The sequence below is a fragment of the Heteronotia binoei genome, chromosome 1 (genome assembly GCF_032191835.1).
Source record: "Heteronotia binoei isolate CCM8104 ecotype False Entrance Well chromosome 1, APGP_CSIRO_Hbin_v1, whole genome shotgun sequence".
NCBI classification, from domain to species: domain Eukaryota; kingdom Metazoa; phylum Chordata; class Lepidosauria; order Squamata; family Gekkonidae; genus Heteronotia; species Heteronotia binoei.
The window spans coordinates 106229889-106290836 of NC_083223.1; the positions used below are offsets into that span (position 1 = coordinate 106229889).

Consider the following 60948-nt stretch of genomic DNA (forward strand, 5'->3'; position numbering starts at 1 on the left):
CATGAAATGAAATGAAATGATAGCTGGGGAGGAAAGCTGTAATCATCTGCATGAAGCAGCTGTTCCATATTGCTTCATAGAAGGCTGACCCTGCCACAGATGCTTCCATTTCACCCTGCAGCACTCACCTCATAAACATGACACAGTCAAATGAATAAAAAAATTCCTGCAATTAGAAGTGGAAGATGGGAAATGAAAGGAATGCCAAAGAGAGGCTTCCTAAGCCTTTTGCAGGACTCTTATGGGCCAAATATGGCGGCCACTCCTTCTGAGTCACTGTTTTCCTCCACTGAGCTATTCTTCATCATGAAGGCACTTGTGACTTCCTGTTCACAGGAGATTCTTTTACAGTCTCTAAGTAAATGGAAGAGTTGTACATCTGATCCAAACTTGATCAATCTTCTGTCTTTGCCACTTCACAGATAAGTGGAAATGAATTGGAAAATATTTGGTCCATCACCTTACCTAAGCGCCCTGAAGTGATTCTCCTAAATTTATGGGAAGACCCAGATGTTCCAACAATTCCTAAACTTCTTATAACATTTTTGCTTGCCACAGCTAAAGCCTCTATTGCAACTAAACAGAAGACTAAAGAGATCCCAATGCTTCTGCAATGGTTTAAAAAGATCTGGGATTGCTTTATTGTGGGGAAAACATCAGACCAACTTACTATGGGAAATTTGTTATATCAATCTACTTTCTTGGTGTAATGGCTGCCCTTTCTATACTATGTGACTAATAGAAATGACACAGACATGGCAATTCTGATAAATGATAGCTTTATAGTGTTATCTTAAGATACGTATCTAATTTATTGTATATATTGTTATTACTTAATTCTAGTATCGGCAAAAGAAAAAGAATTGTAACAAATATTTCAACGCTCTACATCATTATTGTTTAAAAATCTCATGTACTATACTAATGTACAATGTTCAAGTCTCCCAAGACATAATCATATTATCGTTGTTGCATTGCTTATGTTTATGTATTCACTTGAAAAATCACATTAAATAAAACATTTTTAAAAAGAGAAAAATGAAGCTAATCTGAACCAAGAAGCATCATTCATGCAAGCAGCATCATTCATTCATTTTAAGTGTCCATTTGTTTATTTAAATATTTATAGACTGCATTTATACATTGCATATTTAAAATGCCTGTTTGTTTATTTTTGTTTATATTGCATATCTCCCATTTTAAAAATCACCTGTAAAAACAACATTGCACACCAGCAACAACAAACCAATAGTCCTTGTGATATGTCTCACATCACTACAGTAGCTGGGATCAACCTGACATTATTACCTTTACTACACCAACATTTCAATCCTATTGCCAAAAGCAGAGGTCCATTGCTGCTCTGCAAAAATGCAACACAGTCTGTCCAAAAATGGATGTAAATGCTGTCTGAAATCACTATTCCCACCTCACATCAGGTAAAGGTAAGGCAGCAAACAATAAACATTGGGATAAAGTGGTCGTGAGAAAAGGCCCTTTGCCTGCCGCTTAGCCCTTCCTTGCCTCAAACCAGCAGCAGGTCTTTTACCCTGCTACATCTGTTCTTCTTCCCAGTTCTTGCTTTGGGAAAACATCTCTATGATGTACTGTTGCAGTAAAGGTTCTATAACCCTGGCAAACCCTTCAGCTGCCTAGTAGTAAGCTGTGACCTTCTATGATTTGATGTTGCTCTCAAAGCCATTGCAGTAGCTACAAGCCAACACCCAGAACCAGTAATAAGAAACATCAAGAATGTCAGCCAAAAGAGATACGTGAGTAGCTGCTGTATATAGATGACATTTGTGTCTAATATATATTCAGTCAAGTACGGTGTCAGACCGGATGAGGTCATTTGGTTCTGACAGAGAGACCACATATGGAAAAATACTGTAACTATGGGAACAGCCAGCCTTTTAATCTTTATGTTAATTTATTGAGAGGCAATCGTGACAAAAGTTTCACAGCTAGAAATTCAGGTGGTGAAAAACAAGTCAAATTATATGGGAAAAGCTGCATCAGCAGATTTGTGAGATTATTTGCCCCAGAATTCAGTGGTACCAAATAGCTCTGTGATTAACACAGCACAGGCACAGACATTGCAATCACACCTGATTTTCATCCCACTTGCTTGTATTAATTGCATACAAGTCAATATTTGCGTGGGGAAAACATGGCACACCCTTAGTAATAAGAATTCATCTGAAGTGTAGCTGCCTTCACAAATACTCTCTGGATTAGATGTTAAATTAATCATTATTTGGGTTAATTAGCTGACTTTTCTCTAACAGGAAACTTAGAGAGTTCCATTTCTCGTAGGTGGTACAAGTGGGGAAGCTGCAAGAGCTTGCAGCAGTCACTTCGTTTCCCCGTATCCCCTCCCAAACCATTCCTTCTTTCTCTCCTGGCAGCCCCTATATTTTTTCTTCTTTCCCTGCTTCATTCTCTTTTTCCCACTCACCAACCAAGCTTTCTTGTATCTGCCCCCCAATCTTCAACTTTATTTACTGTTTATTCATTTATACCCCATCTTTCTCCTCGGTGTTGATCCAAAGCTGCTTACATCATTTTTTCTCCATTCTATCCTCTGAACAACCCAGTGAAATATTTTAGGCTGGCAGAGAGAATGACTAAACAATATCACCCAGCAAGTTTCCATGGCAGAGTGGAGATTCCCAAACTCAGATCTCACAGATCCCAGTCTGATACCACTGTACCAGCTCTACTCTCTGCTTTCCATTGTTCCCTTCCTCTGGCAGCTTCTCCCTGGGAAAAGTCTGACCAAGCTGCAAAAGCCATGCAGTAATAAATGGCTCAGATAAGTAATGTGGTGATCACTGCCGGGTCCAGCTAAGTCACACCAATTGTGTGGAGGCTGCTGCTGGGCCCTATACACACAACCACCAAGTTGTAGTCTCTGCAACACCTGAGCTGTGCAAATTGCATGGTAGCAAGGTGTCCTGGTGGTTTCTGCTGGTCTGGTCTCCTCCAGAATAGGAGGGGACTAAGAGTGGACTGGAAGACCAAAATATGCCTGGCAAGGACCTTTTTTACAGACAAAAACAAAGCTTGAAGACTGACAATTTTGTTGTAGTTGCCCAGCAATGTTCATTGAGGGTATTTGTATCTTAAACCTACAGGAGCAGCTTCTGTTGGGGGTGGAAAATTCTTCAAGTTCTATGCTTTTGTCAAGTCTGTTCATGGCCCCAGCCTTAGGATTTAAGTAACCACAGCCTGGGCCATGTTGAGAATTAGATATATAGACTAACACACGCACTCCTGCAATAAAGTGTGTCATATGCTGTCCCTTATATGGCCTTTGTCCCTACCCCACCCCACACACCTCCAAATGCATCAGGAGGGAGATAGCATCGACTTCCAGGGTTGGAAAATGGTGAGCTGAGTTGCTTTCACTAATGGGGGCAGGCTTGCACTTCTGTTCAGGGTAGTAAAAGGCAAATTAATGCCTTCTGCCTACATTTCTCAGCTAGAGAATTGTCCAAGATATGCACAGATACTTTGAGGAGACTTACCTTGGCTGAAAGGGAGTCCTGGGGGGGGGCTCCTTTGAGGCTTTGAGGGATCTCCAGAGAGAAGTTGCATATTCATCGTCTGCAGAAGTTTCCAGAGTCATCAATTTGGCATAAGCTCGACAGGATCCAAACCTTCTTTTACAATTTTAAACATCTAATCTACAAAGGACTGGTGTTGATTTGGACAAACTATGGAAAAAAGGTACTGATTGTTATCTCTTCATTCCGGGACTAATTAAAGTTAAACATAACAAAAGTAAAAGGTGGGAGTTGGAAATACTGAGAGCCTGAAAGGAGAAGAAGATAAGGGGCTAAATTTGAACTTTGTAAACATAAAAGACAGTGTTAATAGAAGAAAGGAATTTATTGTTTAGTCTATCTGTGGTTGAGGAGGCAGCCCCATCGTTATAGGTCTGCAGCATTCACAGTCAACACAGGAAATACGTCAGATATCGTGAGATTTCTCTATCAGTGAAACGAGATTTGAAGGCAAGAAAAGCAGGAAGTATTGGAGGAAGAAGAAGGAAGTCAACAAAGTAAACAGTCTACTCTAGGATTATAATACCAGAGAGAAACATCGGTGGCCATTGTTGTTGGGAGGACTAAGTTTTAACATCGTTTTTAAAGTGATTGGGACATTAAAAATTGGTGGAGTTAACAGATTTGGCAATTATAAAATAAGGACTATTGGATAGTGGTGAAGAAGATTTGAATAGGTTAAAGGGAAAAGAAGATTTATTTTTTAAAGTGAAGCAAAAGTCATGGCCGCCATTTTGGGAAAAATAAAAACTTTAAACATTAATATCTGAGCCTGGGAGGCTCAGAGGATGGCGAAATTGGGTTCATTGGAAAGGGCAAGCTTCACTCTATTAAACCTGCTGGTCCAAATTTAATTTGGTGAGATAAAATTTTTTTGATTTTTTTTACGTCAGACCCGAAGCAAACTCGTGCTAGGTCTGCTTCAATGGAGAAAATGTAAGCCCAATTAGATGCAATGGGAGCTAGAATAATGAAGGGGGTGAAAGAAATGATAACTGCCTCTAAAAAAAATAAGAAAGGATATTGAGGACTCAACAAAAGAATTAAAAAAAGAAATAGAGAATCTCAGAAATGACACAGAAGTGTCATTACAAAGTGGTAATGACTCAGAAGTGGTAATAACAAAGAAAGTTCAAGAAGGGGAAGAGAGAGTGGAAACACATGACTCCACCTTGTTAAAATTACAAAAAAGTGACAATTCATGATTGCAAACTGATGGAAACTCAGATCAGTCTGAGGAGTGTACCTCATGATGAAGAATCAGACCTGAAAGAATACATAATAAAAATAATTGCAGAATTTTTGGAGGAAGATCCTGAAGGGAATAGAAATATGTATGACTATATGTAAAGAGTAAATTCACTCTATGCAAAAAAGAACAATCTGCCAAGAGATGTGGTCATAAGATTTATGACAAAAGAAATGGTGGGAAAGATCATGAATAAAAACTCTGAAAAGTCATTGATAGTGGGAGGCAGTAGAGTAAGAATTATGAAAGAACTGCCAAGACAAGTGCTAACTGATAGAAGGGCATATAAAAAATTAACAGAAAAATTATGTGACAATGGAATGAGGTACAGATGGATAATACCTAAAGGTTTGAGCTTTGAACTTCAAGGGAAAAGGATTACAATCACAAATACACAAGAACTGCGTAGATTTTATGAAGAAAATAAAGAATTTGCACCATAATGGATTACAAATTGATATCTTGGAATGTAAATGGACTAAATTCACCACAAAAAAGAAAGGCAATGTTTCATTGGATAAAAAAACAAAATTGTAATATAGTATGTTTACAAGAAGTGCATATTAGACAAAAGGATTATAAATTCCTGTGGAATAAACAATTGGGACTAGAATTTTTTACATTCGCTGAACAGAAGAAGAGAGGAGTAGTCTTTTATATTAAACAAGAATTAGACCCGAAATTGGTATTTAAAGATAAAGATGGAAGGTATATAGCGGTAGAAATTACTTTGAATGCAAAAAAAAGTTGTTGTTGGGACTTTATGCTCCAAATGGTGCTAAAGACATTTTCTTTAAAAATATTACACATCTTGATGAAGTGACCTATGAGCAAATTTTATTGATGGGGGACTTTAACGGAACAATTCAGAACACAATAGATAGGTCTGGGAAGAAAAAAAATGATAAAGAAGGGAAATTGCCAAAGTCTTGTTTTGAATTGGTTAAACAGGAGAGTTTGGAAGATATATGGAGGAAGTTTAATCCTGAAGTACGGGACTATACCTTCTTTTCAGCTAGACATAGCTCTTTCTCTAGAATTGACTTGTTGTGGGGTACTAAAGATTTGGGACTTATAACAAAGAAAATAGAGATATTACCTAAAATAGGAGCTGATCATAACCCAATAATGTGGATTACAAAACTGTCGAAAAAGTCAAGAAGATGGAGATTAAATGAAGATTTACTACAAAATAAAGAAATAGTGACATCTCTAGAAAATGAAACCAAAGCGTACTTCCAAGTAAATGACAGAGAAGATATAGAATTTCAGATGGTATGGGATGCCTACAAGGCAGTAATGAGAGGATTACTAATAACATTGTATAATAAAGACAAGAGAGCAAAAGATAAGCAGATGTTGGACATTCAAAATGAAATTAAGAAAAAAGAAGGTGAATTAAGGAAAAGGCCAGGGAAAAAGAAAATTATAAGGGAGATTATAATATTGCAAGCACAAATGAGACATCTGTTAAATAAAGAATTGGAATGGAATTTAAAGAAATTAAAACAGAAATCTTTCGAGGGAGTGAATAAACCTGGAAAATATTTGGCCTGGCAATTGAAGAAAAAGAAAGTAAAATTATTAATAAAATTGTGGCTGATGGAAGAGAGATGGTAGATCAAGAAGGAATAAAAAGAGAATTTTTTAAATATTATGCTAAACTATTTAAAGGTGTTAAAGTAAAGAAGGAAAAGATGGAAGCGTATTTGCAGAAAATTAAAATAGCACCCTTAACTGATTATATGGAAAAAGTTTTGAATGATCCAATTGAAAAAATAGAAATTGAAGTAGTGATTAATGCAATGAAAATTGGAAAGGCACCTGGACCAGATGGATTTATGGCAAAAAAATTTAGAACGTTTAAAGAAGAATTAATACCGAAACTTCAAAAATTAATGAATGTGATAAGAATAAATGGGAAAATACCAAATACATGGAAGGAAGCAGTAATTTTGTTGATTCCAAAGGAAGATAGAGATGTCACTAATGTAAAGAACTATAGACCAATCTAATTATTAAAACATGATTATAAGATATACACAAGAATCTTAGCAGAATGGCTTAAACAATATCTAATAAACTTTATAAAGGAAGACCAAGCGGGTTTTCTCCTTAAAAGGCAAATAAGAGACAATATTAGAACTGTTGTAAATATTGTAGAATACTATGAAAGACATCCAGAGAAGGAAGTTGCATTATTCTTTGCGGACACAGAGAAAGCTTTTGATAATTTGAATTGGGACTTTATGTTTGCAGTAATGGAGAAAATAAAGTTGGGGGGAAACTTTATAAGAATGATAAAAGCAATTTATACTGAACAACGTGCAAGGTTATGTATAAATGCAGATCTTACAGAAGAAATGACAATCAGCAAAGGTAAAAGGCAAGGTTGTCCGCTTTCACCATTGTTGTTTATAATGACTCTTGAAATCTTATTGCTGCAAATACAAGATGATGAAGAAATTGAAGGAACGAGAATTAAAGGATTTTCCTATAAATATAGAGCATTTGCAGATGATATAATGTTTATAAATGAAAATCCTATGCAAGAAACACCTTTGTTGTTAGCCAAAATACAAGATTTTGGAGAATTGGCGAGACTTTATGTTAATAAAGAAAAGCCAAAAATTTTGTGTAAAAATATGCAATTAAATAAACTAAAGGAATTGCAGAGATTAACGGGATGTGATCCCTAAAGTAAAATATTTGGCCGTGGAAATAACAATGAAGAATATTGATCTGTTTAAAAACAATTATGAAAAGTTATGGCATAAAATGGACAAAGATATGATAAAATGGAACAAGCTTAATTTGTCATCGCTTGGTAGAATAGCTGCAATTAAGATGAACATTTTCCCGAGAATAATGTATTTGTTTCAAACTATTCCGATTGTGAAAGACAGTAAACAATTTAATAAATGGCAAAGAAAGATTTCAGAATTTGTATGGGCCAGGAAAAAAACAAGGATTAAAATGAAAGTTTTAACAGATGCTAAAGAAAGAGGAGGATTTCAACTACCAGCTTTAAGATTATATCATGAAGCAGTTTGTCTAGTGTGGATAAAAGATTGGGTGGCGCTGTTGAATAAAAAACTTTTAATTTTGGAAGGTCATGGAAATAAATTCGGCTGGCATGCTTATATGTATTATGGAAAGAAAAAGTTGGATGGTTTTTTCCTCACCATTATATAAGAAATAATCTACTAAATATTTGGACGAAGTACAAGAAATATGGCGATGAGAGAAAACCACTATGGATAGTGCCAGCAGAAGTAATAAGAATAACCGCTGAGACAGGAGAGGATAAAGGGATATCATATAATCAATTACTAAAAATACAAAGCGGTAAAATAGAATTGAAAACTGCTGAAGAGTTGAATAATAAATATGATTGGTTTTAAATGCAACAAATAAAAAGTTTGGTGGAAAGCAATGTTAAAACTGAAGGAATAAGATGAGAACACACAGAAATGGAAAAAGTTCTGCTTGGAGATAATGAAAAATTAATTTCGAAAATCTATAAGTTACTTTTAAAATGGTCTATGGAAGATGAAGTAGTGAAATCTCAAATGATTAAGTGGGCAATTAATGTAAATAAAGAAATACAGATGGACACATGGGAATATTTGTGGAAGAACTCTATGAAACTCTCAACATGTCAGAGATGGTATACGACTCCTAAAAAGTTGGCAAGGATGAACAATAAGATGCCAGAGATGTTGGAAATGTAAAAAACATGAAGGTTCTTTCTACCATATGTGGTGGACTTGTGAAAGAGCGAAAAAGTATTGGCAGATGATTCAACAAGAGATTTCTAAGATCTTGGGATACGATATTAACAAAGTTGCAGAGACTTTTCTGTTGGGATTACAAATGGAAAAATTTCCAAAAGAAGATAAAACTTCTTTTATCTTGCTCTCTGGTACTTGCTCTCTTCTGGTACTTGCTCTCAGCTTCTAGGACATTGTATGCACAGTTGTGGAAGGAAGAAAAAATACCAGAGAAATGGGATTGGATTGTAAAAGTTATGTATGACATGGAGTGAAATGGATAGGTTAACAAGAACCTTAAGAGACTATGATTTAGAAGTATTTAAAATGGAGTGGGAAAAGTTCAGAAGATACGTAGAAAAAGAGTGGAAAATAAAAGGACATTGGACAATTTTTGATAATGACTAAGTATAAGACAGAGGAGGATATTAATTTTGGTTCTTATTAATTAAGGGTACCTTTAATATTAAGATTTTAAGTATATAACACCAGTGGGGGTCAAGTAACGGGGGGAGGGGTGGGTAGAAAGTAATATATGGGATAGATAAAAAAAGTAATTATTAATGATGTAAGAAATTGAAATTTATTACCACATGTTACTAATAAAATTGTTTGAAACAGGAGGGAGATAGCATCATGATATCTGCCTCTCCCATCTGCTTCCTGATATAAATAATTTCATTTGCAACTCTTCCTTGCATGGAGGGTTCAGGAGCTCTCTTCTTTTCAAAGTGGAAAAAGAAATTTCTTCTGAGCTAAGTCGTGATGAGAAAGCTATACATGTGTCACAATCACACTGAGTGTGCTTTTCTCAGACACACTGATGACTTGTGGTATTGCCTGTATGAAGAGCATGACGCTGTCATCAAATTCCAACAGAAGGCTAGTAAACATTAATAGTGCATTGCTTGAGCTTAAGTTCCTATTGTTACTAACTACATACTTGAACTAATTTAACTATTTCTTCCTTGTCTTCATGGAACTCTGGGAACTGATGTGGGGTTAAGGACCGCCAACAGGATTCTCAAAGCCTCCACCAAAGCACATTTGTCAGGATTACATGGAAATCATTTCAGTCAAATGGTCTAAATGCCAATATATGTCTGTTGTTTATATGACTTCTCAGGTAATGGTCACCCATTTATTAACTAATGACAGGGCTTTTTTTCTGGAAAAAGGGTGCTGAAACTTTAGGGAATGGAGATGTCCCTCATTAACTTTTTAGAGAATATTTTTTGTTCTCAATGTGTTTTGTTTCACAAAGAGGTTCCAGAACTCCATTCCACTGTGTTTCCCCCAAGAAAAAAAGCCCTGACTACTGCAAAATAAAACAAAAAATCCCATTCATCTGTATCATTATTATAATGAAGACATGTAGGCAAATGAGTAATACTGATTAATATTTGCTGACATTTGTTATTCTGATACTTGGATCTCTGACTTCAAGCAGAGTGTATGTGGGCAGTGGGGACAGCAAGTGGCATTTCTTCATATCTCTGAATATACTTGATACATACCCAAATCAAAGTAGTAGGTCTTGGTGCTGTGAAATTGAAATAGTACAACATAAAAACAGGTTGGAGGATTTCTGTCACAAAATTACTATGTCCTTGTCACCATCATCATCCTTGAAGTTTAGTACCCATTCCTATAAGACTGGATACCATAACCAAAAGGAGCCCTGTCATATCAAGGGAGTTAACAAAATAGTGGTAAATTGCACAAAGTGCTCCATGTTAAATCTAAATATTTCTTACTCCTTGTTCATTTTCCAAATTGGCCTTCCCTTTGTTGGAGATAAGTGTGTGGTTGTTGCAGCTTTGGTTGCCTAATTTTAACTTCTAACATGATCTGCTAAACCACCGAGATCTAGATCCAGGCCAGAAATAGGAGGCAAAGCGGTGGTCATGTGCTTGACAAGGATCTGGGCTGAGTGCCAAAACACATTTGAGAGGGATGGAATTTCTTGCCCCTGTGAAAATGCAGTGCTAAATCTTCCTCTGTCTCTCCTCCTCTTTATACACAAGTGGATCTCTCTAGTGTACTGAACTGTCATCTGAAACTAACAAGGAGGATGTGTCTCCCAGCAATCTGAGCAACGGTCGAAAGTTCATTACTTACCCAGCCCTATGACAACTTGGACCAAGATTGCTGGAATGGTTAGAAAAATATTTGAATGTAATTCACCTTGCTATGATATTTCACTGATAACCTCTAAAAATGTAAGGAGCATGGCCTTAAAATTCCTTGACATCCTCAAGAGTATGAACTTTTTCACAGTGTGAATGGTCTTTTGGCCTGAAGCTTCATGAAATCTTTTATGTCTCTTGCATTCCATATTATCCATACATGAAGCTCTGTCTCACACTTCCTCAAAAGGACTTTCTGGTAAAGTCAAACCAGATATAAAGCTTTCCACTTTTTGCTTCTCTATTTTATTTTACTCATTTATATTCTGTTTTCCTGCTATCCATGAAACCTGCTCCAGAGCTCTAATACACACCTGGAACTCTTTCTCCATTCACTTCAATAGAACAAGCAAGCTCAGGTACGCATGAACTATCAGCCCACTGGATTGTATGAGAAAGTTCTCATGAGTGGATATGCATTGTGCACACTGGAATCCTGCACAAGCATTGATCAGGATACTGCTTTTTAAAAAATCTAGACTATTCTTAGTCACTTTCACATGAGGCAAGATCTGCTTTCATCTTAAACAGCAAACTTTTTAAAGATTCACCAGCTTCTCTGACCCATCAGCATCTTCACTAAAGTACGGTATGCATAAATGTTACTAAGCCAATAGTGTCTCTCAGTTTGCATGTTACTGAAGGCCTGAATGGAAACATTGATTCCCCTTTCTTTTTTCTTTCCTCAATTTGTGTTTCATGTGAGTCTGCCATACTAAGCACATTATATAGAAGTCAGTTCTATCATTGTTCCTGGGTATCCAGCCAAAGTTAAGCAGGTGCTTTTCTGATTAAATGAATGGGATTTTAAAAGAGCTCACCTTTTATAGAACTGCATTTACTGTGAGAGTAAGCATAGGAAGGTTTATGCAGAAGTAAGTGTTATTCAATGAGGTTTACTCCCAGGAAAGTGCCCTTAGGTTTGCAGCCTATGTTAAGACAAGCTGGTCCTCACTTGTGGTGGTAGCAGTGCAGATCAAGTTGTTTATATGGTACCCAGAACAAAGTTTGAGTCCAGTGGCACCTTTAAGACTAACAAAGTTTTATTCATGGTATAAGCTTTCATGTGCAACCACACTTTGTTGGTCTTGATGGTGACCCTGGACTCAAACTTTGTTCTGCTGCCTCAGACCAACATGGTTATCCTACCTGAATCTTCATGGTACCCAGTGTAACTTAGGTGAGCACCATGGAACATCATTCGGATGGTGAAAGGTTAACCCTCAGACCAGGCCTAGAGCTTCAGTGCCTTCATGGACTTGGAACAGGAAGCCCTTGAGTGGTCTCATGATCCTTGACCCATAGACCCAGTGGTGAGATGGACAGTATCATGAAAGCCTGAGCTGTATGTATATGATAGCTCACAGAGCCTGGAGACAGGATAACCTTGCCTGGGAAGCCAGGGATGCTCAAACAAGAGGAGGCCAGATTCTTCTGCATCCCACCATTGTCCTTCACTACATCTGGGTTTGGAATGGGATGCCACAGATCCCCTTTGATCAATTTCAACAAAATAAATAAAGTTGTCCCTTTTATTACCCAACAGGAGGTGTTTGCTCTCCTTATTCTGGGCCTGCATGCAAAGAAAGCAGCACACCCAAAGAATGTCAGGTATATAAACAGGAATGCATTTGCATATTCCTATGAATGATGGAAGACAGAGTGTAGAAATGGCACCAACAATTATAGTCAAGAGGAGAAAGATAATCTTTCTCATACCAAATTGACTACAGCCTATTGAGCAGTGTCAGAACACCTTTGGATCTGCTTGCACGACACGGAGGGACTGGAGTTTCAGCAGTGCCTCCAGCCTTATTTCCTGTGACAGTAATCTATGCTTCTTGTTGAAAGAAATCTGAAAGCTGGCTACTGCATGGCAGGAATGTGTGGACTGTGTGATGCTCGCATGGAGCGGGAAGGCGAGAGGCTGAAATATGGCTTGGCAAGAGCATCCTGGAAAGGCTATGGAAATACTGAAAGACATGCATGTGTCTCTGTGTACACAGGAGTCACAGTTTATCAAAGAGTGTGTGGAAGAAGGAAAAAACACTACACGAATCTCTTACAGTAGCTTTCTTTCTCTCTATCTAAAGCAAGTTTAAGCATTTTGGGATCCACCAAGCTGAAAGCATTCCCATAAGGTTATGATTTTTGGCATGCTGGGCATTGATCATCACCCTTTTTATGAAGCCTCAACCAAGCAGCAAAACCAGAAACCCTCTTTTAGCCCATAGCGGATGGCATTTCATGGTTTGTGGGTTGCATTCAGCAAGCTGAGTCACAAGTCATACAGGCCTGCTTCAAAATGAGCAGGTGGCAGAGCGAATCTTCCTTGCAAAGGTCCAACTGCTTGACTGTACTCCCCTGTGGCAATGTATTACTGTGGTGCTTTATACAATCTCACAAGCAGAAAAACACAGAGGAAATTCAAGGTAAGCATTCACATGGAAATTCATCACATAAACTAAAATGTCAAGTGTGTCATTCTGTAGTCGCTCCTCATCTTGCCAATGCCCTCTGTAAGCTTCTTACTTGAAGTCTCATATTCCAAGTTTCAGATGCCCACCCCAAAACCATTTTGATTTATCTGGAAGATGGGGTGGGGGGAGAAGGGAGGGAGAGATTGAAAGAAGGCTGCTGGTTGGCTTGGCTTGGGGAAGTGATTTCAAGAGATAAATGCCTTCTCCAAGCCAGCCAACTTAGTGCTGGAGGCTTCAAGAGCCACACAATATGTGTGAAAGAGCCACATGTGACTCCTGAGCCACAGTTTGGCCACTCCTGCTTTAGAAAAACACTTTTCAAAAATCATGGGTTATTTATAATAAAGAAAAATCTTCTGATACAGCTGTTCTTGAATATCTGTATTCTAACTGAATATTTGTATTCTAGTTGAGATATTTGTATACTAGTTGAAGCACTTCTTGCAGAGATGCGGTGTGTGTGTAAAATACCATTAAGTCACAGCTGACTCAAGACAATCCCATAAGATTTTCAAGGCAAGAGGTAAGCAGAGATGGGTTGCCATTGTCTTCCTCACATAGCAAGTAGCAACCTTGGAATTCCTTAGTGGTTTTCCATCCAAGTACTAACTAGAGCTGACCCTGCTTAGTTTCCAGGATCTGACATAACTGGGCTAGTCTGGGCCATCCAGGTCAGACCACAGAGACACAGCACAATCCTAAAATTACAGGACTTTGGCGTTAGTGGGACAATCTCAATACAAAATTGTCTCCCCGTCCTTTTTTTAAAAAACAATAGTTTATTTCACTCAGTTTTATATTTCTCATTTATTCTATTCTGACTTCAAATTCTTCCAGAGAAATATTCATATATTCAAACTCTAATCTCCCCCCTCCTTTCTCACTTTCTCTTTCATTTCACCAGCTAGGATCACTTCCTCATATATCATGTGTGGGAGAGTCACGCATTGTTCTCATTTTAATTGCGCTTTAACTGCAGAACATTTCAGTTCAGATACAGAGATTATTCTCTACTAATATAACTATAATTTTGGTTGGAACATTCCTTATAAATTTGTTTTCAGAAATAGCATAGGAAGAAAAATCACAATATGCACACACACTTGATTTTGAGCTCTCCATAGAAGAAGAAAAAAAACCTTTTTTCATAATGGCTAGTTTTATATCCCTTCAAATTTCTTGATAAATTATATTGTCTCCCTTTTTTAGTGCCACATTAGCAATATTAATAAAAAAACTCCAAAGGACAATGGACTTGGTTTTTAGGAAAAGCATAACAGTATACTCAGCACAATTATGGCATTCTAAAGATTCATATTCCCCCACCCATCGTTGCTAATGATGGCACCCAACAGATTACAGGGATCCTTCTCTTATTTAGAAACCTGTAGTGATTTTAAAAAACCAGCCTCCCAGATGCTGCTTAATCAAAAATTTGTCCAGTTACTCATGTGTGGCCTAGGACACAAAGAAGAAGAGGAAATATACTTGCTCGGCCCAGTCTGATTGTTCTGTATGTTACCACATTTTTAAATATATTAACTAATGACACTCCTTGCTTTTCCTTCCGAAACCATACATAATCTGACACAATCAACAGAGAAGGGACAGGTGATCCTTCTGTCCCATTTAAACAGACCTCTGACACTGGGTGAAAGAAGTGATTGACATGAAGCAGATGCCATATTTCTCTCTCTCAGTCTAAACATACCCTTAAATAAGAACCTTCACATACTTCCAGACAGTTTGATATTGAAGCACTGAACAGATGCAGTTGACACACATGCGCATGCAATAAATATTATCTCTGTGTGATAAGTCAAAAAGAGTTAATTATTCAGTGCATTGTTCCTAGAAAAAGAGCATTAACGTTTTGGTGCAAAAAACAAAAGCACAGTGTTTCCTAAGAACAAAATGGCAAAAACTAGTTACTTAGAACTATGCAAGAACCAATAAAGTCCTCCACAACTTCCTCCATGTCATTTCAAAGAACTATTTAATTTCAGTCCATGGGGAGGTCACAGTTTAAAACACTGACTACTTACAAACTTGTTCATACAGTCACCCAATTTAAACCTGCCTTTTTTGGGGGACGGGGGAGGTTGCCCACAGACAAATAGCAGGAGAAAAGCACTTCAAGTGGCAAATGTGAATTCAGCCTTAGTGTCAGGGCTAGCCCATCCATTAGATGATCATTTAGCTCCTCAGAGGTGGAGGGATGCCCAAACCAACCTTGTCGCTGCCTGACTTGCCTGCAGCACTGGGGTCTGCAGCAGTCAGAAGGCAGCTCTGGAATGCCCCAGAGGCTTGCCATGGTGAGCTTGCTCCGTCCCTCCCTCCCAGGATCTCAGAAGCTACAGGACCTCTCCCACCTTTTCTCCCTCTGGGAGTGGGGCCCTTTCTGCAGGGCCATTTTTGCCTATCATCTGTTCCTGTTGGGAGGTGTGGCATCACTACAAGCCACAGCCAGTCAGGGCAGCATGAATTACCCTGGCTTTTCTGCAGTGCAGGAAGGAGAGGATGCAGAGGGAAGCTGCAGCTTCCTCACAGCATGGAGATGGCAAAAATCCTTATTATATTTCCTTATAAAGGAAAATTGATAAAGGATATTCTGTTTTTGGTCCAAGATCACTCAAAACATGAAACCTCCCATGTACAACATGAAAGCAAAGTTTTACTACCCTACCAGAACTTTACTAATCACTTTCCGCACACCAGTATCACCCTTCCACAAAAGCAGGACAATAAGGAGCACGGACTTCTCCATATGGTCCATGGATCCTCCCCAGAGTGGCATAGGAAGGGGGTCATATTAATTCTGCCTTGTTTTGCTCTGGTCAGACATCTCTGATAATTTCTATCTTAGAGTCCTATTGTTTTCAGACTTTTCAGACACAGATACCAGTTCTCTCACTCACTCTTTTAGGATGATGATGAGAGTCAGCTCTTCTTCTCCACCTTTTTTCTTCTCTTGTTATTCTTTCATTTCTTGTCTACTCATGCCTGTCCACTTCTGTCCACTTCCAAGACAGAAATTCTCATCTTTCCATTGGATCCTATTCTCCCTCTTCCCTCAGTTTTCTTTAAAAAAAAAAAATCTTTCTTTCTCATACTACAGAATGTGTTGTTAATGTTTTATACTTCTGGCTCTCTTGCCCTCCCCCCCAATCCCAGTCTCACAGTCCTGTCATTTCTAGTTATTTAAACTTGCAGACGACAGCATTTTCCATGAGTGTAAACACCAAAAACCAGCAAGCCATGCTCCACAAGAAAGGGCCAGGCTGTGCAAATGGAAAAAAAAGTACAAGATTCAAGTCACAAACACTGGATACGATTATGGTTTATAAAATATTATACAAGGATTTTAAAATGTCTTGTAGGGGAAAATGGCAAAACCTAGCTAATGGCAAAACATAGCAACATTTTGCATATATTGTTATTAAAACAAAGTTTTATGGATTTCAGAAATACTGAAAATGATTGAAAACCATCAATTAACCATTGAGGAAAAATGAATTCTTTGCAGTTTCACCTTAATTATGGCTTTCTTCCATTTCAGAAGCATTTGAAAGGAAGTAAATATCATCCATCATTTTAATCATTATAAGTTTGCAATAAGATTGGGTGCTTTCACATGGCAACAGTTTGCAAGTCGATTTTGCTATTCTTACACAGTAAAAATCCAGTTGCAAAGTATGTTATTTAGTGTGTTAACCCATTGTTAACAGAAAGGCATTTTGGATGTCATTAATTCATAGGGTAATGACTAGTTGTTAGGATATAACACACACAAGTTTGCAGTCTGTTGCAAACTTACTTGGAAGTAGACCCCACTGAATTCAGTAAGATGTGATCAAAAGGTAGTCCCCCCTGCAAGCACCAGTCGTTTCCGACTCTGGGGTGATGTTGCTTTCACAATGTTTTCACGGCAGACTTTTTATGTGGTGGTTTGCCATTGCCTTCCCCAGCAAGCTGGGTACTCATTTTACCGACTTCCGAAGGATGGAAGGCTGCGTCGACCTGGAGCTGGCTACCTGAACCCAGCTTCCGCTGGAATCGAATTCAGGTTGTGAGCAGAACTTAGAACTGCAGTACTGCAGCTTACTCTCTAAATATACACACAGAACCAGACTATGAATATATATTTTCTGTCAAGTCTAGATTTTTACAATTCAGTTTTAATTACACAACATTTTGGTGTGCAAGTTAATTTCTGCTACAGGCAATGTGCAAGACTGAATATTTTAATGCCTGCATACAGTTTTGATTCCAGATGGTCACAAATGAGAATGAAATCTCTGGCCTTTCTGCTGCTGCTTTGTACTGATGTCACCAGCAGCTATCTGAGGATTTCCCTAGTATGGAGGAAATCCTGGGGGGTTTAGAAATGACATACTCGGTTTACATTGCATTCCGTCAACATAACTGAAGTTGCTGCAGGACAGGGGAACATGGTTGGGATAATATTGCATTCTGGCAAACTGTGTCTATGAGAAATGCAATCTCTGAGTCATCCAATAAGGCTTCTCTGTTTTGTGCAAAGTTCCAAAGGGCTCCTATCAACAAGAGTTCTTTTTCTCTTCTTAAGAACTTCATAGATCAAAAAGACCTTGAACTGTGCCAAAAAAATGTGAATTCTGCTGCAATGTGCTTTTGTAATAAATACACCCCTTTTAGGGTCATACATTTTGATTACATAACTGAAACGTCCAGAAGTCATCAAAGGCATGTTCCTGCATTGCAGTACTCAAGTACTGAGGTGGAGTCATACTCTTCTCTCTCTGAGATGGACAGATTTCCTCAGGCAGATCCCACATGCATTTTTTTAAGTATAGCATTCATTTTATTAAAATAACAAATTAGGTATAAGCAAACTGCATTTAAAATTGCATTTCCGTCTTTCATACATGTATTTATTTACTTCATTTATCCTTCACTTTTCTCCCCAATAAGGACCCAAAGGGGATCACAACATTCTCTGCTTCTCCACTGTATCCTCACAAAACCCCTGTGAGGTGGGTTAGACTGAACACGTAGGACTGGCCCAAGGTCACCCAGCAAGAATGGGGATTCAAAAATCTGTCTCCCGGCACCTAGTCTAATACTCTAACCACCACAACACACAGGATCTCAACACAGCAGCAAGAAAGAAGCTCAAGCTACTTTCAGAAGCACATCTGAAACATTAGGGAACTGATAAGTGCACATATAAAAGGCACATTAATAATGTGCTATTTGACCAGGGCTATCCAGGTCAGGAATGGAGCCTTAGCATGGGGTCATTCCCCATACCTTTTCCTTGCACCATGTGCCCCCTCCATATGTCATAGCAGCCCAAAAGGTTAATCTGTATTGATAAAGTATCTATAGTTTGTATGTGGGGGTTTTGTTAGTATTTCAGGTCTTATTAGGAGGCATAAAAAGAAGATGCTGTGACTTTGTTTCAGTTGAATATACCGTAAAGGGGATCTTACTTATGCTGAGTATCTTTGTATTGGCCCCAAGAATTACCACCACCACACTCCAAATCTGAAAGGTTTCCAATGACTGTTATGTTTTGCATTTGATGTGCAACACTTTTTACTGCTCCAGGTGTTTGTCTGGAATTCTTTCTTACAAATATGCTTTCATTTTTGTTACATTTTCAAAGATAGTTAGAGTAATGCTAAGCAGAGTTATACCCTTCTAATTGACTTTGGTGTAACTAGTTGTAACTCTGTCTAAGATTGCGCACCACGTATATTTTAAAGCATGAAAAGAAAATATGGATATCCAATTACAGATATGACAAAACAGAATGAAAAAAGGCCAAACCAATGTGTTCATTACTGACAGGCTGACCATCTTTCACTCTAGGGAGAGCAGTGTGTCTGCCTCAGGAAACCTCTGTAGTACTACCCATCAAACAAACAACAAACTAACCATCAAACAATAAGTGGAATGCTTAGTCTGAATAAAGCAGGAAGAAAGAGAAGGGACTCTTGCCACTGTGATGGATGCTCTGGTAATATCTAGATTAAACTATTGCAATGTATTTGGGCCTGCTCATGACCACTGTCCAGAAGCTACATTTGGTCCAAAATGCTGCAGTCAGAATATTGACTGGAGTGTGTCATATGGACCATATCACTCCAGTCTTGATCCACCTACACCAAACAAACAACTTTGTTGATTGTTTAACAAATACAGTGGTTCCCTTTTTGCTTATGGAGCCAATTCAGGATGCTGGAACTGACCTTTAAAGCCCTGCAAGGCTTGAAGTGTTGCTTTCTTCCATATGAACCTACCACTCCCCTAATCTTTGGAGGCCTTGTTTGGGTGCTCCTGGCCATTAGAGGCTAGATGGCTAGCAACCCAAGGAAGGGCCTTCTCAGCTGTGGCGCCGAAACTTTTGGAACTCCCTCTCCAGGGCAATTCCTCTCTCTCCTTCTAGGGTCTCCTGCTGCCAGAGAGAAGGGGAGGAGGACTGTTCTTTGTTTTGTTTAGCATTCCCTCCTCACTGAAGAAGAAAGCCTTCTTCTCTCTATGTGTGATTTTTTTTTAATATGAGTATCTTTTGTTTTAAATATTCTACAGAGTTTTTGCCAACAGTTCCAAGCACTGTTTAATGTTTGAAAGGCTTTAATGCCTGAGATGTTAATTATGTTCAGGTTTGCGGTTGGATGGAAAGGCAGCATGGGACTGTTTTGAACAAGCGAACCCGCTTTCTGATCCCATCCCAAGGAGATCCCCTCGAGCGAGATCGCCAGCAACCCCCACGTGTCGGGAGGAGGCGCCGCCTAGCTGCCCAGCGGTCCCGAAGGCAGGAGCCGGGGCCGCCGCGGGCTTGACAGGGCTGCGTCGCGATTGGCCGCCGGTCCGCCCGCCTGCTCCTGACGCTGCGAGCGCGGTTTAAATGCCTCCCGGCGGGCGCCCACCAGCCCCTCTTCCTTCCTTCCTTCCTTCCTTCCCACCTCCTGGGCTGGGACTGGGTCGCCGCTGGCTTCAGCGAAGGAGGAGGACGGAGGGCCGAGCCCCTCCCCAGCGGGCAGTTCCTGGCCTGGCGGCGCTTCAGGGGCTCCCTCCCACTCGCAGCAGCAGCAGCAGCAGCACCCATGAAGCCGCCCGCCGCCACCTGGCAGAAGAGTTGATGCTCCGCTCCCGGAGTGCGGCCGGCTCTCTTTCGCCATGAGCTGTCTGGATGTTATGTACCAAGTCTATGGTCCTCCCCAGCCTTACTTCGCAGCAGCCTACAGCCCTTACCACCAGGTAGGTGCCAGCCAGCCTGCCACCGGCGAGCCCGGAAAGAGAACGCAACTGCGCCTACCCCCGCCCGCCGCCTCGCATCTGCCCATCCCTTGCTGGCCCGCCTGGACACTTCGCTGCCTGCCTCCCGGAGGGTCGAGATGGCGGGGCTGGAGGAGGGAGGGAGGGAGGGAAGACCCCCTCATCATCCAGCCGTTCCCCCCAGCAGGCGGGACCGACTTCACCGCTCAGTTGGACTGAAATGTCAACCCCCCCCCCCACCTCCCCCCACCCCATTTCACAGGGCTTGGGGCTACTTGTGGGGAATGCCTGCCTTTATTCCCGCGGCAGGGCGTTCTCTCTCGCTCGCTCTAATCGCGTTTTCTTTGCATAGAGGAAACTGCTGCGGACTAAAACTGTAATCTACTAGGGGCCAATTGCATGGAAATCGATGGGCTTTGAGCAGCCCAAGTGTGCGCCGGTTTGCAGTTTAATCTATAAATGTAATGTGGTTTCGCCAGAGAAGTGCGAATCAAATTGCGGCTGTCTACAATCATAAATCATAAAATCATAGAGTCGCTGACTTGGTTTCTCTGATTCTAGTGTAGAATGTCAGTTTGGAGACAAGGCTAACCCAAGATTAAAGGTCTAGTGCGGAATTGATCAATGAATTTCCGACACCAGTTCTGCAGTTTACTGTTCTCCTTGGAGTCCCGCGTGCAAACAACATGCACTTGTTTTACACGTGTCTATCATGCCCTTCCGAGCAGCTGTAAAACCGTGATAGTAACAAATCAGTTAAAATCACATTCCAAGAGCAAAGAAAGCTTTCTTTTCAGGGAAATTGTAACAATTTGCCGAGAGCACCTTTGAACAGTGGATGGAAGGCTATTTAAAAGAAAACCCAAACCTGCAGCCTCCGGGCTCCTGACAGGTCGGTTTTCTTTGTCAGTTTCCTAGAGCTTGCGCGAAACTGACCAGTCCGCGCAGTTGATTGTCAGCAATTTTAAGGCTGCGGACCGAGGGCTAGCTAGGCAAAGTGTGTCTTTCCAGTTTCGTGAATGCGAAAGAAAGCCTGAGGCAGCAGCGGGGTGCTGATACCTGGTGTCCTCCTCACGACTCTGTTCTTTGAAATACGCGGAAGGCAAAATGTCCGTTTTCGTTGCGGTGAGGCCAGGGGCTGCAGTAGGGCTCTCGGGTCTTTATGCTCCTTTGTTTTGAGATGGAACAAAATCGGAGTCCAGTAATAGGCCAATGAAGTGTTCCCAGGTCCAAAAGCTTTTGTATCGGACGGGGAAAGTTTATGCCCTGAAAACGTTATGTTGCCCTTTAAGTCCTTTAGCAGTAGTAAAGAGCAGGAGTCCAGTAGCGCCTTAAAAGACTAACAACATGTGTGAGTTACTGCTTACTTCTTCGGATACACGGGAAGTTCCTTCCCGGCCACAAATCGTGTTAGTCTTTGAAGGTGCTATTGGACAAACAGACAACAGGGCTACCCAGCTTGATCTGTCTTTAAGACCTTTAGTTAATGCTTTTGTTTTAGTTCGTGATTTTATTATTGGTCTGCCAGATGTTTTCTCTCTGGAATATCCCTAGATGCCAAGAGAATGTCAAGATTTTAACTCTTTTAATGATGAACCTCATGGTTCCCGTGGATCTCTTTTAAAATGTGAGCAGACACGCACCCACGCCTTTTACGGGAGAGAGGTGCGATCTAAATCTAAACGATGAAGAAAAGGTCGTTTTGAATATTATCCTGCTACGAGAGACGAACAGGGATGCCCACCTGACATTTGCTTCCTTTGAGCTGCCTATTCTTAGCCGTCTCGGGGTTCTCATAGTGGTTGGTAAAGCAGCATTTAAAATAAATCTTTAAAAAAAAAACCAAATCAAGACGTTATCGCGCCTTTAAAAAAACAACAACAACAACTAACGGGAGCATTGTATTGTTGGAAACTGTCGGGGCAGGTCAAAAACATCCTCATTTTAAAAGCCTGGCCGCCCAACGCGGCAGGGCTGAGTCCCATATGAAGGTGGGCCTGGTCGAAGAACTCTTCACCCCAGTTTATAAACTGTTTCGTTGCGTCAGGCGGAAGAGGACTGCGTTTCCCAAGGGCGCTGCACCTGTTCCAGACTTTGCCCGGGAGGGCTCCTTCCGCCCTCCCCCCTTATTTCCCCCCTGGGTCTGCCGCAAGAGGACCCGCGGAGCGTCAGGCTCTCCAGGGGGCCGCCTGGGCACTCAAGGCGCCGGCCGGGGTCACGCTTCTCTAGGAGGACGTGGATGGCTCCAGCCCTCAAAATCAAACTGTTCTGTTGAAATAATTTTCCGCAGGCGCGAAATCTGAATAAAACGAGGAAATGTAAGAAAGAAACTTCTTTTAAAACAAGTTTCCGGAGTGCTTGTTTTCTGTAGAATTCTCCCCCCCAACGTAGCAAAGGCGATTCGACCGGGTCCCCCGCGCCTGCCCTGGAGAGAGTCGCCCTGCTACTCCTGGGCAGTTGCCATCGTGGCCAGCTGGAGCCACCGGCCCGGATCCCGCCAAGGGCTTCCGCGGCTGCTGCTCGCCCAGGCTTTTGAACGGGCCTCGAGAGCGTCGGTGCGCCCTTCTCCTCGCCGCCGCGGCTCTTCAGGCGGGCCGGCCGGGCCCCCTCAGGTCTGATGCCTTTTTCGCAGGGCGCTTAAACGAACAACAACAAAAGTGAACTGCTCCGAGGGCCTTCTGCGCCACAGTTCTGCGCCAGGTGGGGGGGGGGGGGAGATTAGGTTAGAGCTGAGGGAACAGAGGTAAAAATGCCTTTAACTATTCGGAGTTGGCTTTGGTTGGGTCCGAAGAGAGAAGTTGGGGTCCCAGCCAGTGGTCCCTCTAAGCTGAGTTAATGTGAGCTAGCTCACCGATTTTTAGCCTCCAGCTCACACATTTTTGTCTTAGCTCAGGAAGGATGACCCCAGAGCACGCTGATGGATGCAGTAGCTAGCAGCTCACAAATTAGAATTTCTGCTCACAAGACTCCACAATTTAGAGGGAACATTGGCAGCCAGGGCAGATCACCCTCATTTTATTTTATTAAACAAACTAACGACCAAAGAGCAGAGTGGTAAAGGTACTGCAGTCCGAGCTCTCTGCTCAGGAGGACCTGAGTTCGATCCCAGCGGAAGCTGGTTTCAGGTAGCCGGCTCCAGGTTGACTCAGCCTTCCGAGGTCAGTAAAATGAGTACCCAGCTTGCTGGGGGGTAAAGAGTAGCTGACTGGGGAAGGCAATGGCAAACCACCCCGTAAAAAAGTCTGCCGTGAAAATGTCCTGATGCGAGGTCACCCCAGAGTGGGAAAGGACTGGTGCTTGCACACGGGATTGCCTTTACCTTTACTAACGACCAAAAACCAGCTCTATCCTGCTCTCGTGGGCCGGGCCTGGCAGCCCAATATGCCCCAAAGAGCGACCGGTTGCCCGTTAGCCGGAGCCCATCGGCTGCCCGCCTCGCCGCTGCCAGCCCCGGCATGAGCAAAAGAGCAGAGCCGCTGCCCGGGCAAAAAGGGGGGCGTGGTTTCCGGACCTCCTTGGGCTGGGCTGCTGCTTCGGGGTGCTTCGGGGCCTCCCCTGGTCCCCGACTCCCAGCTGGAAGCCTCAGCAGGAGGATCTTCGCGCTGCGTCCCAATCCGATTCTTCGTTTCTTAGGAACAGCCCGAAGCAGCCGCAGCAGCAGCTGCTGCTGCCGCCAAGCTAAACGGCGCTAATAAAGCAAACGCGGCAAACATTTCGCGGGTTTTCGAGACTCTCTCTGTGTGTCCCAAAGAATCTAGTTTAAAAAAGTCAATACTGCGGGCTGCGGAAAGAGCGCCTCGCTAAGGAAACGCTTTGGCTTCTCTGCCCCCTCCCCGCCCCACACGATGGGGGCGCATCCTTCCCTAGCCCCTCCACTCCTGCCCGCCTCCCGGATTGGAGTGCAAGGGTGGGAAAGGGACTTCTGCATGTCACACGCCAGCAGGGCCGCTCCAGCTGTCGGGATTCCTTGCTGCTGTCAGCGCCCAGGATCCCCGGGGAGATTCGCGCTAGTCCAATGGCCATCGAAGGGATCTGGTCGCGAGTCTGCGATCCTCCTCGCTTCAGCCCAGAGGCGGCGTTCTCGGGGATCCATCTGGGAGAGGAGGGCCGCGCAGGTCGCCTACATTGTCTATGGATGCCCGTCTCAGTTCAATCGGGTCGCTAGTAGAAGCTTCAAGCCCTCTCGCTCCCTCCACCGAAGCAGGCGGCTGCAGGCCAGGCTGATGGGCTCCCTTTCTAAAGTCAAGCACGGCCATCTAAACACCTGCGTGCCTGCCGCGGATTTAAAACGCAAAAAATGCATTCAGTTCGTTGCTATTTTCCCTGCCGTGTTTTCTTTCTTTCTTTCTTTCTTTCTTTCTTTCTTTCTTTCTTTCTTTCTTTCTTTCTTTCTTTCTTTCTTTCTTTCTTTCTTTCTTTCTTTCTTTCTTTCTTTCTTTCTTTCTTTCTTTCTTTCTTTCTTTCTTTCTTGGGTCTTCCAACAGGGCCACCAGCTAACCTTTTGCCTGGCTTGACCAGAGGTTCCCCAAATATCCCTTGACTAGGGAGGAAAAGGTCTTTTCCTCTCTGGGCCCGTCCAGCACAACTTCATGGCCAGCCCGGCTGGGCTGCCCTGCGATTTCTGCGGCCAGCTGCACATCAGCGGTGGAGAATCCGCTGCCTGGCCGAATGTTTGGCTGCAAGTGAAGGGAGCAAATGAAGCGCGCTGAGTCGGCGGCCTTGGGGCGGCGGGAGCACCTGGATTCGTTGCTCAAAGGGCCGGCGGGGAGGGGGCCTGGAGAGAAGATCTGAGTGGGAACGAATCGGGCCATAGAGACGGTTGTCGCGCGATCTGTACATCCCTTCAGCCCTCACTCTGGACCCATTCCTCTGGGGCCAGGGGCCAGCCAGTGCTTTCGAGGGTTAGGGGCGGGTAGGTGGCCTGGCTGCAGGGCAATCCTAAACAACTGTACTGGGAAGCAAGTCTCCTCAGTGAGAGTTGCTCCCAGCTTCCGTGCCCTTAGTACTGGATCCATAGGCCCGCCTTAACATCCGTGGAGTAGCGCATTTCTGATGGCTGCACCCAGCGGAAGGGCCCCGCGGGCAGGTGCTCCTAAAAGAGTAGGCGTCTGGGGTCTCCTTGGCTCGATGACGCACACCAGAGGATGCGCTTTCAAGCCACTTTGGATGCACTTCCCAGCTGGGTTTTACTGTGTGAACCGGCCAGATCCAATCGGAAAGTGCATTGAGGAGAGTGCCTTATTTAGCGTGTGTGATCGCCCAAACAGGAGATCCCAGGTCCTCCAGTCACTTTCCAGGGCAGAGGCGCGAAGTCACCTCCTCAGTCAGGGGGGCTTCTGGGTGATGAAAAGGTTTGACCCCCCCCCCCCGCCGCCGGAGGCTGCCTGTAGCTGCCCCAGAGGCCCCAGAGCGGCAGTGCCCACGCCACGCCCAGCCACGAGTCTCCCGGGCGGCCGGCGGCAGCAGTAGTGAAGCTGGTGGGGAGGACAGACTCCGTCCTGATCGCCTTTTGCTCTTTCCCCGCAGAAACTAGCCTTTTACTCGAAGATGCAGGAAGCCGCCGAGAGCGCCAGCAGCGCCAGCACCAGCAGCTCTTTCTCCAGCCACGCCGCCGCCGCCGCCGCCGCCAGCATCAAGGAGGAAGAGTGCAGCCCGGAGAAAGAGCGCCCCCCCGAGGCCGAGTACCTCAACGCCCGCTGCGTCCTCTTCACCTACTTCCAAGGGGACATCAGCGCCGTGGTGGACGAGCACTTCAGCCGGGCCCTCAGCCAGCCCAGCAGCTACTCGCCCGGCGGCAGCGCCAGCGCCAAGGCGGCGGCCAGGAGCTCCAGCTCTTGGAGGGGTGAGCGGACACACCGGCCCCTGCCTCGGCCCTGGGGACGGGGACGGGGACGGGTCTTCGCCCAAGCCCTTCGGGGACTGCCTTTCAAACGCCAGGCAATGGCTGGCTGGCTGCTCTCGCGTGGGCGTCATTGGACCCAGGGCGCGGGGCGGGGGGAAGCATCCCAACAAGTCCTGCCCTCGTGGTGACCCAGTGGTTCTTTCCCAGACCTCAGCATGTGCCCTTATCATGTGCACTCGACAGGAAGGTGGCTTTCGCAAAGGTTCCACCCACACGTCAGCCTTTGTCATTCCCTCCGCCCTTCACAACGGCTGTTTTCCCCGCCAGCTCAGCAAAAATTTGGTCAGTAATTGCTATAGTGCTATATCGCTATACCTCTAGGTATCAAACGCTCCAAAAGCCCCCTACCTGGAACGGTGGTGGGAAATGGCCGCTGACAGAGAAAGGCGTGCCTGACATTCCTACCCGAAAGTGTGATCACCTAGGCGCATGCCTTCCCCTTTGCTGCAGCCGTGAATGCAAAACTGAGAAGCTCTGCCACGTGGAAGCAGACCAAACGCAAACATACACACACACACACACACACACACACACACAAACCCTTAGGTTGTCACTGCCACGATTTGGTAACATGGGGTAGCGCAGAGACAGACAGACAGGTGTGGATTTTAACCAACAGCGGAGGTTTCTAGGAATACATTTTCTTAATTCTTTCTAACCTAACCCCATTGGAGCAAGCGGCCTGAGGGGAAATTCTTGCGGATCATTGCTCCTACGGTTCTTTCTAAAAACAGATCGTTTGCTTGGAAAGATTTATTCAGGTTACAGTTTGTGTGTGTCACTTGTGAACAGAGGTGCCCTAACAAACGCATTACAATTACTAACAAGTCAGTAACTGGACCCGGCGGATGGGAGAACGGTTTTTCTATGCTCGCTGGAGATGTAGGAGAAGGATCCCCCCCGGCGCTCTCTTGTAGTTACGGAAACTCGACTGTATGGAAAATGTTGTGAGAAAAAAGTCCAAGGTTATCTTAAAGCTTCACAAGGAGGCCATCAGCTTTCACCTGTAAAAAGGCCCCTTGTTGGGATGGGGAAGCGAAGGATGAGTTTTAAGATTTACCCTTAAACGACTGCTGAAAACTTCCAATGATTTCAATGAAACCACCATCCTTTCGAAGGAAGGAAAATCAAATAGGTTAAATTAAATCGCTGTCGCTTCAGTCACGGAGGAAGGGATGGCAGTGAAAACGAACCAGAAGTCCCAGCAGATAGGTGTAAGATAAAGGGGAACGATAACGCAGTTGGAGCGTCCCTCCCCCTATAGTGCTATATCGCTATACCTCTAGGTATCAAACGCTCCAAAAGCCCCCTAAGGGGAACGATAACGCAGTTGGAGCGTCCCTCCCCCTCGACGTTTATTCGCATGTGAAGCGAAGGGTCATTGCAGCCTGCCTCGGTGCCTTGTGGTAAGGACTGGACCAAGGGGATCCAGAGGAAAGGGCGGGACTTGAACTTGTACCTTTGATCCAAAACGTGTAGCAGGGAAGCCAAGAAAACGTCCATGACATGGAAGTCCCATGAACGTGAGAAAGATGTGCATATGCATAATGGGCATCATCCAGCCAAAGGTACACACTTGAATAATAAAGTCTGGCACTTGGATTGAAGTTTAGGGAGCAAAATCCCTCCCACTGAGACCAGCCAGAGGTAAAGGTGCTTCTCTTTGGCTGGATTGTACTCCCATGTGATTTGATGTTTTGTAAGGTCTAAATATTTGTATGGAAGGAGCTGAAAGGAACTGTTTAGGAACGAAGTAAGGCGATCTCTTGTATTGGGCAAGTTCCATAGAACTTTCTTGGAAAGTTAGCCTGAAAGCTGATACCTCTTCAGCCTCTAGAAACTGATCCAGTGCAAGATCACCTTCCTGGGGTTGTGCATTTCTTTTGTAAATCATTCGATCTTTTGCACAGCTCGTTTTCTGAGCAACCAAGGCAAGAAATCTTTATCAAAGATTTATTTTAGGTTTTTAGGGAGTGGTGTCTTTTTTGAAAGAAAGAAAAAGAAAGAAAGCGGTGAATTCCGCATTAGCCTTTGTACCGGTCTCTTCTGGGCTCTCCAGTTTGCCCGGGCCAGGGAGCAAGCAGGGCACACGCAGCCCTGCTCCAGAGAGGCCAATGCAGAATCTGAGAAAAAGGGCCCCCTTGAGGAGCCCAGCACAGAAGCGAGGCAAGTGCTAAATGCGGGTTCGGATGAGACCTGCTTCCTCAGGAAAACTCATTTCTCAGAATGCCCGGAAATGAAAGTAATCCTGCAGTGGGGAGAGGGGGCTGGCCCTCAAGGGAAGAGCGGGTGTTGGAATCCCTCGATCTCTATGCTGGGATCCGTAGGTAGGTCCTGGTCCATCGTTCCTCTCTGCGGTCGAGGAGATGATGGGGGCAATACTCCCTCTAAGCGATGGAGTCTCCTGAGCAAAAATTCTATTTTGTGAGCTACTGGCATTAAAGTTGTGAGTCGCAGCATAAATTAGTTTGCTCAGGGGCTATCACACAAAAATGTGTGAGCCGGAGGCTAAAAATCTGTGAGCTAGTTCACACTAACCCAGTTTAGCTGAAATAATGGATGCGGGTACTTGTTTTTTTGCCAGGAAAAGAGAGCTGCCCCCTCCTTTGGGATCACAGCTGGGAAAAGAGTGTTCTCATAAACTGGTGTGTGTACATTTTAATCCGATTAAGTGTGCCACACCAAAGCTTATACCGTGAATAAAACTTTATTGGTCTTAAAGGTGCCAGGGGACTCGAATTTTGTTCTGTTGCTTCAGACCAACAAGGCTACCCGACCAGAATCCATCTTCAGCCAGTTTGGTGTAGTGGTTAAGTGCGTGGGCTCTTATCTGGGAGAACCGGGTTTGATTCCCCACTCCTCCACTTGCACCTGCTGGAATGGCCTTGAGTCAGCCATAGCTATTGCAGAGGTTGTCCTTGAAAGGGCAGCTGCTGGGAGAGCCCTCTCAGTCCCACCCACCTCACAGCTTGTCTGTTGTGGAGGGAGAAGATAAAGGAGATTGTAAGCCGCTCTGAGTCTCTGATTCAGAGAGAAGGGCGGGGTATAAATCTGCAATTCTTCTTCTTCTAAAATGTTCCATATATATCGAGAGAAGCAACTGAACCGTCCTTGCAAAGAGCAGCGGTTGGTTAACCCAAGGGAGATCGCGATTATTTGAAGAGCATTTAAGGACTTACTTGACGCTCTCCAGCAAATGCTGCTGAAATCAATTGGATCATCTCAGCCCCCAAGTCTCCGAGCCGGAAGAGCTGGGAGAATTGAAACCGGCGGGATATTACTTGCACTTTTCGCAAAATAAGTCTGTTAATAAAAATAAAAGCCGATTGCTTTCGCTTCCAAATTTTGTCGTGGAAGTCCCCAACAATGTGAGGGCATGTACTCTAGGTGATCGGGAAGAAAACGGCTAACTCGTTTTGAAGACAGTCGCAGCCAGATTCTATGGAGGTGTGCACAGGATTGCAGCCACGGGAATTTCTCTTGCGGTACTGACGCCACCAGACATTATTTGGGACTGACTGGATCATCTGACTAAAGGGGCATCCGACTTCTATTCTGCTGCGGTTTTTCGCCGGCTTAACTAGGGTCAGATCCTTTGGAGTTCCACCGGACTTGCTACTGGATAGGATGGGGCTGCTCAACTAAATCGTTTTAATTTCAAGTACTATGTAGACAAAATTGCTTATGCATAGCATTTGACCCAAGCGAGGTCCGTTTCAAGGCCCTTTGCTTCGGAGCGTCGCAGCATTTGGCCTCATTATTTTTGCTGATCAGAAACTTTAATCGTTTAGTTTTAAAAACACCCTACTCCAGTTATTCAGATCTTACTCCAAAAATTTAGGGGTGGGGAAAGCTGCCGATATGAAACCATTTTTTAAAAATCTAAAGTGATCATCTTTTCTTGCTTATGTCGCTATTCCGAAAGCAGAGCACAACAGGCTGTGGAAAGTTGGAAGAAGATTGTTCAAGTAGGACATAACAGACGTGGGGAAAGCCTCAGGATTCAGGAAGTCGAGATTCAGATCTGCAGTTCATATAAATTGCCCTTGATTCATCTTTATTAAACACTGAGTGATGGGTGAATCTCTCATGAAAACGTGCTTAAATTTCGATGGTTATTGAATATAAAATCGCACTACGCCATCCCACCCCTTCAAATCTGTGGCCTGCAGGCAGCGTTGAGCATTCATTTCCTGGTATGAAACAAGCCTCATCATCGGTGTTCAAAGTATGAAAGCGCACAGGCGCATTTTTAAGCAAGTGCGCCAGGAAAACGGGGCTTGGAACTTTCCGCGCGGTTTTAAAAACAAGAAAGAGCTGCCAAAAGCAGCTAAAAATGGGGACAACGGTAATTTTCCTTTTCCAGCTCCAAATCGCCTCTAGCACTCCAAACAGTCGCACCCCGTAGGAATCCCAGGATCCCTGCAACCGCTTCCCAGGCGGTCCAAAGCCCGCCCCATTGCAGCCAAAGGCGGCTTCCGTAGGAGGAACGTTCCGTTTGGAACGAGGAAGTTGTGGAATCGGGTCAGCATCACCCTCTCCCTAAACACATGCCCCATATAATTTTTGTTTGTGTTCAGGAACTTTTATTTCCGGCTCAAACTGTGTAATTTTTTTTATTTACTCAAGCCATTGACGGGGGGTGGGGGCTTGCCGCCATTATATTTGCCTAGGATCGCAGCTTGATCTGGTCTATGTTAGTTGACTGATTTTCCATGAAATATTTACTTATTTAGGCCTGCAAAACTCGAACTCTCTTGGCATCAACCGGCCTACCCTGTCGCTGGCTTTCTGGGCATTATAAACTGACTGAAAAAAACAGTTTGATTGCAAAAAGTCTGCAGGGCGGGAACTAAGAAGCTCTGCGAGGCTTTCCTTTGCGCGATTTACGTGCCTAAAAGAAGACCGTCCTCGACAGGGTTCATTTCCGCTTTGGGCTTGAGTCGCCCTCCCGCTTGAAATGGCTTCCCCGCAGCCCGTAGACTTATGGGTTTCTTCTTGTCCAAAGGTACTCTGGGAATTGTAGTTCCAGGAGGAGGGCTGGAAGAGCTACCATACTATGTCATCAGGGATTGTTTGTCCAGAAGTTATTATCGTCAAACGGGTATAAAACAGGCAACCTTTATTTATGTGATCATCAGACTCTGACATGCTTCAGCGGAGGACCTTCCAGGAATAAACAGAAGTTCTGAGTTTGTAGAAGTCTTAGGATCTGGAAATCTACTTTTATTACTACCACCTCCAATCTAGCGCGCCAATCCATTTTTTTTTAAAACCCAAAGTTGAATGTTCACTGTTTGGGGCTTACAGAGAAGGGGATTTGTGGCTTCCAGTCAGTTCTAGTGTGTAAATAATTCTAAACACAGGAGTCTCAAAGGAGCACATGAAGCTGCCTGTCAGAACACTGGTGTCTCCAGCTCAGTCTGTTCTGATTGGCAGCCATTGTCCAGCGGACAAAGTTTCTTCCCACCATCAACTACCAGAGAGTCCTTTTTTAACTGGCAGTGCCAAGGATTGCACCTGGGACCTTCTGCATGCAAAGTATATTTTCTATAGCTGAGCCACAATCTTTCCTCAGGTTTTAATCTCTTCCTAAATGAATTCCTAATTAGAGACTCACACAAGCTCAGGGGTTGCACACCCCAACCTGTATAAAGGGCATTGCTCTGCCTTGTTTTTGAAGGGGAGGGAGGTCTTTCTCATGCCTACACATTTATATCTGGCATAAGCAGGAAAAGCTGTTAAGCTGTTTTGTTTTGGAACTATCAGACAAAATTAAAATAATATCCTTTATGAAACTGAACCAAAATGTCACAACACAGTGTGTAAACTTTTGGAATTTCCAAAATTCTTCATCACACTGGATGTTAAAAGGATGGGTGAGAAAAAAGTTGTTTCAGATATGAAACAAGCCTCATCATCGGTGTTCAAAGTATGAAAGTGCACAGGCGCATTTTTAAGCAAGGGCACCAGGAAAACGGGGCTTGGAACTTCCTGCGTGGTTTTAAAAACAAGAAAGAGCTGCCAAAGGCAGCTAAAAATGGGGACAATGGTAATTTTCGTTTTCCAGCTCCAAATCGCCTCCTGGGATTCCTACGGGGTGCGATCTTGAGGCAGTTAGTCTGATCCTGTCATGGTGAATACGGTTTGGAGTTTTGGTGCCATTGGTCTCTTCCTGATTTCTCCCCTTCCTTGGCAGATGAAGAATTCTGGAGAACTTGAAAGCTTTTACACTGTTTTGTCTCTGCTGCCTTTTACAGGAGAAGGACTTTTCAGCAAGGGTCTGACTGAGCTTTTCCACTTGCTCAATCCCACCCCTTGGCTGTTTAAGCCTTTACAGAGAGCTGCAACCTGTGGCTGTGTTGATAGCTGACTGACTATTCTCATGGGATGTTTTGTATTTATTAGCCACCTTGTTTTTTTCTTTTTGCAGAAAAGTGATATATAAATAAATATCACAGAATTTTGATTGGTCAATAATATTGATTGGGTAATACAAGGAATTACATAGATTTTGTCTTTTTCTTTGGCCAATGTGGCTACTTGAAATTTCAAGCTACTTACATTTGAGAAATTACCACTGCACTCATAATTTGTGAGGAAAAGAGGACAAAATCAATTTGGGAATAAATTACTGTTTGATAGAAATCAGGGGGATGTAATCGGGCTTTGCTGTGTATACAGATCACTTGAGGATTTAATTTGAATTTGTGTATTAAGACATCCTGATCCCCACGCAGGCATGAAGTGGCTTGAGCAAAATGGAATCTCCACTCCTAAGCTACTTGACAGGTTCTTGAACAAAGGTAGAGTCCAGTGGCACCTTTAAGTCCAACAAAGTTTTTATTCAAAGTATGAGCTTTCGTGTGCATGCACACTTCTTCAGATACATTGAAATGGAAGGTAACAGTTTGTTGATATATATAGAGGATGAAGGTGCCACTGAACTCAAACTTTGTTCTACTGCTTCAGCCAAATATGGATGCCTATTGACAGGTTCTTGTGAGGATAAATGAAATACCATCCTTATATGCTATCCTGAATGCCAAATGGAAGTAAATGTGATGAACAAAGTACATTCAGGAATATTTTCTTTGGATTTTATCTTGAAAGTTATGGTTTCAGGTGATTCTATAGCTACATGATCTCTTGGGATCAGGTGTTTGTTTTCTACTGGACACCATTATCTCCTTCAAGGTCTGATTGTCTGTGCCAGTAATATTGGCCTGTTCTATAGGAAGTATATTTCCTAGGGGTCTCCTAGAGGCATTGGTTTGTATGTTAATCCATCATGGATTAATTCTTCAAGGCTTTATTGTTCATAAAGGTAAAGGTAAAGGTAGTCCCCTGTGCAAGCACCAGTCATTTTTTACTCTGGGGTGATGTTGCTTTCACAGTGTTTTCACAGCAGACTTTTTACGGGGTGATTTGCCTTTGCCTTCCCCAGTCATCTACACTTCCCCCCCCAGCAAGATTAATCAAAGTTGTATTAATATTCTCATATGTTAGAATAACCTTTTTACTCACTCCCCAAATGGTGGTAAAATTGAGAAGATGCCAGATAATTTCATATACAGTATTATAACATTTATTTGTTCCATTTGTGGTAAATTTGAATGTCATTATGGGACAGGGTATAAATGTGAAATCAAAGTTTTATTTAAGATTTGTGTAATATTTATTTATTATTGTGTAATAGGTTTCACAAATGTGAAAGTAAAGTCAAGTTAAGATATTTTAAGACTGGTGGAACTGTTTTCCAAACTAACATTTTTTTTCTATTATAGAGTAAGCTCTGAAAATAATGGTTCTGCAGGTTCTCAGTGCAGTTCAGTAGGGGAAAGTCATATGGCAGGGGGAAATGTCCTTGAATGTGAATATTGTTAGAAAGCAGGATTTAACCAATACTACTAAAAGAACTTTTAAGGCTCTCTGCTGCTATATGTGTACATTATGTATGAACATTTATTATATGGGATAGAAATCAGAAGGAAGATATTTTTTAACTGCATATACATTTAAGCCAATGCTAAATGTGCCTATTTTGTAAGTGTATGGTAGCAAAACTCCAGGTGGAGTCTGGAGATCTTCCAGAATTACAACTTATGGCCAGATAGAAATCCATTCCCCTAGAGAAAATGGTTGTTTTGGTACTATGGCAATATACTCCACTAAGGTTCCTTTCCTCCCCAGGTCTCCAACCCCTATATCTCCAGGAATTTCCCACCCGTAGTTAGTAACCCAATGCAGACACTGGAAAAGTATCTACCAGCCTTCCTCATCTTTGTGTATGAAAATGGTCTAGATTTGCAGTTACACCGGAGATCATGAAAATATAAACACAGATTTGTCATTTGTAAAAATTGCTTGGGTTTTCCTAAGGCAGGGATACCCCCCAACCTTTTCCAGCTTATGGAAATCTGACACAGCATGGTAGGCACATCCAGAAAAGGACTGCTGCAGCTTACCTTCAGTCACACAGTAACGATCCTTGTGCTGTGCTTGCAGCTGCTCCCAAGCAGTGTTTTAAAAAATCTGCACTGCCAATCAGATCTTCAGTGGCCAACCAGAAGCCTTGCTGGGCAAAAGCCCTACCTTGCTCTACCCACTTTCTAAAAGCACTGTCCTAAGATAATGTATTTGGGGTTCACACCTCCTGTGGACAAACAGGGAGGAATATGCTATTTATTTATTTACTTCATTTATATCCCACCTTTTCCCCCAATCCAGTGTGGCATACATCATTCTCCTCTCCTCCATTTTATTCTCACCAGAACCCTGTGAGGTAGGTTAAGATGATAGGATGCCATCCAGCAAGCTTCCATAACAGAGTTGTGATTCAAACCTGGTACTCCCAGATTTTAGTCTGACACTCTAACTACTACATCACATCATTGGGTCAGTATAAGTGACAGCAGAAGTAATGCATGAAGAACAGATCCACCCTTCTGCTGCTGTTCTGATGTTTTCTTCTCCATCTTCCTTTGTTCAGATGGATCATTCCCTATGAGTCAACGTAGCTTCCCACCCTCCTTCTGGAACAGCACCTACCAGCCTTCCTCGGTGCCTGCTTCCCTGGGAAGCCCACTGGCAGCCACAGGCCACACTGAACTGCCCTTTGCCACAGCGGACCCTTATTCACCAGGTTCATTGCACAGCCATCTCCACCAGGGTGGTCCAGAGCCCTGGCACCCTGCCCACCACCACCATCACCACCACCACCACCACCCTTACATCGGCTCACAGAGCTCATCCTATCCCCGCCCCACCACTGTGCACGAGGTCTACAGTCCACACTTCGACCCACGTTATGGCTCACTGTTGGTGCCTGCGGCTTCTGTGCGCCCCCATCGCCTCACGCCTGCTTCCGTGCCCACGCCTGTCAGCCCCCAGTGTGAGCTAGGTAAGAGTGAGCCTGCCACTTCAGCGTGGACAACACCAGCACCTTTCCCTAGCCCAGCAGGGGAGATGGCACCAAGCCTAGGCCTCAATGTGGACGCAGGTAAGGTCCAGCAGATGGAGCTTTCTAATTCTCTCTCTCTCTCTCTGCCTGAACCATGGAGATGATGGTGAGGATGATGATGATGGGAAAGTGGGTAGGAGAGCATCAGCAGTAAAGCCCTCTTGCTCTGCTTCAAAGCTTCAAAATAAAAGCTGAACATGTGTACAATGCATTTTCCATGCCATAAAAGGCAGAATTACATGATAAAGAAAGCACTGAGATGTTGCTACTTCAGTACTTTCTTGCAACCTCTGAGGGACATGTACTTTTTTTTTTAGTAACAGTTCCTCTCTGTATAAGTAAGTCTCTTCTGTGCTTTCTGAGATTACTGATAACAAGTTGTTTTCCCATTAGAACAGTACAGTGAGCGGTTTCTAGTTTAGTGGGTCAGTAATACTAGGGAATTCCCCTGCCCAAGGCAAAAGTTTTGGATTCTGTTATTACAGTTATCGTGGCTGCAACCAGCAATCCACCAGAAGCCTAGTTTTAAAGTGAGCACATCTGCTGTGGATCTATTTTATTCATGTCCTTATTTTTATTCCCTGTCCTATCCTGAATAATACTGGTGCAAGTTGTATTTATCTCCACAATAAAGCTGTGAGGTAAGGAGGGCTTAATTTTTGTAGGGCTTGCTAGGGCAACCATGTTTTGATGCTTGTTTACATGCAGATCTGAACCCTGGCATTTATTTTTTTGAAGACATGTTGGGCAAAGCTGACCACAGTTTACTAAATGGGATCTGAGGGGGCGGACAGTGATCTGAGCTGGAGTTTCATCCTGCATTCCTATATTCTCTTATGCTATCAGTTTGGACTTGACTTTCCTTTTCATATCACTCCTCCTTGTCAACCTGAACCAACCACTTTTTTATACTTTAGAAAAGCTACATGCACTAGAAAGAAAATGGCAGCAGTGATGTGCTCGTCTTTTCCTGTCCTTATCTTATACCCTTTCCCCTCCCTCCCTTTCTGTTTTGTTTTATTTCCATTTTTCTCTCCGTTCTCAGGTTTGCAGCCTCAGGATAAGAGCAAGGATCTCTATTGGTTTTAGACCTGCCTTTCCATCTCCTCTTACCCTCTAGTCAGATCTCTGCCTAAGTAAGACTGCTGACAGAGCTGAAATCGAGTCGGTTTGTAACAGCTTCTGATCTTGGTTTACAGCTCGCCGTTATTCCTTCTGTGGTGGATCCCTCCTGAGCTGAGCTGCTGATTCTAAAGCTCCTCCTACAAAGTCCTGTCTTTCCACCCCTGCATCATTCAGCATCTCATGTCACATTTCAAGGACAAGAACATGGGAAAAGGCCATGGGGGCTAAAAAGCTGCTTCAACTTGGCATTTCAGCAGAAGAACCTTACTGGGGGGGTGAGGAGTAGGACACCTTCCTTTTCTCTTCACTGTGAAAAGCCAAGCACCATGGCTACACATCCAGAATTGTGGCCAAGCCACTTGAAGGAGTCGTGAAACTGACGTGGATGTCAAATTGCTGATTGTGGGAAACAAAAGGAGTTTATTACTGGTGATGACAGTGTGAACTCTTCTTTTTTATTGACTTTTATGAAATTAAAAAACCTATTTCTTGAAAGCAGCATGGGAAGATATGCACATACTAGGAATGATATCTTTGTCCTTTACACTGTAGAAACAAAAGGAAGAATTCTAAACTCTGAAGCTCTGAAGGACACTAACACCAACAACAAAAGGACAGCTCTTTCAGGCCACAGGAATGAGTGGCAAGCGACTATCATGGGCCACCTGCCTCTGGGCTTGCACAAATGCAGCTGTTTTAGAGACAGCTGTTCAGACTCCAGAAACTTGACAACCAAGGAGGCACTTCTCAGAGTTTGGCACAGTAATTGTATTTGATAATACATGCATACATATGTGTACATATATATATGTGTATATATATATATATATATATAAGGTTTTTATACAAGGAATGCTTTATGATGATGAAGAGACCCTTCCAAAAGAAAAAAAAACCTTCATGAGGAGAAAACAGAAAGAAAAGTCATTAAGTAGACATGGAATCTCATTTCACTTGAGCACTCTTTCTATGTATTTATGTTGCTATCTTTCTGATATCATTGATCAATGGTTTGGGTGTCTCTCTCTTTTTGAAAAGGGGGGAATTTAAGAGGTGTTTCTTTGTAGGAAAACTACATTAAAGATGTCTCCTTTCACCCTCCAATAGCATGATTTTTGTGAGAAGCTAAAGCCAGAGAGGTTATAGATTTCTTGGGCACAAAAGAAAAACATGAAAACATGAATTGAAAGCAGGTTTTTTTACTGATAAGAAACATCCCCAAGTTCAGGACATTTTTTGTAGAAAAAGCCCAGCAGGAACTCATTTGCATATTAGGCCACACCCTCTGATGTCATCATTGTTTTGCGCAGGGCTTTTTTGAAAAAAGCCCAGCAGGAACTCATTTGCATATTAGGCCACACCCCCTGACACCAAGCAAGATGGAACTATGTTCCTGCTCAAAAAAACCTCTGCCCAAGTTTAAACATTCGTCATGGCTGTTACATGTTTGCTGAAAACTTAATGAGTTTAAAATTTTGCTGGAGTGGGCCAAAATAATCAGCACAACAAACGCCCACAAAATATATATTGTAAACTGCACTGCAAAAAGGCACCACTTACAGGGCAATCGTAAGCAGAGTTACACCTATCTAAGTCCACTAAAATAAATTAGTTTAGAAGGGTTTAACTATACTTAGGATGCCATTGTTACTGTGTCTGCTGTTGCCCATGTTTTCCAAGCCCCATCAACATATGGGTAGGGCCTATGAATAATAGAGAGTTGGCATGCACAGTCTTATCTGCTCTTTGCCACTTGCTTTCTTCTGCCCACTCTGTCTTCTCCTACAGCCCAGGTAAAGAAGCTGACTCCTTTCCTGGAATTTATTAAAATTCCTCTCCTACCCTTTTTTCTTGTGTCTCAAGGCAGCTTACAATTTCAAATTAAAACCATACATAATACAACAAAACTATAACTTTTCCCCAAAACATGCCTGAAGGTCAAATCCAATTAGAAGCTCACGTAACTTAAAGGGCCTTATAGCATCTCTAAACTTATAAGGGTGGCTCCCATTCCAATGGCAGTCAGTTCTGCAAGCTGAGAGCCACTACTGAAAAAGACCAGGCTCTGATTAGATGCCCATTGGGCAGCCTTAAACATTCCTCCACTCTGGTTAGTGAGAACCATTTCTGCTCTGGCTCAGACTTTCTTGATGTCTGCTCCTGTTTTATGGAACAGATTTTATTTGGATATGAGGAAGATTTCAGAAGCTCTGTAAGGCACAGCTTTTCTTTTGGTGGCTTATGAGTGGTGAGTCAGTTATTCTGATGGGATAATCAGCTTCCTCTCTTTTTTGTGTTGTATTTTTGCAAAATGAGTTTTTAGCTGGTTTAAATGATGTATACCACTTTAAGACAAATTAATTGGGAGAAAAATTAGTTATACATATTTTCAATAAAAGCAAAGGAAGAACAGGAAGGTAGCAACTGAAGGTTGGTAATTGGTGCATAGGGACATATTGAGTTGAGGCAGTCCAGGTATGTGGATCATAGCCATGAAGGGCTTTAAAGATTATAATAACCCATACAGAAGCTATCTTTTCCATCCTTGTTACATGTTCCTTGGGAGAAAAGAAGGAGTAGAAAAGGGTCTGGACTTCAGCAGAATGTGGCTCATAAACTGGGCAGGATGGGGTCTTCTCTCTACCGCTTGCAGTGATCCACAGGAAGTAGGAACAATTTCTGTCTTCTCTGGCAAAGGAGTACTTGTATTTCGGTTTGCTTTCTCACTGAGTTGTAAATACTGCAGCTGCTCTAGCAAATGACAACTATGTACTGTGGTTTCTCATTAGAACAAGTACACTGCCAGTAATACAGGAGGTCTATGAAACTGTCAGTCAGTAGCCGTTTTCCCTAAGGCCACTGAAGTTTGGATCTTATTAGCTTTTCCTCTGCTAGATTTATGGCTTGGTTTATGGGAGCTGGAAGAGATCCTATCAGAATCAAGGGAAGCCTGGATTGCTAATGTTTCAAGCAGCTAGTGGAGAATTGCCAAGAGATTCAGCTTATCTAGGGAGAATTGTCATTTAGATCACTGCAATTATAGGCAGTGATACATGGGATAATTATTTTAACTAGATAAGTGTTGGAAGAATCTCCTCCTTAGCTAAGTGTCATCTTGGGATCACTTTAAATGTTACACATTTTTTATATGAATAGCGCTTCAGTGTAGGGGAAAGTGTGCCAACCAGATGTAGACCATCACATATATCAGTTGTGCTTCTGTCTCTCTTGTTGCACACACTCACACAATGAGTGTGCTACAAAGTACAATTTGCAGCTGACATACTTTTTCATCCCCTGTGTGGAATAAGTTTAATGTTTGGTGTCATTAGAACAAGTGACAATTTAGTCTGAAAGTGCAAGAGAGAAAGAGAACCATGGAAATTCAGGTGAATTTGTATATTTTACCATATAAACCAAAATTTGTGCATTCAGTAACAGCTGGAAAAAAAATTGGCAGCTTACGCTAAATAGAAGAGGCAGTAAAATAAAAATCACTTGTCCAGCGGTTGGTAAAATATAAATGTTAAATATTCATGACCTGCTTTTCTTCCCAAGCAGCCTTCATTGTTTCTCTTCAACTTCACTTTATCCTGATGACAACAACCCTGTGAGGTAGGTTAGCTTGAAAGTGAGTGATTGCCTCGAGGACACCAAGCAAGTTTCCATGACGGATCTGTATACTGACCACCACACAACAGAAAAGTTTGAGAACAGTTTTGCTTATTCTTGAGAAAAGTTTCTCAAACTTGCTATTAAATAATGACCACATAAATAACAGCATTTATATATTATTTTTAAGTGTTCAAAGCACTTCACATTTTTTTTTGTTATTCCTAAAATATTCCTGCGTGGGAGGCCAGTTATTCATTTTGTTGTACATAGTACAACTAAGTTTGAGAGAGAAATTAACATAAAGATTACAATTACTTTAGCTAAAAGCCACCTAAGTGATATGATGACAAAACTGAGATTTGACCCACAGGCTTCCTGACTTACAGCCAGTGTGTTAGACCAGCAGGTGTGAAACCAAAGACTCTCTCAAAATATACCCACCAACTTCTCGGATCGGCAAACTCCATTAGATGCACCAGAGATTTTTTTTTAAAGTTATCTCTGGTGGAAATCATTTGGAGCTGTTCACAGGTTCAAGGCAATCTCTATTTCAGACACAGAAGCAACCACTAGCCTCTGCTTTATTTTTGGAAGTGGAATTTTAACAAGAGACTGCTTCCCAAGAAACCCTCCTCAGCAAAGATGAGGCTGAAAAAATATAGCCATATAACTGAGAACAATTTCAGTTTGCATGAGGGGCCCCCTACTGTCAGAGTAGCAAATGTTTCTTGTAGAATTAGCATAGATGTAAAAGGTCTTGATTCTTCGAAGGGGTGTGTGTTTCATATGAGCGTCTGCTGGAGGATGATGCTGATTGCTTTTAACCCCTTGAGGAACTTTATCAGCCTGATCTTCTTAGGTCAGCACAAGCTGGCTTGACTCTCTTACTCTCCCTCTTATTTGATGTATGATAAGTTTAAGCAAGTGTTTAAAAGTATATACTGAACTGGTCCATCAAAGTCAGTATCGTGTTCTCAGACTGGCAGCAGCTCTCCAGAGTCTCAGGCAGAGGTCTTTCACATCACCTACTACCTTTTAAATTTTGGGCGTTGGGGATTGAATCTGGGACCTGCTGCATGCCAAGCAGATGCTCTACCACTGAGCCACAGCCTTGTCTCTTATTCAGGCCTTCAAAACTTGTCACGCACTGAGCCTAATTAATCCCAAAGCAGGCAAGAAAAATAGGAGCTTTATCAGCATAATTATCTTATAAACAGATGTTCAAAGCACTTCACACATTATCTTCTAATCTTTCCAACAATTCTACAAGGTACAAAGCCGCCCTGAACCTACTTTGGTGGGGAGGGCAGGATACAAATCTAATAAAATAAATAAATTGTCATCAATATGGGAGGCAGGGCTAAGGCTGAGAACAGCCTAGTCATTGCCAAGATACTTAGAACAGGGGCTCCTTGATTCATAATTCATCATGTTAGACATGGTGATGATTCGATCTATCTTTATCAAGTTTTTTCTTGGGCTGGATTCAGCTTGGTGCTCATTTTGAGCATAGCAGATTTCAAGTTTGGTCTATGGGAGGAGAAGGGAATTGAAATGTAATGGGCATTTTCTGCTAGCAGATAATCAGCACATGGGCTGTAGAGATGTTACCCAGTTTGCAGTTATCATGTCTGCTGCATCCAAGACCTCCAAAAGGTTCCAAATAGAAATTGAAGTGTCAGTTCATCTCAAGAAAATGTATTCACCAGCAAGTAATGTAGCCATTAAAGATCAAGCACCTCACATCATTTCAACAAACTATTTAAACCACTGTCTATTGAATAGTAAGAAAGAGGAGCTGTGTTCACATTACACAGAACACACATATAATGTGTGTACAGTGTACACTTGTTTTTCCTTTATATGGGCATTGAGTAATTCTCATGTCACAGTCACACATGTATAGCTGAATGTGTGACTGAAAGCCCACATTGATCAAGGTAGAGAAGAGATTGGAATTACACCCCCACCCCTTACTACCCAAAGGAGTCTCAGAGTGGTTTACAATCTTCTTTCCCCCCCTCCCCACAACAGACACCCTGTGAGGTAGGTGGAGCTGAAAGAGCTCTCCCAGAACTGCTCTTGAGAGGAACAGCTCTGTGAGAACTTGTGACTGACTCAAGGTCACATCAACAGATGCATGTGGAGGAGCGGGGAATCAAACCCAGTTCTCCCAGATGAGTCCATATGCTTAACCACTACACCAAACTGATACAGATCCCTGGTGGTTTCTTTTATAAAAGGAACACACACTGGCTCTTTCTTACAGACAGATGTATGCATGTACATAATGCAGCATGTATGTGTGTCCGCTGTAACATGTGAACAGGGCTTGAGTGATGTGCAGGCGAATCATTCCTTCATTACCTACCCAGTCCCATCTAACAAGGTTGCTAAGCCCCCAGATAACTGAATACCCTTGCATTGTATGATTCAATGTTATCAGATAGGAGTCCCTTCCTTTCATAGTATTTTCATACGCAGTATATTTTTTGTGTTTGCTTTCCATTTCAACAGTCAGGGCAAAGGAATGGCATTAGAGGTGACTGTCATCCTTACACTTGCTGTTTGTGTGTAACTGAAGCAGCGGCATTTGCACAAGTAGCAGGACTTAGATAAACACACAAGCCTCCTTCAGACAAGTCTACAGTTTTAGCCTCTCCCCTGCAATGTAGCTCCCTACCCCCACATATAGCCCCCCCCCAGTTGTATGTCAATATGATCTTTTTTCCAGCATCAAAGAGATCGCCTTGGTCACACAGAGTTACAAATGAATAATTATTCTCCTTTGACAGACCTGCACAGCCCGCTCTGCATTTAACTGTGGGTCCTATGAGTTGGATCAGGCAGGAGACACTCGATAGCTGCTGTTTCCGTGGTTGAAATATTTGTGAAGTTAACGCATAATCTGAAAGCAGAAGCTAATAAATTATAGGGTGCTAATTGGGGCCGGAGTGGAGCCATCAATCACATTATCCTAAACACACAGAGACCCTCATAACCTAAAAAGGCAAGAGTCTCCAAGAATGGATCCCAGTTGTCACTAGCCATGACATCTATCTCAACTAACACAGAAGCTGTCAAGCCAGATAGCGCTTAAAGATTTTAGGCTGTGATCTTATGCATACTTGCTTAGGAGAAGCCCCATTGACTGAATTTGGCGGCTGGTCTCGCTGACTAAACAGCACAGGCTTTCCTTTTTAAGAAGGTGTGGATTAGGGTGACTGTAAAATGGATAAATCTCTGCTGCAAAGATTTCTCTCCTAGCAGCCAGAGACAACTATTCTCCTTGGAACCTGTGGAGCCCCTATCCCCCCTTGCCCCATACTGTGACTGAAAATATTCTCTTTTAAAAACAAAATGTGTGTCTCGCATGCCCCTGCATTCTGCAGGAATTTCTATTCTTCAGAAAGAAAATTTGGTTCTAGGGAAATGCTTTTGATTACTGTGGGGCTTTTTGTGGGGGGAAATATTTGTGTATATACAGGGCTGTCCTTTTGCAGACAGACATTGATGCTCATTTGCTGTAGATGACAATTCATGAGGATTCTGCTTGCTACCAAAATGAAATCACATCTTGTCAAAGAATTCACTGGGCTTCATTTCTACTGCTACAGATTGATTTCAACTGCATAGCATAAGAGCTGCAGTAATATAGCGGCAAAAGCAAGAGCAAGCCACTCCTGGCAAGCCACTCACTTTCTTCCAATCTGCTGTAAAATAGAGGCCTACTTTACAGGGCTGTAAAGATTCATATGCGTCAAGCACTTAGAAAAGAAGTATAGGAATATTAAGGTGAAATCCCTGTGTATGAGTATTTGAAAATAAGTTTCATTAAACAAAGTAGAACCAACACAAGAGTAAACAGACTGTCTGAGTTATGGAAAAACCACTTCAGGTTTGTGGAATGAGCTTGGTTGCCCACAAATGTTGGTTCAAGACTGAAGCAAGCAAGGAAAACATAATGAAAAAGACGAGTAACTTGACAGCAGGAGTGAAAGGTGTGTTTTGAAATTAACTAATGAAACCATGTATCATCATGTCAAAACATTTTCCCCAATACTGTTTTGTCATAACTGAGTATCACTTTGCACTGAAATGCCAGTGAAACGTTATTTGATGAATTTATGCTTTTTGGTCAAACTGGGGATCAATAGAGTTTCTAAAATGGCAAATATCAGTATCTGAAGTTACTAACTCTATGCAGGTGTGAATTTAAACCTGCTGTCACTTATAACCCAACTTGCTGGTGCAAATAGGTTGCACAAACGGAGGGAGATAAGTAATCAGTTTACATCCCATGTAAATCTGCAGATTTGTGCAAGGCAATTGAGGATGTACTAGGTTATCTATGAAGTCAGAACCTGGTTGCATATTACATTGTTGACTCTATGGTTGCCTGCCAATGAAAGGCTTAGGGTATGTCTTAACCTTCACCCCATGACTGGGACTTGACTTTGCCTGAATATTAGCTCTCAACCCCCAAAGAAAATGCTGAGAAAGAAAACTGCAGTCTTTTCATGGTGTTAATTGTGGGGAGAATTTAAGAAGATCCCCCAAATGCTGGAGAAAGATCTTTATCTGCTTGAGATTGTGAAGAGCCACTACCAGTCAATGTACAATATTCAGGATCCATACCATAAGAAAACGGCATATGTTCATCTGATTTGGTCTGTTTCTATACGTACCATGGGGAGTTTTGTTTTCATTTAAAATATTTATTTATTTATAAAGATGTCACTTCAGGAATCCACTTCAAGAACTCTTTGAAGATTCAACATTCTCCTTTTAGCCTGTGGCATTTTGAATGTTTGCATTTTGCTGACAGGGGACAAAGTTTTTAGTATCCGTCAGCCACTGAGTTTTGACTCCAAATCAATGGAAAGAACAGAAACTCTGCAGTTCTATGTGTGTCTATGGTTCTGCTTCAAAGAGCTGGCTTTGGATTTATCTTCTACAACTTCCTTTAGGAATCTAGCAATCATATGTGGGACATGAAACCTCTGGAGCTCCAAAATAAAGAGAGAGAAGGAAATACTTTGCAGTGTAATCTAAAGGGGGGGGGGGGTTGTTTACACCATATGATGCATAATAGTGATTGCAACAATCACCAGTTGTGGCAAATTCTCATGCCAGACGTTGTGTCATTTATCAGGAATGTTGTAAGTATCATTTGGATCAAGCCTTAGACAGAACAGTTCACATTCTGAGTATGCACAAATCTCGCCTCAGACACATAGAGGAAAATTGCTGCTTTGGTTTTTTTATACAAAGTGCTCATTAGTTACGAAAATTAATATTAGTTCCTAATGTGGTCATGTTTCTCAGTGCCATAGAACTGTTCAAGTATCAGGAAGACCCTGAACTTAATGCTCACAGCCAGAGGAGAGGATGGAGCTGGGAAGAAAATATTATTAGCTTCACAGAGTTGTATATCAAATCGGTAATGGCATTAACACCAGTCAGGTCCTGATTAAGTCATGGTTGATCAAAGGATAGACTATTTAATTCGGACATTGGAAATCCAGCTTCAGATTACCACGAAACTCACAATTTTCCAGCTTCATTTTCTCGTATTACTGTTGCCTTTTCCCCCAATGAAGATTCGAAGTGGCTTAGATTGTTCTCCACTCCTCCGTTTGAATCCTCACAACAGCCGTGTGATGTAGGCTGTTCTGAGAGTTTGTGACTTGCCCAAGGTTGTACAGAAAGATTTCATGGCAGAGTTGGAATTCCAACCTGGGTTTCCACATCCTAGTCCAGGGGAAGGGAACCTTTAACACTCAAAGAGCCATTAGGACCCGTTTCTCACAGAAAAGAAAACACTAGGAGCCGCAAAACCCTTTTGACATCTAAAATGAAGATAACAATGCATATATCGTTTTTTACCTTTATGATAGTGTGTTGCATTTATGAAATCAATGAACTGCTGCAGAAAAAACAAATTTTTATTTTTGCACACAACATAAACATTTTGAACTCTCAAAAAAAGACGCTGGGTTGAAAGTTATTTGCAAATAAAACACTCATTGTCTATTTGAGTCCTCCTCATATTTATGAAATAAAAGGCCAGACTTAAATTATTCACCTGCAGCAAACCAAAAATGCTGTCTGCTTCTGTGCCATCATCCTTCTGTTACATGTACTGGAGTGTGCAGTCAGCTGTCAACCTGAATAAAAGAAGGACTATTTCAATGAACAATGTAAAATATATATTTGAAAAATAATACCCAATTAAAATATTTATTTTACCTGGTTAATGTGATTTTTGCTCCTGAACCTCAGCGCACAATGTCTGTACATCAGGGCTGTAAGACATCACCTTCATCTTCACACAGGATAAACTGTCATCTGTGAGGCGTGAGCGATGTTTGTTTTTATTATAGTTCATATGAGAGAAGACCTGCTCACATGAGTATGTGGATCCGAAGATCGACAGGACCCCAAATGCATATTTTTTCATGTTCATATAAGTGTTGGGGATGGCATTCCATGTTTCAAATACAAGTTGGTCCGGTTTGGGAAGGTTTTCAATATCACTCCATTTGTGATTCTGAGCAAGAATGGCCTTCTTACGGGCAACATCTTCAAAATTAGCTGTCAAGCATTTGAACTTGGACGCCCATATATCTTTGTCAGCTATGTCAGCCAGTTCCATCTCAAGATCTGGTTGGCTTACACCTGCAAATGCAGTCATAGGGATGGATCGATGTTCAGGGGAGTGACAGGGAAGGATAATGTGTTTTTTTCCTCTCTGAACTCACAGAATCGTTCCCCAAACAATGTTTGCATTGTGGTGATTGCAGAATGCAAATACTCCATATTTATCATATTGTGAGCTTGCTTGAACTCTCTCAAAGAGGGGAAGTGAGACAGTGTACCTCTCTGTAAATCTCTGCTAAACACTGTCAACTTGTGCTCAAATGCCAAAACCTCCTCCAGCATGCGCGAGTCTGTGCTTTCTTTCCCCTGAAGACTTGTGTTCAGCGTGTACAGGTGCGCTGTCATATCTACCATGAAGTGTAGCTTTTCCAGCCACTCTGGCTGTTCCAGCTCAAGAAAGGTGAACCCATTGCTTCCCAGGAAAGTTTTCACCTCTTCCAGACAGGCTGCAAAGCGTTTGAGTACCTCCCCTTTAAACAGCCAATGGACTCTGTTGTGCAACAGGACAGAGATCAGAATACGTGCTTTCCACCTCCCCCAATAGCAAACAGAACTGACAATGATTTAAACCTTTTGCCATTATTTTATTGACAATCTGAATGACAACATTCATTACTTCAGTGCATTCTAGTGGAAATGATTGAGCGCACAATGCCTCTTTGTGCAGGATGCAGTGAAATGTCATCAGCGTTCTACCCAGCAACTTCTGCTGCAAAGCCGCAAAGCCCTTCTGCGCTCCTGTCATACTTGGTGCCCCATCAGTAGCCACTGACACCAGGTGAGTGGTGTTTATTTCTTTAGTTCTTAAAGAATCCAAGACAGCCTCACAGATGTCTTCTCCCTGTGTCTGACCTTTTAGTGGTATCAAATCAATCATTTCTTCCTGTGGCCCAGCAGAGCTCACATATCGGCAGAACAGTGCTATTTGTTCAATATCACTTCTGTCTTTGGACTCATCACAGGTGATTGAGTACGCCATTGCTGAATTGATGTCTTTAATTTGCTGTCTGGTGATGTTTTCTGCCACTTTTAGAGTTCTTTCTTTGACAGTCCTTGCAGAGAGAGGCATATCTCTGATTTTCTTTACAATTTCACTCTTGTTTTTAAAGTCCAAGAAATGATGTTCTGAAATCTTCATGAATGATTCTTTTATATAATCTCCATCTGTGAACGGCTTCCCGTGCCTGACTATTTCCTGAGCAGCCACAAAACTAGCATATGTAGTTCAGTTCCGAAATGGATTTTCTTCTCTCATCTCCATCCGGATATTTTTTCAGCAAAGGCTTTGTGTTCAGTTTGGAAATGTCTTGCAACATTTGACTTTTTGTTGTTTGCCAATTTCTCACCACATATTAAACATAATGGTAAACCAGTCTCGTCAGTAGTGAAAGCGAATGAATCTGCCCATACTCCAATAAATGTTATGTTTTCTTCTGAAATTTTTTTTCTTGGATTTGTCCATGGTTGGGGGAGAAGAGAGATTCACACACTTCACTGAAGTGTAACTGAAGGAAATAATTTTTTAAAAACCCACAAAGAATCACACTTTTAGCTCATATGTTATACTGTTTTTGCTCATCTATATTTATGCAAAGGTCCACATGCAGCCAGGTTGGGAAACTGTAAAAGCTCGGACTCCAAAAACCTTATAAAACAGGAGAGGGGAGAAAGAAGCACCTTTATATTCATATTCCTCCTCTATAAATAAGGCAGAAAGTGGGGCGGGGGGGGGAGAGATTGACCTTACTTTCTAACTCCCAAAGGAGCCGGGGCCAAACACACCGCCAGGGTCTGGGAGGGGGAGGGGAGGAGGGAGGCAGCCAGGCCCTCTGATGAGGCAATGTTCCTGTGCGGCCCGGTCCTCCCTCCTCACCGCCACCACCCTTGCGTGTGAGGGAAAGGAGCCCGGCAGCAGGAGGGAAAGGAGAGGGAGGCCCCCCTGCTCTCAGGTGCTGCCCACCCAGGAGCCCGGCAGCAAGAGGAGCCATGCCAGCACCTCCATCCCTTCCCCAGAGATGCTCCAGTCAGCCAGTCAAAGAGCCGCAAGTAAGTCATGAAAAAGTCGCATGCGGCTCTTGAGCCATGCGTTCCCGACCCCAGTCCTAGTCTGATACTCTGACCACTGCACCACACTGTCTCTGTGATTATGCATGACTGTTTGAGTCGGTCATTTTACTTTTGCAAGCAGAAATCTAAAGAAAGACAGACAGAAAAGTAGTAACTGTGATTTCAAAATATATGAGCATTTGCACTGGGGGAAAAATCCTTTAAATGTCATATTCTAATAGGAACACAAATAAGACGCAAGCTTTCAGTGAATATTGAATGGCAATTGTAACATTATCAGTGGGCCAGTTCTATCCTGCCCTTGGCAGAACTGCTCTTTTTTAAAAAGCTAAAATGGTTCCACTTCAACCAATCAGGTAGCTTTAAAGGCCTAGAAGTTTTGCCAGATAGAGATCAGTTCCCTGGAAGAAAAAGCAGCTTCCCAGTCTATGGCATTTTACCCCGCTGAGGTCCTCCCTGCCCCAAACCCCATCCTTCCCAGCAATATTCCCACACTCAATTTTTTTCCCCTACTGACTGGAGTAGTTCACATCCTGATCACAGTATAACTGCTGTAATCTTAAAATGGGTAATGGGCAGTGCAAGACCCTGCCCGGCTCCAGATTGCTGCTGAGTGGGGCTTCCTGGCAGCTCACACACAGAGACCGATTTCGCACTCACTCTGATGTTTCTCTTTTCAGCACCTCGTCCTTCTGATTTCCCACTATCTGCCCCGGGGCTTCAGCCTGCGCTGCAGTTTTTGCGAGGCAAAGAAAAACTGGTTTTTAGCAGTTTGCTGAGGTGATGGCCAAAGAGCTGAAAAGAGGAAGAAAACAGAGAAGTAAATAAGAGAAATAAATAAAATTTTGACAACCCAATTTTGAATGGATGCAAGGTCTGGCAGTCGCCCATCTACTCAGCTCCACTATGAAAGAGGAGGGAAAAGATGCTATCACTAAAGTCCAGCATCATTCCTTGGAGCTTACTCCCAGGAAAGTGTTTTTAGAATTGCATCCTTAAAGCACCACTTACAGAGATTTTTAGTTATTTTCCTTTTGTTGCTGAGCATATGTGAAAAACATAAATGCAAATAAGAAATCATATGACAGTTCTTTGAGAGACAAAAACTTCCCTGTGCAACGTATCTCCCTATAGTTCAAGGGTGGCTAAACTGCAGCTTGGGAGCCACATGCAGCTCTTTCACACATATTGTGCAGCTCCCAGAGGTCAAGGAGAAACTTAATGCAGGTTTACTCTCAAGTAAATGTGCTTAACATTGGGACTGCAGTCAGCCGGTGAGTACTGACCCACAGGTAGACTACGACAGGTAGGCAACTATTTCCTCTATGTGTGAAGTGAGGAAAGAGAAGGAAATAGGCAGGCTTGCAAACTCCACCACAGAGGTCACCCAGAGATCTAGAGCAGGGAAGGAGAGTGCAAGAGCCAAGGGAGCCACTGGAAGGAGGGACAAATTAAGGAGGCGGTGCAGGGTTCCCCCTTAGTTTCATAGCTCTTGTAGGAGCTGTATTTACTAACCCTGGTGTCAAGAAAAAGAGAGATGTATAATGATGCAAATGGTGTTTAGTGATTTATTGTGGTACATGTGTGTTTCCTTCTCCCAAAAAATAATTCCCTAACCTTTCCCTATGCTGGTCTTATAGTGGCTGTTATTCCCAGCTTTTGTTTTTATAAAAGTCTCTTTCTAGCATGGTCAGGTTGTAGAGTGCATACATATGTATTTTTATCTTTCTGTGCAAAGAAAGGATGAAGAGATTTAATAAAGACATGTGTGTGTGATATTTGTTCATATCTCGCAGCTCTCAAACATGTATTTATTCTATGTGCTCTTACATTAGGCAAGTTTGGCCATCCCTGCTATAATTCATGCTATTTCAAATGTATCAGTTTATATGGCTATTTTGACATAAGGAATTTTCTTTAACTTCCAATATATTTGGAGAATTAATTGGCATGTGTATGATAATGTATCATATTAGGAAACACCCCTAAGAAGGGGAAGTCTGCATTAGGAATATGGAAGGAAAGGAAAGGTCCCCTGTGCAAGCACCAGTTGTTTCCAACTCTGGGGTGACATTGCTTTCACAACGTTTTCACCGCAGACTTTTTACGGGGTCGTTTGCCATTGCCTTCCCCAGTCATCTACACTTTCTCCCCAGCAAGCTGGGTACTCATTTTACCAACCTTGGAAAGATGGAAGGCTGAGTCAACCTGAGCCAGCTACCTGAAACCAGCTTCCGTTGGGATCAAACTCAGGTCGTGAGCAGAGCTTAGGACTGCAGTACTGCAGCTTTAACACTCTGCGCTACAGGAATATGAGGTGCCCAATATTGTGAATACTATCAGAAGAGAACAATGGCAACTGATGATAATACGAACTCTTGAGGAAGTTCTCTTTGTAGCTAGAACTTCTAGGGGGATAAAGGAAAGTATCTGCAGATGTATTCTTAATATTTGCAAATCTGTTCCCACTTAGCACTGAATGCATTCGCTTTTCATACGGGAAATGCATAATTCTGGCATAGTGAATCCATATAAAAGTGAAAAGTATTCATGGTGGGAAACCTTTAACAAGGGGACCCAACCAGGATGGTGAATTTGCAGGATCTGTTCCCACTTTGCACTGAAGCTCAAGGCCTTTTCTTTTAAAGTGCACCAAGTTACGATATATTTTAAACAAAACATTTGCATTTCATACTGGAAGTAATTGAATTGATATATGAGTTTGTATACAATGTATACAAAAAGTGGGACAGATTTTGCACTCACCCTACGCTGCTCTCACGTTCATCTTCTCAGCGCAGCGTCCTTCTGACAAACCGAAACCACTAAAAACCAGACCGATTTTCCACTCACCCTACGCCGCTCTGACGTTCCTGTTCCTCTTTTCAGCGTGGCGTCATTCTGATTTCCCACTATCTGCCCCGGGGCTTCAGCTTACATCGTCATTTTTGTGCGGCATAGAGAAACTGGTTTTTAGGGACTAATTTTGCACTCACCCTACACCACTCTGATGTTCCTCTTTTCAGCGTGGTGTCCTTCTGATTTCCCACTATCTGCCCCGGGGCTTCAGCTTATGTCACCGTTTTTGCGTGGCAAAGAGAAACCGCTAAAAAACCAGTTTCTCTTTGCAGTGCAAAAACGCCCTTTGCTGAAGCCCCACAGCAGATAGTAGGAAATCAGAAGGCCGCTGCACTGAAAAGAGGAACATCAGAGCGGCGTAGGGTGAATGGGAAATCGGTCAGCAGTTTCTCTTTGCCGCGCAAAAACGATGATGCAGGCTGAAGCCCCAGGGCAGATAGTGGGGAATCGGAAGGACATCGCTGAAAAGAGGAACGTCAGAGTGACATGCGGTGAGTGTGAAATTGGTCCCAGTTTCTGTTTGCTGCACTTAAACAGTGATCTTTGCTGCAGCCCCGGGGCAGATAGTGGGAAATCGGAAGGACACCGCACAGTGTAGGGTGAGTGTGAAATTGGTCTGGGTCTTTGACATGGCAAGTGCACATCATTACTGGGCCTCATAGGGCCACATGTAAAAACATCCCACCCACCCCAACCCTGTAGAACTGGTGCCCCAGTTATTTCTTGCTCTGTTTGTGCTGGCAGATCAGCCTGACTTGGACATCTCCAGTATGATCCTTGACCAGGAAATAGTTTGATCTGATTAATTAAGGCTTTCAACTTGTGCACATTTTTTCTTTAAAAATGTTTAGAAACATTTTCATAATGCCAGTATCATAACGTCCCTGTATATATCGATGGGGCGGTCTCATTTGGAATACTGTGTACAATTCTGGTCACCGCATCTCAAATAGGATATTATAGCATTGGAAAAAGTGCAAAAAAGGGCAACTAGAATGATTAAAGGTTTGGAACACTTTCCCTATGGAGAAAGGTTAAAATGCTTGGGGCTCTTTAGCTTGGAGAAACGTCGACTGCGGGGTGACGATTTACAGGATTATGCATGGGATAGAAAAAGTAGAGAAAGAAGTACTTTTCTCCCTTTCTCACAATACAAGAACTCGTGGGCATTCAATGAAATTGCTGAGCAGTCAGGTTAAAACGGATAGCAGGAAGTATTTCTTCACCCAAAGCGTGATTAACATGTGGAATTCACTGCCACAGGAGGTGGTGGCGGCTACAAGCATAGCCAGCTTTAAGAGGGGATTGGATAAAAATATGGAGCAGAGGTCCATCAGTGGCTATTATCCACAGTGTGTGTGTGTATGAATGTATGTGTGTGTGTATATATATATGCACACACACATATATTGGCCACTGTGTGACACAGAATGTTGGATTGGATGGGCCATTGGCCTGTTCCAACATGGCTTCTCTTATGTTCTTATTTTTGTTAAGGCAAAATTATACAAATTGTCAGCAAAATTCTGGCACGGTCCATATAAAAGTGGGTTGTGTTCATGCTGGGAAAGCTTTAACAAGGAGACTGAACCAAGAGATGGTGAATTTCAGTTTGGCCAAGACATTCAGAGACCACCTCACCAGAGATCAAAACTGTAAGGCAAAATCACTCCTGGAGGGTTTATCTCAGGAAACATGGTTGATAAAATAAATATATAGATGCCATTTGAATGTCCCCAAATCTAAACCTGGAATGGCAGTCTTATGAGCAGGACCCAACCGTACTAGGAGATGTGAAAAGTGGCAAATTTGGGACACCATTTTTAAAAAATTAACAACAGGATGGATTTTTTTCTCTTGTGTATGGAAATGTCTTGAGGTCATCCATACTAGTGAAGCAACTTGATACTAGGCCACTAATAAGCTCTATCAAGGCAAGAAAGGGTCCTGTCATTTGAAATAACATAGTGTTGTTAAATAAGACTCACCTACAGTCGGCATCTTACGTAACAGATTTACAGGATATACATGTCAAATGGAACTTGCTTGAAACAGCTGCCCAGATAGTGATCATCATGCGCAGACCGGATTGCCTGCTTCTTAGAACTGAGTTTCCACACAGTTTCCACATAGCTGCAGCCTAGCAGTGTCAAGGAAATGCCATAAAAGGTTGCATATGGAAAGCCACTGTACAGATTACATGTGCTGGGTGGAAAAACAGTTACACTGAGGCTCTTTCAAGGAGTCCCACATGATCTCTCTAATGCACAAACCCACCTTAAGTTGTTGGTATTCTTGGTTATAAGGCTCTGTGAATTCCTTTCCCTTTCGTCCACTGGGGAGCACAAACGTACAGCTTTGCACTTAGCAATTACCTGCAATGGGAGATTGTGTGTGTGCGTGCGTGTGTACATACACATACATATTTTCAACCAATCCACTTCTCACCAACATAGCATGCACAGATTACTTCTGCTGCTTGAAGCATGAGTAACCTGACTGCATAGCTCTGAAACAGTGCGAGGCAAATGGAATTATATAGGAAGCATACATTGAGTCTCATAACACAGCATAGCTGGATATGTTGCCATTCATTTATGCTCAGTCAAAAGCTGAGAGGGAAGGAGGAGAGATCTGAGGAGCCTGTTGGGAATCATCTCTTGCACATGCAGGAACATCAATTGTGTCTCTTTTCCAAAACTTTAAAAACAAATTTCTTCTTTCAAAATCAGGTTATTAACTTACATTACTTCTCCCAGTCCTAACTTTAATCAACATGTGCAACCTTATTTGTACATGGCTGAGATCTGAGGACTAAGGAACACAAAAATAAACAGCTAAGCAATTTGAACTATTATTGTTGCTATTTTCTGCACTTATTCTTAGAAACTCATTCCTTTTATTATTATTATTACAACACCTACTTATATGTGACAAACTTCCAGATACCAAGGAAACAAAAGTAGTGCTGAGGAACACTGGAAGGAAAATATGATTCAGCATCTAGCCTTTTCTTCTACTAGTTTTTGTTGTTGCTAAGGATTCAGATTTTTGTGTCCGTGTGATATGATAGTATAACCTTGAAAAGATTGGTAGAAAACCTTGGAAAGTTAAACTTAGGAACCAAGCATGGGGTTTGGAGACAAAACGCATTCCCAGCCATGATGACAAACTGCTAAGAAAAACCATTTGACACTCACTGTCAGTTAAGGATTATTGTGGCAAGATTTATGTAATAATATTTATTTTGGCAATATTGCTTCACTGACTTTTCTCTATGTACATCGTTGTGTCATCTTGCAATTTAGTTTCCTTCATTAATTGAGCATTTCATGGACACTGTTAAGGACAAACTGCTGATTAAATGTTGGGAGGATATTTTCATAGCATACTCTGTAGAAGGAATTGTTAAAATAATTTCTAAGTAAAATGGAGTATTTTCAGAGCAGACACATGCTAGCTGAACTCAACTAAGTATAGAACACCGAAGATGCATTGCCATTTCTTTTCTGTATAAGTATCTAGAGCTGATGAGATGATGCTTACACAAATGGGAGTATGAGGTCAGTGTGATATTTTTTGCCTGATATATAGATACATTACTCAGTTTTTCCTCCACAGGTCAGGATCCCACAATGAACAAAATATTATTATCCCTACTAAACCCTGTCCTACTGGGAAGGATCATACTGTAATTTTCATTTTTGTCCCTTAGAATCAAAATGTGTATTTTAATGTAATTCAGACATTTATGTAATTAACAAACATTTCACTACACATTTATGAACCTAGAGAATATTTTCCCCAATTTTTCTTTCAAGGCAAGCTGTTTTTAAGATTAACTGTTTGAAGCATACTATCATGCTTAAAATGAAAACCCTGGTTTTCCAAACCAGAAACAGACACAGAACCTCTTTGTGCACAATTGGGAGAGGGACATTTCTTGCAAAAGTGTCATTGCCTCTCACAACTCAGCAAAGGAAGCTCACTAGGACGCTCACTAGGGAAGCTGCACAGATGTTTTGTCCTGGTCCTATACCAGTCCCTGTCAGACTTGTCAACTGGTAGAGGCAGTAAAGGGCATGCTGAAGCACCTACCCCTCTGGATGGTTGTGGCTGAAAGTTCTGAAACAACAGGCCTGCCTTTCTTGGATCAGGGCCATTGTCTGAGTGTCCAAGGAACCAACTCATCCAACTCTTGAAGCTGTATTTATTTATCTAAATATTTACGGCCTGGGGTTTTTTTTTCCTCCAATGGGAACCTAAAGTAGATTACAACATTCTCCCCTTTTTGATTTTATCCTCACAACAGCAACTCTGTGAAGTAGGTTTGGCTGAGAAAGAATATTTAGCCTAAGTTCACTCAGCAACTTTGCATGGTGGAATAGGGATGCGAACATGGGTTTCCATAATCCTAATCCAAAACTTCAGCTACAACATTGCACTAGGTTTGTGAAATGGATCTGTAGATAATTTAATCTATGGAGATAATGAGATTGCTTCATAGGGTTGCCTGCTATTGTTTTCAGTAAGTAGGTCTGTGCATCCCTCCCTTTCTTGTTCATACACTATTACTCACAGCAACACACCGTATGTTCTCAGAAACACTTCCAATAGACAGGACCTCTCTCTGTTACACACTTTATTATTAAACAAATGCAAAATAAAGCAGCAACTTTGCACAGCTCCTTTTCTTGTCCTATACTATCCCTTTTGTGAGAATCAGTAACAAATTTCCAGAGGTATTCCCTTTCCAACCCTGCCCCCATACTCTTTCCCCTTCCACACAAACTATTCCAATCTACTTAAAGGCTTTTGTGTCTGACAGCATCATGTCAGTTCTTCACATCCTCTTTAGTATAAGCCTACCTCAAACTCAAAAACACTTCTTCTTGGAAGCAATTTGCCCTTTGAACTCCTTCGCTATTGCTAACTCCTTGTTTTTGTAAAATGATGATGAGAAAGCTAAAAAGCAAAGGAAATGTGATTAATTGCTGCCACTGTCCAGTGCAAGTCCAGGATAATATAGCTGGAGTTGAGGAATTCCAAATATCTGTGTATTCCATTCATAAGAGAGAAAAGTAGCAATAAACTGTTGACTTTGCTGACAGGAGCTGGGTGCAGGTGCTGAGTGGCTGAGATAAAAGGTAGTTCAAGAGGAAAAAGCGAACTCATACCTTTGAATTCTAATCCTATGTTATTGATATCACACCCTGACCTCACAGGTGACATATGTGAGAGAGTCCACTTGCTTCTGTGAAGATAAGACACAAAGGTTCAACTCTAGGTATGACATTCGTAAAACAGAATGTGTCCACATAATAATTACATGAAGGGTTAAACAAGTCCGGGTTGGGAAATTCCTGGAGACTGGGGAGTGGAGCCTGGGAAGGGCAAGGCTTGGTGAGGGGCATAATGCCATAGAGTCCACTCTTCAAAGCTGCCCAGGGGAACTGATCTCTGCAGTCTGGAGATTAGTTGTAATTATGAGAGATCTCCAGACTCCACCTGAAGGTTTGCAAACCTGATTACATAGCTTTTGAATTCTCAAAATGTTAAATTGGTAGATTAGCAAAGAATATAGATGCAGTTTTTTGTGGGGGGGGGGGATGTTGGTTTTTGGGGAAAATGCAAGAGCAAGAAGAAGAAGACCATAGATTTATACTCTGCCCTTCTCTTTGAATCAGAGTCTCAGAGCGGCTTACAATCTCCTTTATCTTCTTCCCCCACAACAGACACCCTGTGAGGTGGGTGGGGCTGAGAGAGCACTCACAAAAGCGGCCCTTTCAAGGAGAACTCCTGCAAGAGCTATGACTGATCCAAGGCCATTCCAGCAGCTGCAAGTGGAGGAGTGGGGAATCAAACCTGGTTCTTCCAGATAAGAGTCCGCACACTTAACCACTACACCAAACTGGCTCCCCTCTCCTTCCCCCCTCCAGTGTGATTTAAATTGCATGTAAGCTCCAATTCCCCTTCTACCTTTCCTGAAGCTCAGCCTGCAGTGATCTTCCAATTCCAAAGTTCAAACGAAGGCTGATTTGTATCTCTTTGTATCTCTTCCCCATTTCCCTGCTTTCCTGCACCCTTCCTCAACTGGGAGCAGCAGGGAACGCATGGCTTGTACAAGCTGGCTGGGGGAGACATGTCCTGGCTGCCCTCCTCCCTCTCCTGAAGGACTCCAGATGCCCTTGCAGCCTGTGCAATCTAGGGGCCTCTCCTCCTACACACTCAAGAATTTATCGTTCAGGCTCATAGGTGGTAGAAAACAAGGCAGCACATGGAGCCCCCAGCTCTTCATGGCCAGACTAAGGGCTGCTGGGAGCAGGGGTTGGAGCTGGCTGCCCACCTACCCACCCAACTTTTGGAATCTGTCCGCCTGCCCACCCACCTCTGCTCAGAGTGCTTCAGGGGAGAGCTTGCCAGTGCTGCTACCTGCTTCATGTGCTGAGGCAATGGGGTGAGGAGTCCCAAGGGATGGGGGAAGCCAAGGCTTGGGGAGTAGGCCCATAAAATCCACAAGGAGGCTTGGCCCTGTGGGCCTGGTAAAAACCCTTCAGCATGGAGAGAGAGAGAGTCATCTGTGAGGTCAGAGTGCAATATCTGCTGGGAAGGATACTGGTTCTGGTATGTCCAGATCCTTCTTTAGTTAGCAGGGTGCTCAAAGGTTTACAGAGCCATGTTTCTAGTTGAAACTAAACAGTAACTATTACAGAAATGCATGTCCGATAATGCAGATTAAGAGAAAGAGACAGCTTCTAAACTATCTGGCAGATGGGGATGGATGCAGAAGGCACATCCTGCAGTCCCCCCCTTGTGATCATATTGTCTTTTTATATTTACTTCTTGAACTTCACCTGTCTGAATCTGATCCTAGGATAATGGTATAGATGTGTTATTATAGATTTTTGTCTGGGGGGGGGGAGAGGGGGATTTAAAGGGTTAAGATTTTGTGAATATTTAACTGCACTTGTATATTGTTTTTAAAAGTTTAATTTTAAAAAGAGAATGCAAAGAAAATGGGGGGAAAGTGCATGGAAGCGGAGGAGAGAGATAGGAAGGAAATTGCTTTTTCCTAGGAGTGCTCATCTGGATCTCAAAGGCCGACTGTGACAGTAGACAATATGCAGGAAGGAGCCTGCCTGCCACTGCCTACTCTGTGGTCACTTGCATCTTGAGGACTGAGGCACAGGGACATCACACCAGGAACTTCCAAAAATAGCAATAAGCTTAAGTATATTTAGTAGGCAGTAAGTACTCCCACTTCATTTAGTGGGGCTTACTTTTGCATAGGATAACACTGCACATTTGAGATCTTAAGGGTGATTTTATGCCTATAATCGATTTAAAGGTAAAGGTGCAAGCACTGAGTTGTTACCAACCCATGGGGTGACATCACATCATGACATTTTCTTGGCAGACTTTTTATAGGTTAGTTTGCCATTGCTTTCCCTAGTCATCTACACGTTACCCCCAGCAAGCTGGGTATTTATTTTACTGACCTCAGAAGGGTGGAAGGTTGAGTCAACCGTGAGTTAGCTACCTGAACCCAGCTTCCACCATGATTGATAGCCCAATATAAATTTAAAAAGATGTCATTGATATGTTATACCTGCTGCTCTGTTGCCTATTGCAGCAAGCTCTAAGGCTGCAGCCTTCTAGACTTCTGTGGCAAAAGTGGATTACCAGAAAAAGCTTGCAGGTTGTGACAGAAAGTCTGATCCTTTCCAATTTTGTAAATACTGTTAAAGATCATCCAAACTAATTTAATCCTGATGCTCTGTAGGCTGTGACCTTCATTTTAAAGCAGGAGCTCTTGGTTTCTCAGTGCATCTAAAAATCTGCCATTTATTTCACTGCCAAATTGAAAACTGAACTATTGAAAACTTAGCCTTATGTGCATAAACAAAATGTCTTGTGTTTTCCAGACATCAGGCTCAATTCTGTGAGATGCTGTGCACTAATTAATTTCATAGGTGCTCAGCTTCTCAGTAGAATGGTTGTTCTAAAAGTGGATCATATATCATAGTTACATGCTTCACAGCAGGAAATGCCAGTTAATTCCAATGTACCATGAAATAGGATTTCAGAGCAGAACTAACTTTTTGCCTTTCTTGAGAGAAATGGCCATCATAGGCATACCTCCCATCCACAGAGTTTTGTTTCATTGTGACTGGATGGTGCTAGGAAACCAACAAAAATAACTACATTATCAGACATAGCTGGCTTGGATTGGTTTGTGTTCTGGGTTTGTGTCCTGCACAGTACACAATGCCCAGTGATGCATGTGTTACATATACCTTCTCCTATACATCATGCCAAATCCATGGCTCACCCTTTCAGTCTTTAGTTGCACACATAGAGCCTCCATTCAGCATTATTCTATGAGACAGAGTGGCTGCAGAACATGGTGATCATAGTATTCCAGCAGGCCCAGTTTAGCTTGGCATATAAAATAAGATGCCTGGATGATCTGAATTTATAGGGCCTGGGCATTCTTTCTGCTCTTTTTTAGTCCCCCCCTCCCTGGCAGCACATATTTCAAAGCTTATTATTTTTACTGAAGCAATGCACTTTGATATGATCCCACTGAAGAGGAGCTGGGTTTGCGAGGCCCAGGAGCAGCTCACTTCCTTTTTGACATCAAGTTTAGCTGGCTAAGGAAGCATGACATGACCTTGGCAGGGAAAGTCATGTCCATTCAGCTTGCAAGTTTCTCATAGTTATAGCT

General features: G+C 42.6%; 1 protein-coding gene across 2 annotated transcripts; it reads left to right on the forward strand.

The window, feature by feature from the left end:
* Window positions 1-20411: 20411 nt before the first annotated feature.
* On the forward strand, window positions 20412-38117 carry VGLL2 (vestigial like family member 2). Of its 2 annotated transcripts, none has more exons than XM_060238534.1 (4): window positions 20412-20508; window positions 26053-26368; window positions 35421-35930; window positions 36937-37272. In XM_060238534.1, exons 1-4 carry the CDS (start codon window positions 20428-20430, stop codon window positions 36978-36980), a joined length of 951 nt encoding a protein of 316 aa, XP_060094517.1. In that variant the 5' UTR covers window positions 20412-20427; the 3' UTR covers window positions 36981-37272. The 2 variants fall into 2 exon arrangements, with proteins under 2 accessions (XP_060094517.1, XP_060094524.1); XM_060238541.1 differs by having other exon boundaries at window positions 20415-20508; window positions 37091-38117.
* Window positions 38118-60948: the final 22831 nt, after the last annotated feature.

Coding starts and splice junctions, on each gene's coding strand:
- VGLL2 (XM_060238534.1), top strand. CDS start 20,428: ATGAGCTGTCTGGATGTTATGTACCAAGTCTATGGTCCTCCCCAGCCT. Junction 26,369..35,420: donor GAGCTCCAGCTCTTGGAGGG/GTGAGCGGACAC, acceptor TCCTTTGTTCAG/ATGGATCATTCCCTATGAGT. Junction 35,931..36,936: donor AGGCCTCAATGTGGACGCAG/GTAAGGTCCAGC, acceptor CTCCGTTCTCAG/GTTTGCAGCCTCAGGATAAG.